We start from the raw sequence: 60,000 nt of genomic DNA on the forward strand, positions 1-60,000 counted from the left end.
TATTGGTGCCAAGAGAGGGTTATATCCAGGTGCTGCAGCATATGGTACAAGCTTAGGAGCTATTCACCAATTGGTCCGAGTAAGTATCCTTGTCTACTACTTAGACGTGTGCCCTTTCTATATGCTTATTATGCTGACAGCTGCTGTTCTGTCCAAATAAAATCCTGAAACTGATCATGTTGCAATGCTAAAAATTCCACATTGAAATGATCAACAAAGTTTGGACAAGTCAACTCTCATATGTCTATGAGTTTCTATGAGTTTTTGCACCTTTAAATTGCACATAAAAACAGGAGGCAGTGGGTATGCAATTTGCCAAATCAGACATTACTAATTTCTCAATACTCCTTGATGCCACACTTGCACACGAAAAATAGCATCTTCAATGGTGATTGTTTCAGGGACATGCAGGATAATCTATTTTTTTTCCTTGTGTTCAGTTTAGAGCAACTGACCAAAGGACCAACCGAGTACATATATGACATAATAAACGAATAACTGGACCACACTAACATGGTAACAATTGGCTAAAGAAATTCAGACACCACCACCACCTCAGATGTACAACCTTGAATGTTCAGACAGTAGCAGCGGAGCAAAAGAAAGTAATAATACCAAAACCCTGAAAGGCTGAAACAACCCAGGCTCTTTATACAACCAATCGATTCAAGGAGCTGCTGCTGAATTCCACAGCCCACATACCATTTGGGCCTTTTCAACAATCTGCATCCATTAGGTTTCTGAATTTCTGAAAACACCGCTCAGTTCATATATGCCAAGGTGGAAAGGATGATGGAATGGTACCCCTGATTGTTCAGCTCAGGAAAAGCTTTCATAGACAGCCACTGAGTATAGAGGATCACTGAGACAAATTCTTGCATGGGAACACTTCGATACTACTCTAGGACAGCAGCAGGGGGGCCCCGTGCAGATCATGTCCTGGTGGGAGGAGGCTGTTACCGTAGTGCCCCTAACAGAGCGGAGACGTTTCAACGGCATGGTCATATACACCTTTTGGAACCTCTGGAAAGAGAGAAACAGGTGCATATTCAACAACAACTCTGAATCAGTGATGCAAGTAGCAGGAAGGATCAAAGACGACATTGAGCAAAGGAGAGCATTCGGCTAGAGGGGGTTTAGCGTTTGGAGAGAGCCTATCCTTTTCCTGTTCCCCAGGGCGAGTTAACCCTGGTTTTGCTTGTATATGATTAACTCTTTTTACCCTCTTAATTGAAAGGCAGAGCTCCTGCCAATTTTTCAAAAAAAAAAAGTATAGAGGATCACTGTCTCTGTCTTTCTCAGGGTTAACCTCTGTATTGTTCAGTCCTGTTTCGTCTTTTGATCGCTACAACCAATTCTTGTCAATCTGAATCTTGCCCCTGTTTCAGCTGTCTGCAATGGAGCTTGGCAAGCACAAGATTAGGGTTAACGCAACCTGTCGCGGCCTGCATCTGTAGGACAAGTTCCCCATCTCCATGGATAAGGAGAAGGCTGAGAAGGCAACAGCGGAGGTGATGCCCCTACGGAGATGGCTGGATCTGGAGGACCTAGCGTCCACAGTGCTGTACCTGGTCGGGGACGAGTCCCGGTACATGACGGGCACAACCATATTCGTGGACGATGCTCAGTCCATCGTCCGGCCGCGCATGCGCTCCTTCATGTAGAGACGAGGACATGGCGGTAAATGAGGACTCGTCGTGGATCGTTTTGTCGCAACTCCGATCCTAGCACCTGGCTCCTACGTTCTTGGCTCCTACTGATCAGTTTTAGTATTCACGAGTCTGGATCGTCAGTGAAAGTTCTGTCTGATTTTTTAGAGGATTTAGTTAAATATGTAGGTCATCGATCTCTTGGTTTTTGTTTATAAGTATGCTGCTGCATTGTAGAATTGTATGAATTAACAGCTCTTCCATGTTACATTGTCTCTATCTAGCTTAAACACTGAAACTTGGATATATTACGACTATTGCTTGTTTATAACAATCCTTTGAGACATCTTAACATGGAACTGTACCTTGTCCAATTCAACTGTCCTTGCTGCAATTCTGTTGGTTGCTTTTTGTCGGTTTTCAAATGAAAAATGATCTGTCAGTTGGTAGCTTTCTGTCAGTTGTTTTAACTCTGGAAAAATGTATGCTCCTGTAATGAGTTCTGAATTGGTTTAACTCTGTCAGTTCTGAAGGAAAAATGTCAGTTTTCAAATTGCTATTTAATAGATGGCCAATTTCAGTTAACATAAGGCCTAACAGTAACAACTATAAAAAATTTAGTTGACAGGTGGCCAATTTCATTATAACTGAACCAGCGATAGATGCATTTCCAATGTCAGCAAGAGTATCAAATCTCAGCAAACAATCTGCAGATATATATTTATAGATGCATTTTCAGAAACAATTTTTTTTTTCAGAAAGATCAGTGCCATATATAGCAGCTACTCCTTACAAGGTATCCAAACAATTTTGGAACCAAATAAGGAGTCTGGTAAAAGGTTAACTTAGCCCTCATCACTAATTAGTTAGTTCAGTTTTCAACTTGCTTAATTTCCTTAAAAACACATAATTTTAAAAGGAAAAAGTCCAAATTAATCCCCTCAAGTTTGACATATGTCCAGATTACCCTCTGAATTTATATTTGGTTCAATTTACCCCCTTCAACTATTTCAGTTGGTCTAGTTTACCCCTTAACATGATTTGTTATTTTTGTTTTTCCACGTATTAGTTGAGTCTTAATATCGACTTTTGTGACATGATAGAGAACATCATAAGTTATGTTAGAAAAAATATATCTTAACTTTTGCCACAATTTTGATAGCTTAGAAAATTTAATAATAAATTAGCACTAGAGATACAATATCGTATAAAACATAATGATGAAAAATTCATAGTGCATTTTTCTAACACAAAATACAATGTCCTCTATCACCTCACAAAATTTGAAACTAAAATATAATTTGTACATAGAGAAACAAAAAAGAAAAAATCTCTTTAAGGTGTTAGTTGGACCAACTTAAATAGTTGGAGGGAGTAAATTAAACCAAATGTTAGTTTGGGGGTTTATTTGGACATAGGCAAAACTTGAGGGAGTAATATGGACTTTTTCTATTTAAAAAAGCATGTATACATGTCATTGATGTAACGCCTCGACTCGGGAAGACGGCTAAGGCCCACTCTACATGTTGAATGAACCCCACCTGCTAATTAACTCTCTTGCGCTTTCGCCTTTGCTTCGCGCAAAAGGATCGATCGGGAGTTAACAGCCTCCCAGGTCCAGACTTTTAAGCTGAGAGTGAGGACGAAAGTGTAAGAGAGTTTATTAGCAGGTATAGTTTATTCAACGTGTAGAGTGGGCCTTAACCGTCTTTCCGGGTCGGGACGTTACAATTGATTTCAGGTGCCAATTACATTTGCCGTCCACCTTCATATATCCGCGTGCTCTTACAACAACAAATAGAGGCTCTATTCGCTTCTCTTATAATCCGTACTTTTCAGCTTGTTTTTTCAGCTGGAACAATATTTTTCTCTCACAATAAATCAGCCGGAACAGTATTTTCGTTTGTTTTTTCAGCGAAACAAACGGGGACAGAAAAGAAAAGATATTATAAACAAAATCACCAATGCATCCACCTTTTAACTAGTGGATTCAAACATCATCGAGAGTGAATAGTTCGCTAGCTAATATTAGCTATGAACTATGATGCATGAGACCATTGTACCAATGGATTCAGACAGGGATAATATACGTACTGTTCGTTTGACTTATAAGCTATACTTTTTTTTTTTATCAACGAACAGTATTTTTTTCTCACAATAAATTAACTAACAGTACATTCAGTCACGACTTATCAGCTAAACGAATTGAACAAATATTTCCTTAATCTGTGTATTCCCTTTTCAGTACACTGGATTGGATTATAGTACGAACCTGCAAGTTGCATGCATGCATGAGCTTAAAGGCAAATAATAATCAATCAAGTGCAGCTGTGTAAGTAGGGCCATGTTTAGATTGCAAAAAATTGCAACCCGATGAATAGTAGCACTTTCGTCTTATTTGGTAAATATTGTCCAATCGTGGACCAACTAAGCTCAAAAGATTCATCTCGCGATTTCCAACTAAACTGTGCAATTAGTTATTTTTTTACCTACATTTAATGCTCCATGCAAGCGGCTAAAAATTGATGTGATAGAGAGAGAATGAAAAAACTTATAATTTGGAGGTGATCTAAACAAGGCCTAGGTCACATAGAGTGACCATGTGCACCCAGCTTCGATGTACGTGCCCACGCGCTTTGTTTATCTTCTCTTGGATCAATCTCAAAGACGAAAATTAAGAATTTTTTTTTGGGAAATTAAAAAATATATATATAAAAAGAAAAGCTTCAACGGGTGCATGCTCTCGAGTCGATCACATGAGAGAAGTGATCGAGGCTAATCAAATCTCCATTTGATTTTACTTTCATTTCATTTCGTGGGCGGTGGCAGCAACATGCATGTGAAGAATATAATTATTTCTTTTGCCTGCGACCTGCGATTGAATGGCCAGCACTGCCCTGCTGCAATGCAAGGACACAAGAGGAATCCGATGTACAATATTCTTATTTGTACGTACGAATGGTACATACAGTATTTGGTTTCCTGGTCAGATCTTGTCATTTGAATTTGAACTGAAAACGCAGCATTCAACAGAAACATGCATGTGGCTCATCACCCCTCTAGACAAACGGCATATTCTCACTTCATTGCAACATTTCTACTCTAAATTTGCACGGCAACAATGCTCTGATTTGGTTTTATGCCTTCTCACACGAGTGAAGCCTGCCGAAGTTGGAGGTGATGCTGCACTACTCTCAACTCTGAACGGAACGAGGGATGTACATCCTGGAAACGATCCAGGTGACCAGATACAGCCGTGTCTGCATCTCGAGAAGCCGATCCAGTCCAGATATCTGCAAAACAAGGTGCCCCATCGCCCATCACAAATAAACCCAAGTGGATGCTGGCGTCGGAAGCTGCCGCCGCCAAGGCCAGCGGCGGACCCGAGGCCGTCCCCGCTGGATCCGGCTCTTCAGCCCCTCCGCGGCCCTCCACGCAACTGCTGCCGTCGAGGTCGGGCTCTGCCGCCGCTCCGTCCACGTCGACGATGATGTCGGGCTCCACTGCAGCAGCCACCAACGGCGTCGAGCCCGCCCATGCGGGATCCACGGGCCAAGGTTTTTTTTATCGGCCGAAATTCACGGAAATTTCCGAAATTTCCATTCTATCCACAGGGTCCGATAAAATTTGACATCGGCCAAATTTTTTCCTTCTTTCCTGCTCCCACACAGACAACCCAAATTCAGCCGTACGACGGTCCCACACTATAATGCTTTATTCTTGTTTTTATCTGTGAACAAGTGATATTTAATAGCTTAGGAATAGTTTCAAATCAAATTCTACGAAATTTTTTCAAAATAATTTGATTTTTTTTTGAATTTGGTCTGATATTTCCGATATATCTTGCTTATCCTATTTATCCCTTACCTCCGATAAATTTTTATTTCCGATAATGAAAATCTTGCCACGGGCTCCCGTGCTCCAGCGCCCCCTCCGCGGCCACCTGCGCCGCCGCCGACACCGACGCCGGAACCAGCTGCCGCGACCGCCACCTCCTCCCACGGAGCTCGCGTGAACGCCGCCGGGGGATGAGGACACCGCCACGGACACCACCACGGCCGCGCCGTTGACGGCCGGGGGGCCAGCTCTGGCGCTTCGTCCCCAATGCCGCTAGGGCAGGATACCAGCAATGCCGTGGGCACGCCCGAGCCCTAGGCTACCGTCACGGCATCGCTGGACGCCTCAAGCTCCTCCCTCTCGCCGGCCACGGCACCGTTCTTCCTTGGATGCTCCTCGGGAGGGCGTTCGAAGAGCCGGCGGTGGGCGGATGACGATGACGAGGAGACCGATGACGACCACCCCACGACATACCTGGAGGCCGATCGTCGCCCGACGAAGCCGGCCTCAGTGTCCCCCATGCGCCGCCAAACTCGTTCAACCGTAGTTTTGGGGCGCCGCGGAGCGGGGCCTTTGCACGGCTGTGTGGGTGCTGAACGGGGCCGACAGGGACATGGCCGTAGGCGGAGGAAGCGCAGCCGGCCACGCCCGCAGCTGGTGAACGGCTTGCCTGTGCGGCCAGTGGATGGTCGTGTCCCTGCCCGCCAACGCCTCGGCCGCCGTGGACGGATCTCCGCCCCCAACATCGATGGGTGGCGTGAGATCCTCCCTCGGCAGGTCACAGGATCTGCTGCTGCCTTGACGGAGCCTCGCCCCAGTCAAAAGCAACTTTTGCAGGGCAAGAAGATCCCAGCAGAGCTTCACGGCAGATGCTTCAACTACCTCTCCTACTCGCACCGAGTAGCGACTTGCCGGTTGCCACAACATTGCCCGCGCTGTCGTGGATTTGGGCACCTAGTCAAGGACTGCAGGCGAAGGACTGCTTCGACCTCGGCGGCGGTGGGTGCCAACCTGCCACGGTACTCTGCTCGCGACGACCCTACGTCCTCCCAGCACTCGCCGCGCGGCGGTGCGAAGGGTGCCGCACCGGGGGCCGTGTGGGGCGCCGGTGGGAGACGACGACAACATCGGCGACGCAAGACTAAGTCAAACGAGATCGGCATGGGTGCACCTGCCGACCACGTTGACAGGGTACCTACTTCTACTGCTGCACTAAGCTTCCCCGAGCCAAATCCGGTGGCGCTAGCGCTGTGCGTGAGTGCCCCCCCCCCCCCCCCCCCCCGCATTGGTCATCTCTTTCGACCCGATGCGGGAGGAGCTCGCCGCCTCGCTCGTCGTGAGCCGCACAATGAGAGCACCAACACCTAGGTGTCTGCCTGCTACGACAGCCCCTATGGAGGTTGAAGCACCAGTGGCGGACACCTGTTCCACGGCGGCGGTTGCTCGGTGGACGACAGACTTGTCTTCGATGTCGCCAGTGCAGGGGCCGCCACAACCCACGCCACAATGACTGGGAGCACCCGGCGTCGTAGAGGGTTGCACCACCCCCAGCAATGCGACGCCCACACCACGCGAAGCTGCCCGACGTCTCGCACGTTTCACTAAGGAGGTGCCCACTAATCGCCAGCCCACCCAGGCAGAAGGTGGCAGCCATAAGGCAACCCATGCCAAAACGGAGCAGACAGATTGCTGCTCATCCGCTGGCGTACATTCCGATCTCCAAGCGGGGCGAGGTGCTGCTCATGCGGAGGATGGGCTTTGCACCGCCGGTCCAATCTCATCCGCGTCCAAGAGAGCTTATGACGACTTTTTCGCAAGGAACTTGACGTCGAGCGAAGTGGAAGCACTGGACGAGCTGTTCTCGGCGACCACTGCTACGATTGGTAGAAGGCTCTTCTCGGATGACGGAGCAGAGTCGCGCGGCCATTAGCGGAGACGCACAGCTCCGTAGGTCAGTGCGCTGCTCGTAGTTCGGTTGTTTACTTTTATGTAATATCGAAGTTTGAAACAGTCTGCTAGGAAGGTTCAGTCAAACTGTAAGATCTCCTAGGGCGATCATGAGAAGCGTGTCGTGTGTATGGTTAAACTCTTCTTCTTCTTAATTACAATGATACACAAATCTTTTACGTATTCGAGAAAAAAAAGCCAGTCTCAGGGTATGCATTGCCTGCTTTCATCTTGTTTCGCGTCACAACAAGCCATTATTATAATAACACAACTTTCTCAACCACCCTGGGTCTAACATAGCTTCAGCAACTCATACATAATCATCTGAGGCAAGCAGCGACTTTAGTTGTTGTAAAATCTTCTCTATCTTTGATGGATGTCAGATTCTCTTGGTTTGTATTTTTCTTTTAAAAAAATAAAGAAAAGAAAAGAGCCCTCAACCTTCACTGAGACATATTTTCAGTTCATGGTGTTTGAGATTTGTAGAAAAACGGACATTACATGATCAGAAAAGGGTTATCAAGTTACCTAGATCTCTAAATAAAAGAGAGGTCCTTCCTCAAATTATAGAGATACCTAATGCTATCCCATCATGTCAATCACGGAGGGGAAACAAACTGTTTCAGTAAGACAGTAACAACTAGCTATATAGCTAATGCTTACTGCCCGTCAGTTCAAGCTATCTCCTATCTATTCTAAAAACCTGAACGAATGGACCTTTTTCTATATCCTAACTTGCAATATATTGTAAAGCTGCTGCGTGGGAGATATGGGAGATAAGAAATGACAGAGTGTTCAACAATGGCCAAGTCCACGTCAACATTTGGTTTGCAAATTTCAAAAACCGGTGTCTGCTTCAGTCAGTTTCGTTTTAAGGATGATCTAAGATCAGCCTTTTGTTTTTGGCTTGATGCTTACAGTTAATTCCTGTTGTAAGTTTGTACTGTTTTACCCTTAAATTTATAAAATGAAGTGCTGTGGGGATCTCCCCCACAGTTTTGCCTTAAAATATATATATATATTGTAAAGCTCTCCAACTCAATCAGCATGTCCTATCCATCGTTCTATCCTAAATTTTCCTGTCTTGTGTTGACACTTTGCTGCATTCGTCTAAAGAGCTTTACTTCCTCTTCAGCACTTCAAAATCACACATTTCACTTTGTGGTTTCTTTTCTAGAGAAGAAATTTCATTCTGCTCTACTTCTATAGGCTCCAGCCCACCTGCAGCATCTGAATTCTCATGCCTGCGAACTAACCAGGGACTTTAAGGCCCTGACTGTTACAGACTGAAAGAAGCAGGGAAAAAAACAGCACGCAAAAAAGTACCTTGTCACATATCTTCATATTCACAGCTCGAAATTCTGATATGAAATTTGTATGGTAGTTCCTAGTTATGGTAGTTATCTGCAGCTCCGACCTGAAAAATAAGTGTAGGGGTGGTGGCCAATGCATTAGTGAAGAGCTACTATGCTCTGGGACCAAAAAAGTAGTACTTTTGGGAAATATAAGTTTATGTATTGTCTGACATTAGCTACCATCGCCCTGTTCGTTTGGCTTATAAGCCGTACTTTTTCAGCTAACGAACAATATTTTTTTCTTACACAAAATCAGCAACAGTATTTTCAGCCATGACTTATCAGCGAAGCGAACAGGGCACATGCAAGTAATATTACTGTCAAAGTCAGTTCAAAGTTTAAGAGTAAAGGAGTTTCCAAAACAAAGATGCTATCTCAACAGTATTTTCCCCCCATCTGGCATGAATCCTGGATTTGAGGAATCTCGCTAGACCTGTCAACATGCGACTGAAGTTCGTCTAGGTTTTACTTTCACTGGTACAGAGATACTTTATCAAATGAACCTACATCCCAAACATTACAGGAATGGTGACAGAAATAATATTTCCTGCTTGGTTAGTTATGTCATGCCACATAGCCGGCCTCATACATGCTGTGAGCGTCAGAAGTGAAAGGCCAAAAATAAGAAAATACCCACAGTTCAGAAAGTATGTAGTTAGATCAAGATAAACATAGTATGACAAATAATAAGGATGGTGAATAAATCTGCAGGTTCTTAGAAGAGGATATATCAAACTAGTTAATGTCAAATTATACAAATTCAAAACAGATCACTTCATATAAAGCTTGCAGTGTGTAGATTAATAACACGGATCTGAACTTATGTGATCACAACCCAAGGCTAGAGATCAATATATATTCTTACGAACCAGGATAGCCAGCAGTTTTATACAAGCGAAACAAAATGCAGCAGGATTATGCCAGCCAATGTCATATATTCATCATCCACCAGAATTCAATTCATGGATTCTTCAAGCTGCACAGCTCCTCAATTGAATGCTAATGTTCCTAACCAAATTTCGAAAAGTAAAAAAAAAAAACTAAACCTGATGTCGGTGTTATCGGACCACCGACGAGTAAATTTATATTTACGCATCTGGCTCGGATGGTTTGCTCGGAGGACACAAGGGTTTATACTGGTTCGGGCGGAACGTCCCTACGTCCAGTTCACTACTGCTCGTGTTACCGACACTTGGTTTGCAGTAGGGGGTTACAAACAGGCGAAAGAGGAAAAAGATCCCAAGTCTCTGGTGGAAGGAGTGAACGGGTGCTGAGAGCTCGATTATCGCTCAACCATGTGCTCGTGTCGTGTTCTTATGTTTTTATCCCCCCTCCATGAGGCGCCCTGCTTTCCCTTTTATAGACGAAGGGAAAGTACGGATTACAAAGAGAAAAAGGAGAAGAAAGAGAGAGAAGAAAGCCTCCAGGGTGGCCGGGTCCTTCTTCTCCTTCATGCGGGTCCCGCTGGTACTGTAGATGTCAACAGGGACGGCTCCATGTCGCGGCCCTGTTCGTCACTGGCGCCATGTGCAGGCGTCATCTGTCAGTCATGGCGTTCCACTCCGTCTCGGCGGACATCGTGGTGAACTGACGCGCCTGTCTGTGTCCGTACGAGGGTTTGGCAGAACAGCACTGGCACATCCGACACTTTTCTTGATGTGAATCTCCAGGTATGGCCCGTCATGGCCATGGGTTACATCGAGGCATGCCAGCCTCAACCCTGGCGTCAGAGTTTTGACCTAGGCCCATACGTTTGGACCTGGAGTGGTTGGCGGCGATATGGGTCCCTGTCGGATGAGACAAAACCCGTGGCCTCGAGGTCGGGCGAGACGGAGCCCGAGGTCGAGCGAGACAGAAACTGCGTCCTTGCGGTCGGGCGAAACGGAGCCCGCACCCAAGGGGTTGGACGAGACGGACCTCGCGGTCTCGAGGTCAGGTGAGACGGAGCCCGCGTCCTAAGGGCCGGCCGAGACTTTGATTTGCTTTATTTATTTTATTTATTTGTGTCGTGCAAAACACATATTAAATATTTCTCAAATAAAAAAACAAAATAGGACGGGATAGCTGATAGCTCCAACTCTGACTGTTGGCTGGTGGTACTAAACTTCGGCACGCTATTATTCAGTCGTTGTCGTCGTCGATGATTGCTCTGCTCACTACTACGCTTCGCGGCGCTGGTATTTGGTGGGCACCACCACCAGCGGCTTCTTCCGGTGGAACGTGAGCGCGCCGGTCTCCTCCATGCTGACGTCCTCCGTCTTCATCCCCGACGGCAGCGCCCAGTCGAAGCAGTAGAGCAGGTTGGCCAGGGTGAAGGTGACGTTGGTCTCGCCCATGGCGAGGCCCGGGCAGATCCGGCGGCCGGCCCCGAACGGTATCAGCTCGAAGTGCGAGCCGTAGTAGTCGACGTCGCTCCCGACGAAGCGGTCCGGGTTGAACTCCTCGGGCGCCGGCCAGCTCGCCGGGTCCCTGCCGATGGCCCACGCGTTGACGAACACGCGCGTGTTGGCCGGCACGTCGTAGCCGCAGATGGTGGTGTCCCGCATCGTCTCCCGGGGCACCAGCAGCGTCGCTGGCGGGTGCAGCCGCAGCGTCTCCTTGACCACCATCTTCAGGTACGGGATCTTGGCGGCGTCTTCGGAGTCGACGCGCGGCTTGTTGTTGCCCACGGCGGCCCGCACCTCGGCCTGCGCCTTTCTCAGCACCTGCGGCTTGCGCATCAGCTCTGACATGGCCCACAGGATGGTGACCGAGCTGGTGTCGATGGCGCCGATGAAGGTGTCGAGGACGATGGCCTTGACGTGGTCCCTGGTGAAGCGGAGCGTGCCGTCGTGCTCCTTGCACAGGTTGATGAGGACGTCGACGAGGTCGCCGCCGTTTTCGGGCACGGGGCGCGCCGGGTCCATGTGCTGGTCGATGACCTTCTCGAAGAAGACGTCGAGCTCGTTGAAGATGCGCTCGCGGCGGGCGAGGAAGCCCGTGAGGCGGTCGGCGAGGCGGCCGGCGGCGTTGGGGAAGAAGTCCTCGGCGGAGAAGCTGGCCATCATGTCCATGGCGTCGTCCAGCACGTGCTGGAAGCGCTTCTTGTGCGCGAACTGCTTGGAGGCGTAGATGTTCCCGAACGCGACGGTGCCGATGATGCCGTCGGTGAGGGCGAAGACGTGGTCGTTGAGGACGACGGGGGCCTTGGACGCGGCGGCGCGGTCGAGGTCGGCGACGAGCCTGTCCATCTCCTGCTCGCGCGCGTAGCAGGCGGCCTTGACGCGGCGCATGCTGAGGAGCTCGAGCGCGAAGAGCTTGCGCATCTCGCGCCAGTACTCGCCGTAGGGCGCGAAGCCGACGTTCTTGAGGTCGTAGGAGAGGCGCTTGGGCCCCGGCGACGCGGGGCGGCTGCAGCAGTCGACGTCGTGCACCTTGAGCACCTCACGGGCCGCCTCCGCGCTGGACACCACCACCGTCGGCACCGTGCCCAGCCGGAGCTGCATGACGGGGCCGTACCGCCGCGCCAGCTCGCGGAGGTTCTTGTGCGGCAGTGGGCCCAGCAGGTGCAGGTTGCCCAGGATCGGCAGCTGCGCGGGGCCCGGCGGCAGCCGCGGCGCCTGGTCCTTGCCGCTCCTGCTCCTGCTGGTGAGGAGGTAGGACACCAGCAGCACAGGGAGGAGGGCTATGAGGCCCATCTGCCACTGCTGCGGCACGCTGCCGCAGAGGAGCTGGGAGGGGAGCAGTGGGGTGGCGGAGGCCATTGTTACCCGAGCCCCTTGGGTGTGGGCGACGACTGTGGAGTGTCTAGTGTGAGCTGCTTCTCTTTGCTGGGTGATTCGTGGGCATAATATAGTACTCCGTAGTAAGGAGCTTGCAGGCTCGCAGCCTCTGGGGTTGGGGTGGTTGGTGCGACGACGAGCACGTGGAACACTGATCTCAAGTGGTAGTTGGGGATCCATTTGCCGATCGAGTCCATTCATGCAGCTGCCGCTGCTGCTGCTTCATCTGCATCCGCATCTTGCATGCATCACGTAGTCATTTCTAGAAAGAAAGAAAGGACTCCTTACACACACCCGTGAAAATCGGATCGCGTGGCAGGATGCTGCTAGTTTATATTAAAAGTATTAATGTTTATTTTATATAAAAATATGTCGTCAATCAAGAAAAAATCAGTCAATGTGTAGGGGAGAAGGCAAATGCAAACCTCATGTAAAGGAATATAATTACTCAAGAAAGTACTCAATGCCGTCAAGAATGGTTTTTCCCGTCGGTTTCCGTCAGAGAGATGCCGTCAGGGAGTAAGAGGATGAGCAAATTTGTGGATAAGAGCCAATGTGGGCATGCTGAGATAAAAGAAGAGGATTTTTGCCTCTTGCGCGCGTGCTGTGTTCGTAAGTTTGTGCCGATATTTTCATTTGATTCTCAGACGCATGGGCTAGGGCATAGGTGTCACTACCGGAGACTGTGTAGTTACCGAGTGCCCCGACAATTACCGAGTGTCAGAAGTCGGGGCACTCGGAAAACAATATTTACCGAGTGTCAACACTCGGAAAACAAAAACACCCGGTAGTAGACCGCTTTACCGAGTCCACACACTCGGTAACTTAAGACAATCGGTAAAACTACAAGTTTACCGAAGGGGCGCACTCGGTAAAACTAGACACTCGGTATTGAGGTGCCACGTCACCTAGGATAGCAACCGTGCGCCGAACGACGTCACGGCATGACATGTTTACCGAGTGTTATGAGCGTACACTCGGCAAAAATCACGGTAACAGCTCCGCCCGTAAAGCGCCCATAGCAAATAAAAAAGACCGAAAATGTTTACCGAGTGTCACTGCACAACACTCGGTAAACACTATCTTTTACCGAGTGTATTGGCGCAACACTCGGTAAAATTCAACCAAATTTCTTGTTTTTCCCTTCATTCTTTTTCCTCTATCCACATATGATATTTAGTACTCCATTCCAAAATATGGTGTTTATTTCGATTTATTTACTATATTTCACAAATTTTTCATTCTTTATGAAAATTAGGTACATATCGTGTAAATTTAATTGTAATAATTAAAATCGAACTCGATAAATCACGAGATTGGAAGAATTAACATTGAAGCATACATCTATGTTATAGAAAAAATTTCATAACGTTTTGGAAGTATTTTTACATTCGTCGCTGCTGAACCGGTACATCTCCCAAAGAGACGCTAAACATTCACAATGACGAGTAGGATTTCTATTAAGAGTGAAATTCGACAATATGATTTGAACTTGGAATTTTTTAGATAGTAAATAGATGACATGAAATAGTTCATGTGAAAGTTTGGTGAATTTTAGGATTAAATTGGTATTTTTTCTTTTTTGTTTTGCATGAAATAATGGATACTTTTACCGAGTGTGACCTGAAACACTCGGTAAAGGTTAGCCACGGCCCACCTGTCTGCCACAGTGGGCTGCCATGCTTCTATTTACCGAGTGCCGTAGATCTGGGCACTCGGTAAACATGAGTTTACCGAGTGCCGTACATCTAGGCACTCGGTAAACAGAAGCATTCAACACAGCCGTTTCTCCCTCAAATCGTGCACGGACGCACACACACACACCGCACACGCCTCCCCACCGCCGCGGCCGCCTCCTCCCCTCCACCACCGTCGCCACCGGGCGGTCCCCCACAGCCGCCGCCACCGGAGAGACGGAGAGAGAGAGAGAGACGGAGAGAGAGACAGCGGCACCGGCGCACCGGACGACGATCCCCTCCGCCGACGCCGCCCCGTGCTCCCTCCTTCGCTCCCGTTCCCGCGAGGTGGGGTGGGGTGGGCCCCAGCAGCAACGGCGGCGGCAAGCACTCTCTCCCCTCCACCACCGCCACCACCGGGCGGTCCCCCACAGCCGCCGCCATCGGGGGAGGGCGGTCACCCGCCGCCACCGCGGGACTGCCGCCGCCGCGGCCGCCTCCTCCCCTCCAAGCTCCGGACCTGCTCATCTGCTGACTGAAGCATTGCTCTCAAACGCTCGGTAATTTCCTTGCAATCGTACAATAGATCCCTTGCTTTTGATAAAACTTGGCCCATTGCTTTGATTCTATCCGAAGCACTGCAAATTAGAGAAGAGATAAATCAGTAGAGAAAGAGAAAATATTCAGTGGTTGATGGATGCTGTTATCTTGTTCAGTGCTGTTGCCCAATTGAATAGTCGCTTCACAAAACAAACTTCATGAAAGGTTGGCTAGATAGATTAAAGGCATTTTTAGCGTACTTATTGAGTGCTAAGGAGATATTTTAGAAGGACAAAAGCTTTTGAACTAACTTGTAAAGTTAATCCAATTTCTGAATCAAGGTTTTAAATCTACGATTATATAGTTGATAGCACGGTATGGCCTCATTTAACTTCACCATTAGCTGTTAGAGAGGCCCTCTGCTAAATGCCACACCTTGAGATGTAAAACAGTCTTTTATATAATATCCCAGATTAAGAAATGAAGCAATTAATGAATAGTATATCAAATAGTATTTACATGGGTCACTGAAATTTAAGTCTACATATATATAAAAATGAAATCACGAGGAACGTTCCTTAGGTGCATCATTTTTTTGCATTGGAAAGTGATATTATTCTTTAGGTGCATTGTCAAATTCAAGAGAAAGGAAAATCAAGTACACTTATCCTAAAGCACATGTAAGGCCAAAAGGACAGAACCGAAAAAACTGTTACATCACAAAATTCATTTAATCAACCTGCATGCTGACACTTGAGACTTCAATAAGGAAAACAGCAATCAGTTTAAAATTGGTGTACTGCAAGAACAAAAAATACATTTACATGTTTAAGGGATATATATTTGTATATATATGACTGGGAGGATACCATATAAATGTTTTGGTTGTTCCTTGAACTTTACATAATTGTACAGTATGGTTTCTCAATGTAGTGCATGTAAGTGTCTTAGTTGAGTGACTCACCTTCTTCCTAAGCCTGCTCTTCCTTGCTGCCTCTCTATTCTGTGCAAGCCTCCTCAGTGTCTGCAGGATATACATAAATATATATATAACTGATGCACTGCAGTATGTATGAAGTGACTTTTCATCCTCCAAGATCACTTTGAACTGTGGCAAGAATCTTAATTAGGAGTCACTGACTCTCTCACCTTAGGGTCTTTCACTCTCTCCTGAGCACCACCAGATGCTGCACCCTTTCCACCGCTATTTTCTTCCTTCTGCAAATTAATTTGGCACCTTGTTTTGTTCAGGGGAGAGAGAGAGAGAGAGAGAGAGAGAGAGAGAGAGAGAGAGAGAGAGAGAGAGAGAGAGAGAGAGATGCATGCATACCTTAGTAAGGCTATTCCTGTTATCCTTGGCTAAGTTGTTATTAGGCAACGGCACAACGGGGCCTGCAGGAGCAGCGACACTCCTCTGCTGGCCACCTTGCTCTTGCCTCTTGGGTGAAGAAGAGTTGCCATTGGGCAGCATGCTGGCTGCCACCATGCCCATGCTAACACCCTACATAGGTAATTTAAGGTCAGCAAAACATAGTTAACGTTATAAATTTAGCACATTCCATATGCATGAATCAGGCATGCATGTCCGAGGAAGGAATAGATGAAGTGCAGCATGGAGATGGAGTTTGCATGCATGGAGTACTCAATACTAGCTGTTTGTGTACTCAATTCCACCATGCCCATGCAGTACATGTATGTAAAACAACGTCCGGGAGGGAGGGGGACATGCTTGCGTTTTTTTACCGGCATATATAAATCCGGCATGCATCAGCAAAAGGAATTGGAGCAGCAAAGAGCCTGCGTTTTTTTGACATCCATCACTATACACAGTAAGTACATGCATACGTACTCCTCCGACTGGCAGTAACCAAAAGGTTGACCACTGTTAGTCTATTACAGTAACCATCCGTGTTTACCTTGTCCAACCGAAATCATGAGACAGATAGGCACTCACGGATTGAGAAATGAGATAGGCAAGCAGCATGCAGCTTCCGGGCGGTACTGTCGGAGATCCCCTCCCCTACCCGGATGTTGACGTGACGGGTCCAGGGTCCCGGGTCCGTCCGGTCAAATGCGTGTTGGTCCGTGAACATGGCTCCAAATGCAAGTGCAATTCAGATTTCAGGGACGTCCATAGTCAGCGAGGCTAAAGTTTACCTCAGGGCATAAGGTTATCAAATGAAAGTGAGGAAAGCTTTGACAGAAGACATACCAAAATCTTACCTTTTCCTAACTTTTATTGTGATATCATGATTGAGCCTAGCCCTGCTAAAATTCAATGAACTTGCAGTACAATATACCATATATTTCAAACAGACCGACTAACTAAAAAAGACGCTTATTTCCAGCACAGGTACTAGAAAAGAAGTGCTTTGATAATGAGATACATATACCATATGTTTACCACTGGTTAAACTTTGAAACTAACAGTATGAAACCATGCACCTAGAGCAAATAACAACTCATCAGTCTATGGCATGGCAGGAAACGCAAGAGCATATTTCTTTACATTATTTATTTCCATGGCAAGCTTCGTACTACTTGTAGTACCAAAAAAGTAGCATATCTTTACAGCTAAAAAGACGCAAAGGGGATTGTCAACCTGCTGATGCTCTACCTCAATCTTCGATAAATCTTGCTAGTGATGCTTGTGGCTACAAAAAAATTGGTTCCATGTATTCCTCCATCTACAAGTGACATAGCGGCCTTTCAACCTTAGGTAAAATCTCATCATCCAATCTAGCAAACATCTTCTATGTGAATCGACCAAGAACATGAATGTCTCTTTATCATCTCATATGGTTTTTCTCTAGCACTACTACTCTATTGCTCTAAACTGCAATATCGTCTATATGTTAGGATGGATGACCGTCAGTGGATGTACACGGGCTATCAGAAGAGGGGTCAATACACAAATGAATGGATTGAGAAGGCCAATGATTTCATGACGAAGGCATTTGCAAACGGACGGCGACATGCCTGGTGTCCCTGTAGGAAGTGTAAGAACAAGGCAATGAAAACATATGAGGAGATGACTAAAGATCTTGTCAACAATGGATTTGTAGAGAACTATACCCGGTGGACCATGCATGGTGAACTCCATCGTGCGAGAGAAGAGGTCGTGAGACAACGGATCGAGGAGTTTGATTCTGAAGCCGGGGTGGCAGAAATGTTAAATGACCATGACATGGCTTTCGATGAAGGAAGTGCAGAGCAGGAGCCAGAGCAAACTGCAAAGGCGTTTTACGCCATGTTGGGATGCGGCACAACAACCCCTTCACGGGCGCACCAATGTTTCTAAACTGGATGCCATTGCACGTCTAATGGCTGTGAAGTCCCAGTTTAGCTGGAGTAGAGAATCCTTCGATCAACTGTTGACAGTAGTTGGCACCCTACTTCCGGATGATCACAGTTCTGCCAAAGAACACGTATGAGTCAAATAAAATCCTTCGTGCACTCAAGATGTCGTACGAGCAGATACATGCTTGTCCGAACGGATGCATCTTATTCAGGGGAGAACATGCTGACGATAAGTACTGTCCGAAGTGTAAGGCATCTAGGTACATTGAGTTAGAATCTGGTGATGGCCGGAAGACGCAAACAAAAGTCGGCGCAAAGATCCTAAGGTACCTTCCTTTCATACCGAGGATCCAACGGCTTTTCATGAGCGAGGAATCCTCAAAACAGATGACGTGGCACAAAACTGGACGCCGATACACTGACAAGATGATACATCCGTCCGATGGTGAATCATGGAAAAGCTTCGATCGGAAGCATACCGACAAAGCTGATGAGGCTCAGTAATGTACGCATTGCACTGGCAACTGATGGGTTCAATCCTTATGGAATGGGTTCTTCACCATACACATGTTGGCCCATATTCGTCATCCCTCTCAACCTCCCACCTAGCGTCGCCTTTCAACGGCAAAATATTTTCTTGTCACTTATAATTCCTAGGACACACGAGGGCTAATATGAGTGTGTACATGGAGCCTTTGATAGACGATTTGGTCCGTGCATGGGACGAAGGGGTAGTGACATACGACCGATTCACAAAGACAAACTTCAGAATGCATATTTGGTACCATTATTCCATGCATGACTTCCTGGCTTATGGGTTATTTTGTGGCTGGTGTGTTCACACGAAGATGCCATGCCCGATATGCAAGTCAGCTGTGGAGTTCTTTCGGTTGGAGAAGGGGGGCAAGTTTTCTTCATTTGACAAACATCGACAATTCCTCCCTCTTGACCACTCATTCAGGAGAGACAAGAAGAACTTTCGAAAAGGTGTCACAGTGGAAGACTCTGCACTGGAAATGATGACAGGTGCCCAGGTTCTTGAGATGTTAGATGGTCTTGTGGTCGATAATGAAAAGGGGGGCTTCGTGGGATATGGAAAAGAGCATGCCTGGACACACAAGTCGTGCTTGTGGAAGCTTCCTTACTTTAAGGACCTCCTTCTTCCACATAATATTGATGTAATGCACACTGAAAAGAATTTCGCCGAGGCGGTCCTTCACACAATCATGGACTGGGAAAAGTCAAAGGACAATGTCAAGGCTAGATTGGATCAAGCAACGCTGTGCGATAGACCAAAGCTAAACATGTTGCCTCCCTTATGTGGGAAGTCATGGAAGAAGCCTAAGGCCGACTTCGTCCTAACGAGGGCCCAAAAGAAAGAAGTTCTTCAATGGTTCCAATCGTTGATGTTCCCCGATGGGTATGCAACGAATTGGAGGAGGGGTGTGAACTTAAGTACCATGCGAATCACAGGGCTGAAGAGTCATGATTACCACATATGGATTGAGCGCCTTCTTCCGGTGATGGTTTGTGGCTATTTCCCTGATCACATCTGGCGAGTGATGGCAGAGTTGAGCATGTTCTTCCGCAAGCTATGTGCTAAGGAGATATCTCGGACTGAGATTGAAGAAATGGAAAGAATGGCCCCGGTGTTGCTCTGCAAGTTGGAGAAGATCTTTCCCCCCGGCTTCTTCAATCTGATGCAACATTTGCTCTTGCACCTACCATATGAGGCAAAAATGGGGGGCCCTAGTGCATGCCCGTTGGTGCTATCCAATTGAGCGATGCCTAAAGGTTCTTAGAACAAAATGCAAAAATAAATGCAAAATTGAAGCTTCCTGTGCAGAGGCATCCATTGTGGAGGAGGTGTCATACTTCACAACAAGATACTATGCCGACAACCTTCCTAACGTGCATAATCCACCCCCTCGTTACAATGCTACTGACAATCAGTCGACCCTCAGCCTTTTTCCGAGGGCAACTCGGAAGTGCAAGTGAACCTACCTTGAAGATGTTGAGCCTAGAAGAGTGGCGCTCTATCCAGCTGTATGTGTTGCGGAACCTTGAAGAGGTTGGCCCGTACATTGCGTAAGTTTTACACAAACTTGTTTCTTTTCTTGTCAGTATTTCGCATGCACCCATCCAACCCTCTTGTTAACGTCCGTTACAGCAAATTTGTTCTCCTCTACCATCGTCCATCACGGAGGGAACCCACCGAAGCGGAAGTTGAAACCCTTCTAAGACATGGCGCGGGAGAACGAAATCCCACTTTTATTTGTTGGTTCAAGGAGGAGGTACTGTTCAATTTCATTTGTTGTTTGTACTTAACTCTCAACTTGACAAATATATAACGAATCATCCTACTTGAACTAGCAGGCCAAAACTGACATGTCTATGAGTGCCGAGTTGAGGCAAGTTGCCAATGGATTTGAATTTAGGGTCAAGTCATTCTCTGTGTACGATGTCAATGGATATCGCTTTCACACAACTCGGCATGAGCAGAGTCGGCCGAATCGAAGAACCACAAATACCGGTGTTTTCACGCCAGGCACAGATGGGTTGGACTACTATGGAATAATTGAAGAAATATACAAACTCAAGTTTCCTGGTTGTGTACCTCTTCATCCTGTCATATTCAAATGCCATTGGTTTGATCCCAAAGAAGTGATAAAGACCCCTGAGCTTGGGTTAGTCGAAGTTCTAAAGTCATCCGTCTTGTTAGGAGACGACGTGTACATTGTGGCCCAACAGGCCACGCAAGTTTATTATCTCTCATACCCGTGCCAAACCAAAGACCGTCTTAAGGCGTATGATGTTGTGTACAAGGTATCGCCGCATGGTAAAGTACCCGTCCCAAATGATGATGATTATAACATCGATGCAAACACATATGATGGAGAGTTCTTTCAAGAAGAAGGATTAGAAGGGAGTTTTGAGATTGTCTTAGATGTAGATCTCGCAATGGAAGTAGACAATGATACGATCATTGTTGACGGGGATGATGGAGAGGAGGTTCACAACGCGAAGGACTTGTTATTACTTGAGCAACACCATTCAGGCAGTGTCGCTAGTGATGAGACTTTGAGAGACGATCATAATTACGTCGACAATAGCGATGATGAGATTTTTGGCCCACCTATCGATGATCTTGATGATTATTTCTAGTACATGTAAGATCTGTAGTACTTATGGCAATTTTATACATGTATGATACATTTACTTATTTTGCATCTCTTTTATACATGTATGATATATTTACTTATTTTGCATCTCTTTTATACATGTATGATACATTTACTTATTTTGCATCTCTTTTATACATGTATGATACATTTACTTTTGTATATGCGTACTGATAGTTTATTCCTTTTGTTGCAGGTGATTGATGGTGGGCGGTGGAATCAGGAAGCTTAGGTCGGTTATGACCTTACTGGCTGGTGGCGAGGGGTCCAGCCAGGGTGGAGGAGGAGGGCGTGCACAGACTGAGGGTGGAGGGCGTGCCCAGGGAGGAGGAGGAGGACGACGACGAGGGCGTGCCCAGGGAGGTGGAGCCCAGGATGGAGGAGGAGCCCAGGGTGGAGGAGGAGGACGGCGACGACGAGGGCGTCGAGAGCCGACACCTCCTCCACGGGACGACGACCACGAGTTCGGAGCGGCCACGGAGGAGGAGGAGGAGGAGGAGGAGACCAGGGAGGAGATAGCGGAGGCGGTGGAGGAGGCACGGAGGGAGGATGCTTCCGAGCGGGTTGAGCGCGAGGAGGATGCCGACTTGGTGGCAGAGGAAAATGGGGTGCCTACGGTTTGGCTGCGAGGGTCGTCGCGCCTCCCAGACTTACCCATACAGAGACGGCCAGTGATTCGACCATCCGGAACTAAGTAAGTAATTTTTGCATGTTAACACTAATTCACAGGTTTTTAAGTTATAACAGAAACTAATATTCAATCTCAATAACTTTGTGCAGGGATTGGGAAATGGTGATCCCAGGGAGTCACTCTCGCCGAGTAAACGGGATCCTGGGTCTTCTGTGCAGGGCAAACTACCCTGGGATGGTGAGGATCGATGGTGTTGTGCAGCCCGCCATGAAGTGGTCCCACTGGCACGCCGCCAGCGATCAGACTGATCGAGCTGGCAGGTGTTATAACAGCAAGGCCGACCGAGTGATGAAAGAGCTGTGGGTACGTGTTCATCGCACTATGCTGATAATAACATCACATTAATTGTATATTACTGACTGTATTTGCTTGTAGGATTACTACACCTTGGCGGAGGGAGTACGTAGGGAGGACGCGGATGACGTGGTGAACAGAGTCTGTGTTCACCGAGTGCAGGACCTCTTCTACGAGACAAAGCTCCTGTGCAGAAGAATTTACCATGCCCGCAGAGGAAACAGAGTCACCAGAGCGCAGGCAGTGCACCTGCCCCTAACTAAGGAGCAATACTTGACGGTAAACATGAGATTACATCGTCTGTGATTAATTGCACTGAAATTGATTTATGATTTGTCATGTGCTCATGTACGTGCAGGTGCCTCCTGCTTGGTGTGCGGGGATGGACAACTGCTGGGAGGCCATTGTGGACACGTGGTTGAGTGAGGAGTACGAGCAATATCACGCCGTACGCTCACGTTGCCGTGCGATGATGCAGGGTTCCTCGCACAAACAAGGGCCCACTACCCTCAAGGAATATGCAGCCAGATATGTACGCGGATTTCATTTCGTTGTTGCTACACTAACTTCTGAATGCATAATATCTTATTGTTGTGCTTCTTCCTGCAGACGCGGTTCCACCCCGGCCAGGAGTGCGCCTCGTTCAAGGCATATGCCTTGGCACACAAGGGCAAGGCAAAGGACCCCGACCTCGTCTACAACCCGGAGGACCCGCCCGAGGCATACAGTAACCTGAGCGTGCACAGTCGCCTCAGCGAGTACACGGCGATGGCGAGAGAGATCCATGGGCCAGAATTTGATCCGAGCACCGCTGACCTCGAGGGTGACATCGTCATGAGGTTGGGACCAGGTAAGCCACACGGGAGGTACTATATGGGCAACAGCACCATAGACACGGCCAACACTCAGACACTCGCCCAGATTAGAGCCCGGAGCACGAGTTCGAGCCCGGCCATACGCCCACGCTCACAGGGTGGTAGCACTCCAGGTTAGTTCTGTTGCATTCGTTATCCATTCATTTTCTACCCGTTCTTTATTTGCATTCTAACTATGTGATAAATAATTGTAGGCCCAGATTGAAGCCCTGCAGGAGTCACAGCAGGCCTCACAGAGCCAGTTTCAGGCCCTCCAGCTATCGCACCAGGCCGAGTTGGCACAGGAGAGGGCGCGAGTGCAGGCCCAGCTTGAGGCCTTCTAGCAGTCGCAGAAGGCCTGGTACGAGTACATGGCTAGCTTTTCTCAGAGCATGGGCCAGCCTCCACCGCCTCCGCCGCCGCCGATGATACCGTTGGTGCCTCCACCTCCGCGCGACGGCACTCCTGTGAGTCACTCTTCATCTTGAAAGGCTTTTTCAGTTCAGATTGTGCTACAGTCAACACTATCATGTTAGAACCTAGAAGAGAGTAGGATACATACATGTATAAGTTAGATTATTAGTAATATTGTTCAGACCTTGAAAGGCATCATGTTAGGTTCTACATTAGTACATAGGTGTTTGCCCAATTCATGTTCAGTCTACTCGACCATGTGTGACGATATCTTGCACATAGAGGAGAACTAAACAACAACTAACTTGATATGTGTTATCTATTATATGCCTATATATTGATGTCACTGTTAACTGGTCTTTCGAAGGAATATTTGAATTTGGCATACTACCTTATGATTAATTGACAAATATGTTTATTTTCTTTTGCTCCCTCATTCCAGGGACCTTCTACAGCTGGATCGAACAACGATCAAGACTTGGACTTGTCTCCGTTTCTCGGTAGGGCTCCGACCATGTGACAGGACCATGTTTCACTTGTTTGTATGTTGAACTTAGAAGTGGGTTGAACTTTGTGGACTTTGGACATGTTGATGGTGTTTGTGGACTTTGCATTGTGCTTGTGACATTTGTTGTAGCTATATGTTGGTTATAATGAGTGGATGTGACATTTGTGGACATATATGTGATATATATTGTCTATCTGTTGGTAACTGTGATATTCTGTTATAATTGTTGTTAATTGTGGCTGGATATGCACTGAAACAAAAAAAAAATACGGTGGACAAGTTTTACCGAGTGTAACACTCGGTAATGGTGATGTTTACCGAGTGTTACACTCGGTAAAACAGAGAACAGAACCAAATTGGTTCTGATTCTGTTAATTTTGCCGAGTGTGCCATTTTTTACCGAGTGCCACGACCCCACTCGGATATATGTGCCATTTTTTACCGAGTGGAACACTCGGTAAATGAGTTACATGTTTACCGAGTGTTACCGGTACACTCGGTAAACTATATTAGGAAAAAAATATTTGCTGGAATTGTTTTAATCATGAAAATGGTTATCTGTTTACCGAGTGCTATGTCTAACACTCGGTAAACGACGCCGTTAACGGCAAGCTTGGGGACTGACGACCGTCATGTCGTAGTTGTTTACCGAGTGCCGGCGTAGCACTTCGGTAAGATTTATTCTCCGAGTGCCCCATTAGTTGACACTTGGTAAACTAACTTTACCGAGTCGTTGTTTACCGAGTATGTTACCGAGTGTGGCACTCGGGAAAAAATTTACCGAGTGTTTATCCATATTTGCCGAGTGTTTATCACACTCGGTAATTAATCAGTATCCCGTAGTGTGTGGAGGCATGGGCTGATTTGTTTCGGGTGCACGACTAGCCTCCCTGACGGATTTGGGACGGTGTGCCAGGCTTTCCTCTCGGTATAGCACGAATGCGAAGAAATGTAAGGCTCTCGTGACGGAGGTTTGCGAGTCAACGCAAGTGCTCTCATTCATAGGAAAAAATTGGTCTGCAGCAGTGAACAAAAGGATCTATTTGAAATTAGGGTTGGTAAACAATCAAGATATGTATCCATTGCAACATGACGACCAAGTTCAGCTCTACAACCCAAATAATATGTGTTACAGTTACAAAACAACGCATTCAACTACTAGCCCCAGCACAACATAACAACAATCAGGTTTATGTCATAACTGAATGTCACAATTTTATCTAAGCCTACCTACTACATGAACACTGAACTGCAGCTCACTGCACGAGTCATTCACTATGACAGAAAAAAACACACTAGTGACGATTCATGATGCATATTAGCGACGGAATAATAGACATGGAATAAATTTCGTGAGTCTCTAAAAATGTACCCATCTCTGATGTGGTACCACACAAAAACGGACTTGAAAGAGGCGTGTCTCTAAAATATTCAGAGACGGTTACTAAATAGACAAGTCTCTGATATGCACTCATCAGAGACGGATATGGTTGCTTACAGAGACATGTGATGGATAGATGCAGCCCTAATCCTACATATGTGACGTTTCTCATTTTAGCGCCACCGATGTACCCATCTTCAATTCTTTGTGCATTTCTGTTGTAGTGGTTCCCCGAGTTTCAAAAGTTTGATGAAAGCTGCACATACTGCATCCTTGTGTGCTTCTTTAATTTCACAGTTTGATCTGAAACATCGTCATGATGCACCATCCTCCATTCTAATCTCTTCGGCTGCATCAATCACCAGCCCGTGAAGCCATGCCCGGTATCTCTCCTAATGTCGAGTTGGGCACAGTAGTAATGTAGTAATGCCCAATTTTTTTCTAACGTCCCTAAGATGTTTTGCACAGAGCCCCACCGCAAGCACCCGCATTTTGCTGAAAACATATAGCACCTCTGATTTCCCAAATTAATAAATGGCACACAAGGCCGCTACAATGAACATTAATTCATGTTCACTGCAGCATGCATGTTTCATGTCATCACTAATCCGTAATCTAGCTACTGCAGCTTCATAACTATCGACACCTCTCAACCACATTAGATAGATCAGCTAGATTTTTACCCAAAACTTCCTAGCAAGCACACACTCAAGAATAATGCCCTGTTTGGATCCTATGATCTAAAGTTTAGTTAGTTGGCTAGAGTTAAGAACTAAAACTTTAGACCACTTTAGTTCACTTGTGTGGTAAATTTTTTTATGAGGTTGACTAAACTTTAAACAACATATATCTTTTATTTGGAGACTCAAGAGCTAAAGTAGTCTAAAATTTAGTAGTTAAACTTTGAATCATAGGATCTAGACAAATCCTAAGTGACGAATACTATCTTCTTCACTATTTTATTTCCCATTTTGCCAAATCGTTAGTGGTAGGCAACAGCTATCATACCACTAGAGCTAGTGTTTGCATTGCAAGAATATTTTGTAGTCTTCCCTCACCAAAATACTGTATAAAGGAACCTAGGTAGTATATTTTAAGAATTATTTTAAGAGGATGAGAAGACTGACATCTACCTCTCTCTTTAAAGCTACTTGGACGGTTAACAGATAAGATGGGTATTTAATGAATAGTGTCTCAGTGTACATTATATTTAGGGATGAAAGATGGGCTGTCTATAAATCCATAAATAGACTTAAATTTTGTGGATGCCTTGTATCCCTAATTATATTGTAAGGGCTTGTAGGGTTGAATACTTGAACCTGCAAAAAATAAAACTATTTGCGGGCTTGCGGACAATCCGTCTTGCATCCCGCATTATATTGTAGGGGCTTGCAGGGTTGAAAACTTGAACCCACAAAAAGTAAGTCTATTTATAGGTTCACGGACAACCCACATGCATCTCTAATTATATTATAAGGGCTTGCGGGGTTGAATACTTGAATTTCCTATACCGAAACAATGACCCTTGTATGTTTAACCTTTATAAACAATATCCAAGCAACCAACTCATCACTTTTGCTGATTATAAACAATTAATCAGCTAAACAGTATAGAGCAGCTGAATTAATTAAACTATTGCAATGAAGACTAATCTTATTTTAGCATCAAATTGGTCATGTAAAATATGACTCAAGCCAAATTTGGGTATCAACACAAAGGTGGGTTGGCCAAAAAGAGTCGACATATGTAAAATGAGAATAAGTCATATGGTTAGGTTCCTTGTGTTGGAACCCACCCATCCGAGTCCACGTTCTCGATCTGACATGGGTGCTCATATTTTTCAGGATTTAACAACGCTATTCTTTTAGTGGTAAACGGCAGTGCCAGTCGACAACGAAGACACCAGTGATGATTTCATTAATTTCGAGATGCACTGGCTCAGTCTTTCAAAGGTTTCATAGGCGTAGGTCGTGTGTGTGCATGTGCATTCAAGAGGTGAGTGCTCCTGTATGTATATGAGCCTTTGTGTTTGTACTTTGACTTATATTAAAAGAGTCAACATATAATGATATAGCAGTACTTACTGTGATTCAAAAAAAACAAGAGACTCAATAAATTTTGAGGACCAAAACATATTGATGACCACCAAATTGTTATAGTTAAGCTTATGCTAAGTAAAATCTAAAATTTCATGAAAACTTACCCCAGTAAGGTAGGCAAATAAACTTATATGAACGGAAATATTTTATTCCAGTTAGCTTTATGTGTTTTTATTATTGTCTAACCCGTAGAAGCCATATCAACAAATACGCATAACAAGAATATTGTTACAATACAATAATTTTTTTTATGAAACTTACCCTACTAAGGTAGCTACGCAAATAATTTACTATGAACGGAAATATGCAAATAAACTTACCCTAGTAAGGTAGCTAGTATAAACTTTTTTGCTGTGATGTAGGGGGCATGGCCCTGCCGGGCCCCCTTATCTCCACCACTGGTCAGCGGGTCTCGTTGGTCTACGCCCATGGCCATTGGCCAGCCCAGCAGGTAGATCTGACACCAGGTTCCTCCATGCTCTCACGTCCCCTGCCGTTTGCCCGGTTTCATCCCCTCCGGCAAAGCCAGTCGAAGCAGTAGGTTGGCCAGGGTTATTATATACATAGATGGGGATGGCTCAATAAAGAGAGTCGACATATATGATATGAGGGTAGCCTCTCCTTGTATTGGAATCCATCCATCTGAGTTTAAGTTCTCAGTTTGATATATGTGCTCATATTGTCCAGGATTTGGACAACGTTATTCTTCAGTGGTAGACGACATGCCAGTCAACAACGATACACCTATAATGACTTTATTAATTTGGAGATCATGCCGACTTAGTCTTTTAGATGTGTTCATAGGTGTAGCTTGTGTGCGCGCGCGTATGTACTCTATGTATGTAGGCAGACGGTGATCACGCCCTGGCCGTCTCTGTCTGATCGATGGATCGATCCAATAGCTTCATCAATTCTGAGTAGCTGCAGATGGGTCGGATAGCTAACTGCAGTAATTGGGCTGCAGGACACTGGACGATGCAAATTGCAGGCAGCAGGGCATGGCCACATGGTAGCGGAGGACCAGCGATTGCAATGGTGGAATGAATGCGCAGGCGATTAGATCGTGGCATGCAGCAGGACATGGCAGCGGTGGACCAGTGATTGTGCTGAAAGGGGCCGGCGCTATGCCAAAAGAAAGGAAAAAGAAGTAACCCTAATTTGGTTGACGCCGGTAATAATTGTCTTTCCTATTTTGCTGCAGGCTACCCCTCTTGCTTGATGCTTTTAACAAGGACAGAGCTTCATTCTCAAGACATGATTAATGATCTGCATTACAAGGACAAAGCTTTCATTCTCAAGACATGATTTAAATATAATAATCTATTCTTTTTCACTAACTGTTACAAGGACATATATATGCTATCTTTCTTGATCAAGCTCTATGATGAAAAGGATTTTAATTACTCTTCTATGATGATTATTATCTTTATTTTTTAGATGAAATAGTCCCATGTAGTTCACTTCAGAAGTTAGTTGTTTTGAGAACCGTTACTGTATCTTTGTGTTGATTGAGATTCATAGAAAATAGAGTGCATGATGACTCTATGCATGTGAAAATTTTGGTTATATACTTGCAGAATAAAATAGGATACATCCTCTGTTTTTGTTCTTGTAAACCATCATCACAGACTGTTTATCTACACACGTCTACGATGAGGAGTCATCACAACACATTTTGTGTGCACACGTCTGAAATAACGCCTCATCACAGACGTGTGTAGATAAAACATGTCTGTGAGAGGAGTTATCACAGATACATATTGTATATACGCGTCTATGATGAGGAGTCACCATAGATGCATGTTCACGCGTCTGTGCATTTCCAGTCATCATAGACGTGATAAGACTGACATGTCGAACCCGCGTCTATGATTTGCGTTGAACGCATTTGTGATGTGGAATTCTGACATAGTGCCAAGAATTATGCACGTTTTCAGGTCACGCAACACTCTGAAGAATGCTACAAGCTATCCCCTTTCATGGTGCCATCATAAATATGAATATGAATCATGGTGATGGAGGGGCTCAAGCCAGTGAAGGGATCAACAGTTAGGTGCACAGGCCACAACCACATGCAACGGTGCAATTTCACGTCGCCATTATTCAATTCCTATTTGGAAACATGTCGTTATAATTCGATCATTGTATAGCAAGAACTATGCCATTTTCTACGCCGTGGACAATGTTGGGACCACGACGACAAGCGAATGCATTTCCATATTGCTCCAACTGCCTCTTTCTTCTCCTCTAGTTTGTTCTCCTTGTGCTCCTTGTCTCAACCACTATACTGCCCCTTTGTCTCAAGCACTATACTTCATATTATAAGTTCACAATTGATGTCTTGTCTCGATCATTGTGAAGCCAAAAGAGCACTCTTGGAGGTACTTATAGTCCACTTATTATATATAAAATAATTTTTGAGATGAGTTTAATTACGCAAATTGACATACAACATGAACTAATTAATCAAACAGTGGCATCACGACAGGTACGAGATAGCACAGTCATGTTGCCACTTGACTATCTTCGACTTAGGTCCTATTTGGATCCATTATCTACTAATAGTTAGCTAGCTAATTTTTACCGCTATAACTAGATTTGTTCAACTAGTAATAAAATAGTTGTTAGTCGGGTATTTAGTTAACGATTAGCTAAACTATTAGCTCGGTCTTTTTGGATCCAAGGAACTAACTATTAGCAACTAACTATTAGCTCTATGGATTGAAACAGGATCTTAGCATAGCGTTATAATAGGAAAATATTTTCAATGTTTATCCTCTCGGTCTTATACCTCTTAGGAGGTGGTAGTAGGTCACCTCGTATCCACATAGATCAAACTAAATAGACGGCGCCGCAATCATTCTAGAGTACTGTAGCAACACCTATTATTTTTTATATTGAGATGTAAATGTGACCACATTGGCAATTAGAAGTGTTTGCTGTGATTGACTAAACAAACATAAATCTTAATTTTTTTCAAAAAAAAAGACTTGCAAAAATCAATTCAAATATATTTCAACGTGACCTTTGCGACCCTACTTTTTATAAAAGCTAAAGAAAGTATAATGGCAAAAAAATAACTAGCCATATGCAATTTGGTGGGCATCACTAATGCAACCGTCTCGTATTCTATCTTTTTACACATATAGCATGACGACGATTATGGATGCTTCGTTGGGACCATACACGCAGCCCGCATGTGCACATGAAGCAATACCATCTGTGTATAGCTGTCATATATTGTCGTGCCTACTTTTTTTTTTGCAAAACCCAGACACAGACACAGACATACTCACACTCGTCAACTCTATGAATGCAAGCACATTACATTATGAGCACCTTTGAAAGACAACTATGATGAACTGACAAAACTCGAGGTGATGAAGTCATCACATGATGTCTCGCTATTGATGAACACATCGCCTACCGCTGAAAGAAAAATATCGTTAAATCTTGAAATAAATCAAAAGAATATGAGAACCTGCACAAAGTGGAGAATTTAAATCTGGGGTAGATAATAATTCCACCGAGCAATCTACTCCCCCGTTATAAATTATAAGTCGCTTTCACTTTTTCTGGTATATCATATTATTTAAAATAGATGTACCATAAAGGTCAAAGCGACTTATAATTTAGAACAGAGGGAGTAGCTTAGTTCGTACACGTACTGTCATGCCAACTAACAGATGGAGAAAGAAGTTATTTGGGGACGGATACGAGTCCTCATTGTGGTACTGTATATCCATGTATTAATTATTGATGTACTGCCATGTATAAATACCGGAAATACATGAACCCAAAGTCGTCATGCAAATTGCAATAATATTCTGTCTCTTCAGACATGCATGCATAGTAACGGCCGGTAAGTCTACATGCAAATTTTAATATTCTATCTCTTCACACAAACGTGTAGTTATAAGCTACCGTACGTGGATAACATATAATACTCTGCGTGTACGTATCCTATCCATGTACAACATGTGTGCTACCGCTCATACCGTATGTACGTTTATATACATACATAATACTTGCATATGCGAAATATCAATATATAGACAGCCATCGTCTACTATAAATCTAAATATTCTGTCTATTTACACATAGTTAATTAAGCTTTCTCCATGACACAGCGCGCGCGCTTCAAAAAAAAAAACACCTTGTGCATGCATGCAATGACAATAATGGATGCTTTGTCCAAGAAATATACGCACGTGCATGAATAGAACGCAACAACTGTTACGCGCCGAATCAAAAGCTTATAAACGCGACAACGCGATCGAGCGAATAATTGACGCCGCGCGCGTTAATTAATGGTACGGTTGGTCCAGTACGTATCTTTCTGTATTTATCCCTCCTATTAAATAAGCGTCACGTAGGTCCTCGATCTCTAGCTACAAATCCATGTGATTGTGAACTCCTCCTGTAGTTATAGTTAGTCCGGTAAACATCAACCGGCCGGCCCGGAAGCCCACAGGGAAAATTGTCGTATTCTAGCTAGATCTCTTCGTGTAGTTGTCATGCATATATATATATTGCCAGGCCATCTATATATATAGATGCATTATTGTAGGAAATCACATGCATGCACATGCATGCATCCGGCCTGACACGATGATTCTACCAGCCCGTACGTTTCGTCGTAAACGATCGTGGATTATTTACTGCTGGCTGATTTGGTGTGAGAAAAAAATAATGTTCTAACTATAATCCACGATCGTATACGAGCTAGTTGATCGAGGACGATATATATATTTGCATGCATCCTGACACATGGATCCACCGTCCGTGAAACATTATTCGTGTGGACATAATACAACAATATTAATATATATAAAGGGTGGTTGGTCACTTGTGTGATTGCAAGTCAAAATCACACGAATTTAAATAACAGCAACAAATCATGTATTCCAGAGCTTTTCTCACTTGGAATTTAAAATCATGTGATTCATGAATTTACAAAAAGAGAAATACTATAACACACTCGAGTGTTCCTCTCGCTCTCAACACTCGATTCCTCTCCCTCCCATTCTTCTTCGTCTCTGGCCTCTCGTTCTTCTTCCCTAACTCCAGCGGGCATAGAAGGGGCTCGGGGAGGCAGGCCGGCCAGGCCGTAGAGACGGCGGGATTGCAACGGTTAGAGTTCCGACAGCGTAGGAGTCGGCCGGCAAAGTCGGGGTGGGGGTGCCATGCCTGATGGTGGCGGGGGAGGAGGGAGAAGGGGGCTGCCACGGGTGTGGTAGGTCTCGGCCATGGAGCTCCGGCGAGACCCCTACCGCGCTGCGGGCGGGGCAGCGGGCGGCGGTGAAGCCGTCGGGAGGAGGATGAAGGCATGAAGAGCAAAAATCGGAAGTGTTCTCGGGCCTTTGACACACTCGAGGTGTTCTACAAACGGACCCTAGAGAAAACCAGGGCAGAAGCAATCCCAAAGCTAGAATCACCATGACGTAAATTAAATAAAACGGAAACAAAAATAAATTTTGTGTCTAGGAACAACGTGTATGGAAGATGTCAAAATAAAGTGAAATACAATAAAATGCAGATCTAATTTGTGGAATGTAAATTAACATGATTATATGGGCCTTTTTGCAACAATGTAAAGCAAAAAGGCAAATTTGAGAAAACATAAAAATAAAAGATCCCACATATCCTCAATTTAATTACTATCAATTTATACGGGATTTACACTGTACTCATACTAGAGTTACGATGACAATTTTTGTGTAATTTCTAGGTAGAATTTGTGTAACTAAAGTATCTCAGATGCTGAAGTTAGTCAATCTCTAGCACCAATAGTAACTCCAAGAGCAGTAGTGTGTGTACTATGTAGTGTAAGAGAGGAGCATTTTCACTTGAGCAGTATAACTTTTTAGGGTTGCTTGGTGGTATCTCACCGTGCGTCATGCGTGACATGTGAGCGTTTGTCGTCGTCTCTCTAGCTTCACCAGGGTTTTAATTAATTATTAATTAATATAAGGTGCTCAGGAGCCAGGCTCCTCCGGTTCCGGCCAGCCACGAGTATACTGTTGGGTGTTGAACACGAGTATACATCATCATCAGCTTTATTTTAGGCCCGTTTAGATCCCACCCAAATCCAAAATTTTCAAGATCTCCTCGTCACACTCAAATCTTGCGGCACATGCATGGAGCATTAAATGTAGGTAAAAGAATAACTAATTGCACAGTTTGCCCGTAATTAACGAGACGAATCTTTTAAGCTAAATAGTCCATAATTAGACAATTTTTGTCAAACACAAACGAAAGTACCACAGTAACCAAAAGCTAAAAATTTTCGCATCTAAACGGGACCTTATTTGCAGCCACGAGTAGTATACACACGAGGAAAAGTCTGCGAATCGTGGAACGGAGGAGGCAGGGATTGCCGGCCGGATTGGGAGCCGAGCAGCAGGGGAGCATGGGAGATGACTAGATGCCTGCCTGCAGCCAAGCCTGGTGGTGTCATGGACGTCATTAATTGCATGTCTCATGCAATGTGCCGGCCGTCCCTTACGCTAGGGCCAGCTGCAGCGCCGACAGCTAGCCCCGCCAAGCAGTGGATAACTGGACACTAGCGCGTAGTAGATCGACTTGTGGACGGTTCAGGACTTATCGAAGCTGGGTATTTGAAAAATGCAAAGAATTATAATTTTTTAACAAATTAAAGCCTACTAAAATTTCCCTAGCTAGCTAGGCTTCACATCTTGTTGTACAATATTTAGCTTTTCATCTATTACCATGTTCCAACATCATGGCTAGTTAAAAAAAGTTTGAAAATTTGAATTTAAAAATCTGAGAACTTAAAACGTATATTTGGGACCTTAATGATCTCCAATAAAAAGTCATTAACTATAAAAGTTTTTATATCTCTTCGAGTTCCACAATTTTGATATATAGTTATTTGTCTTCGTCCAACTTCAAATGAAAATTTACGGGGCCGTTCAAATTACCAATCGTCCCTGAAAGTCAAACTATATATAGGGTAGAAATGATTATTTTTCTAGTGTTGGTAGCACAAACTTCCCCTAAAAATACCATTTATACATGAGGTTGTTAACACTGGTTGTGCCTAAAAATGGAGGAGATTTAAAGGAGTGTAGTGTCAAAGAAACCATTTATAGAGGCGGTCGTTGATACAAACTATGTGTCCATTGTGCTACCCTCTAGGCCCCTGCTAATACGTGTGATACATCCTAGATTCATGCCCAGGGCAGATCTAGCAGGGATTACCCTTCTAACAGTGTAGATGCCTGCCTGCAGCAGGGAGCATGGGAGATGACTAGATGCCTGCCTGCAGCCAGCCTCGTGTTGTCATGGACGTCATTAATTGCATGTCTCATGCAATGTGCCGGCCGTCCTTACCTGCAGGCTAGGGCTAGCTGCAGCGCCAACAGCTAGCCCCGGCCAGCAGTGGATAACTGGATACTAGCGCCTAGTAGATCGACCTGCTAGCTAGTGGACGGTTCTGGACTTATTGAGGCTGGGTATTTGAAAATGTAAAGAATTATAATTTTTTAACAAATTAAAGCCTTCTAAAATTTCCCTAGCTAGCGAGGCTTCACATCTTGTTGTACAATATTTTCGCTTTTCATCTATTACCATGTTCCAACATCATGGCTAGTTTAAAAAAAGTTTGAAATTTTGAATTTAAAAATATGAGAACTTAAAACGTATATTTGGGACCTTAATGATCTCCAATAAAAAGTCATTAACTATAAAAGTTTTATATCTCTTCGAGCTCCGCAATTTTGATATATAGTTATTTTGTCTTCGCCCAAGTTCAAATGAAAATTTACATGGCCGATTAAATTACCAATCGCCCCTGAAAATCAAACTATATATAGGGTAGAATGATTATATTTCTAGTGTGGCAGCATAGCCAATGCAATAACTTATGTTGTGTCTGGCCGAGTTGTGAAAGTGCGGTAAAACTCAAGGCTACCCTTACATTGTCACATATATATATGCACGTCAATCTGTTATATATTTACATGCATGCATTGTTGTTGTAGTCCTCCTATCGAACAAATTGAAGGCACATGCGTTTGAAGCTCTAGCATGCATGGAGATGCATGCATCACAGTAGCTAGATCCGATCCGTAGTTGAGAACAGGCCGGGCAAAGTCGGGGGCGGGGGTGCCCATGGCCATGACGGCGGCGGGGGGGGGGGGAGAAGGAGGCTGCCACGGGTGTGGTAGGGTCTCGGCCGTGGAGCTTCGGCGAGACCCTACCGCGCTGCGGCGGGGCAGCGGGCGGCGGTGAAGCGTCGGGAGGAGGATGAAGGCATGAAGAGCAAAAAATCGAGTGTTCTCGGGGGCCTTTGAACACTCGAGTGCTCTATAGACGGACCCTAGAAAAACTAGGGGCAAACGCAATCCAAAAGCTAGAATCACCATGACGTAAATTAAATAAACGGAAACAAAATAAATTTTGTGTCGAGGAACAAAGTGTATGAAGATGTCAAAATAAAGTGAAATAAAATAAAATGTAGATCTAATTTGTGGAATGTAAATTAACATGATTATATGGGCCTTTTTGCAACAATGTAAAGCAAAAAGGCAAATTTGAGAAAACAAAAAAATAAAAGATCCCACATATCCCCAATTTTAATTACTATCAATTTATACGGGATTTACACTGTACTGATACTAGAGTTACGATGACAATTTTTGTGTAATTTCTAGGTAGAATTTGTGTAACTAAAGTATCTCAGATGCTGAAGTTAGTCAATCTCTAGCACCAACAGTAACTCCAAGAGCAGTAGTGTGTGTACTGTGTAGTGTAAAGAGAGGAGCATTTTCACTTGGGCAGTATAACTTTTTAGGTTGCTCGGTGGTATCTCATCGTGCGTCATGCGTGACATGTGAGCGTTTGTCGTCGTCTCTATAGCTTCACCGGGCTTTAATTAATTCTTAATTAATATAAGGTGCTTAGTAGTCAGGCTCCTCCGGTTCCGGCCAGCCACGAGTATACTGTTCGGTGTTGAACACGAGTATACATCATCATCAGTTTTATTTTATTTGCAGCCACGAGTACTGTACATGAGCCTTTGTGTGTGTGCATGTGCATTCATAGAGGTGAGTGCTCCTGTATGTATATGAGCCTTTGTGTTTGTACTTTGACTTATATAAAAGAGTCAACATATAATGATATAGCATATTACTGTGATTCAAAAAAACAAGAGACTCAATAAATTTGAGGACCAAAACATATTGATGACCACCAAATTGTTATAGTTAAGCTTATGCTAAGTAAAATCTAAAATTTCATGAAACTTACCCCAGTAAGGTAGGCAAATAAACTTATATGAACGGAAATATTTTATTCCAGTTGTGCTTTATGTGTTTTTATTATTGTCTAACCCGTAGAAGCCATATCAACAAATACGCATAACAAGAATATTGTTACAAAACAATAATTTTTTTTATGAAACCTACCCTACTAAGGTAGCAACGCAAATAAATTTACATGAACGGAAATATGCAAATAAACTTACCCTAGTAAGGTAGCTAGTATAAACTTTTTTGCTGTGATGTTAGGGGGCATGGCCCTGCCGGGCCCCCTTATCTCCACCACTGGTCAGCGGTCACGTTGGTCACGCCCATGGCCATTGGCTAGCCCAGCAGGTAGATCTGACACCAGGTTCTTCCATGCTCTCACGTCCCGTGCCGTTTGCCCGGTTTCATCCCCTCCGGCAAAGCCCAATCGAAGCAGTAGGTTGGCCAGGGTTATTATATACATAGATGGGGATGGCTCAATAAAGAGAGTCGACATATATGATATGAGGGTAGCTTCTCCTTGTATTGGAATCCATCCATCAGAGTTTAAGTTCTCAGTTTGATATATGTGCTCATATTGTCCAGGATTTGACAACGTTATTCTTCAGTGGTAGACGACATGCCAGTCAACAACGATACACCTATAATGACTTTATTAATTTGGAGATCTGCCGACTTAGTCTTTTAGATGTGTTCATAGGTGTAGCTTGTGTGCGCGCGCGTATGTACTCTATGTATGTAGGCAGACGGTGATCACGCCCTGGCCCGTCTCTGTCTGATCGATGGATCGATCCAATAGCTTCATCAATTCTGAGTAGCTGCAGATGGGTCGGATAGCTAACTGCAGTAATTGGGCTGCAGGACACTGGACGATGCAAATTGCAGGCAGCAGGGCATGGCCACATGGTAGCGGAGGACCAGCGATTGCAATGGTGGAATGAATGCGCAGGCGATTAGATCGTGGCATGCAGCAGGACATGGCAGCGGTGGACCAGTGATTGGTGGCTGAAAGGGCCGGCGCTATGCCAAAAGAAAGGAAAAAGAAGACACCTAATTTGGTGACGCGGTAATAATTGTCTTTCCTATTTTGCTGCAGGCTACCCCTCTTGCTTGATGCTTTTAACAAGGACAGAGCTTCATTCTCAAGACATGATTAATGATCTGCATTACAAGGACAAAGCTTCATTCTCAAGACATGATTAAATATAATAATCTATTCTTTTTCACTAACTGTTACAAGGACATATATATGCTATCTTTCTTGATCAAGCTCTATGATGAAAGGATTTTAATTACTCTTCTATGATGATTATTATCTTTATTTTTTTAGATGAAATAGTCCCATGTAGTTCACTTCAGAAGTTAGTTGTTTTGAGAACCGTACTGTATCTTTGTGTTGATTGAGATTCATAGAAAATAGAGTGCATGATGACTCTATGCATGTGAAAATTTTGGTTATATACTTGCAGAATAAAATAGGATACATCCTCTGTTTTGTTCTTGTAAACCATCATCACAGACCTGTTTTATCTACACACGTCTACGATGAGGAGTCATCACAGACACATTTTGTGTGCACACGTCTGAAATAACGCCTCATCACAGACGTGTGTAGATAAAACATGTCTGTGAGAGGAGTTATCACAGATACATATTGTATATACGCGTCTATGATGAGGAGTCACCATAGATGCATGTTCACGCGTCTGTGATTTCCAGTCATCATAGACGTGATAAGACTGACATGTCGAACCCGCGTCTATGATTTGCGTTGAACGCATTTGTGATGTGGAATTCTGACATAGTGCCAGAGAATTATGCACGTTTTCAGTCACGCACACTCTGAAGAATGCTACAGCTATCCCTTTCATTGGTGCCATCATAAATATGAATATGAATCATGGTGATGGAGGGGCTCAATGCAGTGAAGGGATCAACAAGTTAGGTGCACAGGCACAACCACATGCACCGTGCAATTTCACGTCGCCATTATTCAATTCCTATTTGGAAACATGTTGTTATAATTCGATCATTGTATAGCAGAACTATGCCATTTTCTACGCCGTGGACAATGTTGGGACCACGGACGACAAGCGAATGCATTTCCATATTGCTCCAACTGCCTCTTTCTTCTTCCTCTAGTTGTTCTCCTTGTGCTCCTTTGTCTCAACCACTATACTGCCCCTTTGTCTCAAGCACTATACTTCATATTATAAGTTCACAATTGATGTCTTGTCTCGATCATTGTGAAGCAAAAGAGCACTCTTGGAGGTACTTATAGTCCACTTATTATATATAAAATAATTTCTTGAGATGAGTTTAATTACGCAAATTGACATACAACATGAACTAATTAATCAAAACAGTGGCATCACGACAGGTACGAGATAGCACAGTCATGTTGCCACTTGACTATCTTTGACTTAGGTCCTATTTGGATCCATTATCTACTAATAGTTAGCTAGCTAATTTTTACCGCTATTAACTAGTTTGTTCAACTAGTAATAAAATAGTTGTTAGTCGGGTATTTAGTTAACGATTAGCTAAACTATTAGCTCGGTCTTTTTGGATCCAAGGAACTAACTATTAGCAACTAACTATTAGCTCTATGGATTGAAACAGGATCTTAGCATAGAGTTCTAATAGGAAAATATTTTCAATGTTTATCCTCTCGGTCTTATACCTCTTAGGAGGTGGTAGTAGGTCAACGTCGTATCCACATAGATCAAACTAAATAGACGGCGCGCAATCATTCTAGAGTACTGTAGCAACACCTATTATTTTTATATTGAGATGTAAATGTGACCACATTGGCAATTAGAAGTGTTGTGTGATGACTAAACAAACATAAACTTAATTTTTTTTCAAAAAAAAAGACTTGCAAAAATCAATTCAAATATATTTCAACGTGACCTTTGCGACCTACTTTTTATAAAAGCTAAAGAAAGTATAATGGCAAAAAAATAACTAGCCATATGCAATTTGGTGGGCATCACTAATGCAACCGTCTCGTATTCTATCTTTTTACACATATAGCATGACGACGATTATGGATGCTTCGTTGGGACCATACACGCAGCCCGCAGGTGCACATGAAGCAATACCATCTGTTGTATAGCTGTCATATATTGTCGTGCCTACTTTTTTTTTTGCAAAAACCCAGACACAGACACAGACATACTCACACTCGTCAACTCTATGAATGCAAGCACATTACATTATGAGCACCTTTGAAAGACAACTATGATGAACTGACAAAACTCGAGGTGATGAAGTCATCACATGATGTCTCGCTATTGATGAACACATCGCCTACCGCTGAAAGAAAAATATCGTTAAATCTTGAAATAAATCAAAAGAATATGAGAACCTGCACAAAGTGGAGAATTTAAATCTGGGGTAGATAATAAATTCCACCGAGCAATCTACTCCCCCGTTATAAATTATAAGTCGCTTTCACTTTTTCTGGTATATCATATTATTTAAAATAGATGTACCATAAAGGTCAAAGCGACTTATAATTTAGAACAGAGGGAGTAGCTTAGTTCGTACACGTACTGTCATGCCAACTAACAGATGGAGAAAGAAGTTATTTGGGACGGATACGAGTCCTCATTGTGGTACTGTATATCCATGTATTAATTATTGATGTACTGCCATGTATAAATACCGGAAATACATGAACCCAAAGTCGTCATGCAAATTGCAATAATATTCTGTCTCTTCAGACATGCATGCATAGTAACGGCCGGTAAGTCTACATGCAAATTTTAATATTCTATCTCTTCACACAAACGTGTAGTTATAAGCTACCGTACGTGGATAACAATATAATACTCTGCGTGTACGTATCCTATCCATGTACAACATGTGTGCTACCGTCATACCGTATGTACGTGTATATACATACATAATACTTGCATATGCGAAATATCAATATATAGACAGCCATCGTCTACTATAAATCTAAATATTCTGTCTATTTACACATAGTTAATTAAGCTTTCTCCATGACACAGCGCGCGCGCTTCAAAAAAAAAACACCTTGTGCATGCATGCAATTGACAATAATGGATGCTTTGTCCAAGAAATATACGCACGTGCATGAATAGAACGCAACAACTGTTACGCGCCGAATCAAAAGCTTATAAACGCGACAACGCGATCGAGCGAATAATTGACGCCGCGCGCGTTAATTAATGGTACGGTTGGTCCAGTACGTATCTTTCTGTATTTATCCCTCCTATTAAATAAGCGTCACGTAGGTCCTCGATCTCTAGCTACAAATCCATGTGATTGTGAAACTCCTCCTGTAGTTATAGTTAGTCCGGTAAACATCAACCGGCCGGCCCGGAAGCCCACAGGGAAAATTGTCGTATTCTAGCTAGATCTCTTCGTGTAGTTGTCATGCATATATATATATTGCCAGGCCATCTATATATATAGATGCATTATTGTAGGAAATCACATGCATGCACATGCATGCATCCGGCCTGACACGATGATTCTACCGCCCGTACGTTTCGTCGTAAACGATCGTGGATTATTTACTGCTGGCTGATTTGGTGTGAGAAAAAAATAATGTTCTAGCTTATAATCCACGATCGTATACGAGCTAGTTGATCGAGGACGATATATATATTTGCATGCATCCTGACACATGGATCCACCGTCCGTGAAACATTATTCGTGTGGACATAATACAACAATATTAATATATATAAAGGTGGTTGGTCACTTGTGTGATTGCAAGTCCAAAATCACACGAATTTAAATAACAGCAAACAAATCATGTATTCCAGAGCTTTTCTCACTTGGAATTTAAAATCATGTGATTCATGAATTTACAAAAAGAGAAATACTATAACACACTCGAGTGTTCCTCTCGCTCTCAACACTCGATTCCTCTCCCTCCCATTCTTCTTCGTCTCTGGCCTCTCGTCTTCTTCCCTAACTCCAGCGGGCATAGAAGGGGCTCGGGGAGGCAGGCCGGCCAGGCCGTAGAGACGGCGGGATTGCAACGGTTAGAGTTCCGACAGCGTAGGAGTCGGCCGGGCAAAGTCGGGGTGGGGTGCCCATGGCCTTGATGGTGGCGGGGGAGGAGGGAGAAGGGGGCTGCCACGGGTGTGGTAGGGTCTCGGCCATGGAGCTCCGGCGAGACCCTACCGCGCTGCGGCGGGGCAGCGGGCGGCGGTGAAGCGTCGGGAGGAGGATGAAGGCATGAAGAGCAAAAATCGAGTGTTCTCGGGGGCCTTTGAACACTCGAGTGCTCTATAGACGGACCCTAGAAAAACTAGGGCAAACGCAATCCAAAAGCTAGAATCACCATGACGTAAATTAAATAAACGGAAACAAAATAAATTTTGTGTCGAGGAACAAAGTGTATGAAGATGTCAAAATAAAGTGAAATAAAATAAAATGTAGATCTAATTTGTGGAATGTAAATTAACATGATTATATGGGCCTTTTTGCAACAATGTAAAGCAAAAAGGCAAATTTGAGAAAACAAAAAAATAAAAGATCCCACATATCCCCAATTTTAATTACTATCAATTTATACGGGATTTACACTGTACTGATACTAGAGTTACGATGACAATTTTTGTGTAATTTCTAGGTAGAATTTGTGTAACTAAAGTATCTCAGATGCTGAAGTTAGTCAATCTCTAGCACCAACAGTAACTCCAAGAGCAGTAGTGTGTGTACTGTGTAGTGTAAAGAGAGGAGCATTTTCACTTGGGCAGTATAACTTTTTAGGTTGCTCGGTGGTATCTCATCGTGCGTCATGCGTGACATGTGAGCGTTTGTCGTCGTCTCTATAGCTTCACCGGGGCTTTAATTAATTCTTAATTAATATAAGGTGCTTAGTAGTCAGGCTCCTCCGGTTCCGGCCAGCCACGAGTATACTGTTCGGTGTTGAACACGAGTATACATCATCATCAGTTTTATTTTATTTGCAGCCACGAGTACTGTACACACGAGGAAAGTCTGCGAATCGTGGAACGGAGGAGCAGGGATTGCCGGCCGGATTGGGAGCCAGCCGAATCGCGGATCGGAGCAGGGATTGCCTTCTCACACAGTGTAGATGCCTGCCTGCACAGCAGGGAGCATGGGAGATGACTAGATGGCTGCCTGCAGCCACCCTCGTGGTGTCATGGACGTCATTAATTGCATGTCTCATGCAATGTGCCGGCCGTCCTTACCTGCAGGCTAGGGCTAGCTGCAGCGCCGACAGCTAGCCCCGCCCAGCAGTGGATAGCTGGACACTAGCGCCTAGTAGATCGACCTGCTAGCTAGTGGACGGTTCAGGACTTATTAAGACTGAGTATTTGAAAGTGTAAAGAATTATAATTTTTTAACAAATTAAAGCCTTCTAAAATTTCCCTAGCTAGCGAGGCTTCACATCTTGTTGTACAATATTTTAGCTTTTCATCTATTACCATGTTCCAACATCATGGCTAGTTTAAAAAAAGTTTGAAATTTTGAATTTAAAAATCTGAGAACTTAAAACGTATATTTGGGACCTTAATGATCTCCAGTAAAAAGTCATTAACTATAAAAGTTTTATATCTCTTCGAGCTCCACAATTTTGATATATAGTTATTTTGCCTTCGCCTAAGTTCAAATGAAAATTTACAGGGCCGATCAAATTACCAATCGCCCCTAAAAATCAAACTATATATAGGGTAGAAATGATTATATTTCTAGTGTGGCAGCATAGCCAATGCAATAACTTATGTTGTGTCTGGCCGAGTTGTGAAGTGCGGTAAAACTCAAGGCTACCCTTACATTGTCACATATATATATGCACGTCAATCTATTATATATTTACATGCATGCATTGTTGTTGTAGTCCTCCTACCGAACAAATTGAAGGCACATGCGTTTGAAGCTCTAGCATGCATGGAGATGCATGCATGACAGTAGCTAGATCCGATCCGTAGTTGAGGACAACAGATCGTGTACCTATCTATAGTTTCATGTCTCGCTCCATGCATTGTCGGGGCCGTAGTTGAGAACAGGCCGGGCAAAGTCGGGGCGGGGGTGCCCATGGCCATGACGGCGGCGGGGGAGGGGGGAGAAGGAGGCTGCCACGGGTGTGGTAGGGTCTCGGCCGTGGAGCTTCGGCGAGACCCTACCGCGCTGCGTCGGGGCAGCGGGCGGCGGTGAAGCGTCGGGAGGAGGATGAAGGCATGAAGAGCAAAAATCGAGTGTTCTCGGGCCTTTGAACACTCGAGTGCTCTATAGACGGACCCTAAAAAAACTAGGGCAGACGCAATCCAAAAGCTAGAATCACCATGACGTAAATTAAATAAACGGAAACAAAATAAATTTTGTGTCTAGGAACAAAGTGTATGAAGATGTCAAAATAAAGTGAAATAAAATAAAATGCAGATCCAATTTGTGGAATGTAAATTAACATGATTATATGGGCCTTTTTGCAACAATGTAAAGCAAAAAGGCAAATTTGAGAAAACATAAAAATAAAAGATCCCACATATCCCCAATTTTAATTACTATCAATTTATACGGGATTTACACTGTACTCATACTAGAGTTACGATGACAATTTTTGTGTAATTTCTAGGTAGAATTTGTGTAACTAAAGTATCTCAGATGCTGAAGTTAGTCAATCTCTAGCACCAACAGTAACTCCAAGAGCAGTAGTGTGTACTGTGTAGTGTAAAGAGAGGAGCATTTTCACTTGGGCAGTATAACTTTTTAGGTTGCTTGGTGGTATCTCATCGTGCGTCATGCGTGACATGTGAGCGTTTGTCTTCGTCTCTCTAGCTTCACCAGGGTTTTAATTAATTATTAATTAATACAAGGTGCTCAGGAGTCAGGCTCCTCCGGTTCCGGCCAGCCACGAGTATACTGTTGGGTGTTGAACACTCGTGTGCGGCTGTGCTACCACCAAACCATGCAAAAATAAAAAACTGTAGAGCGAGTACTAAACACACGAGGAAAGTCTGCGAATCGTGGAACGGAGGAGCAGGGATTGCCGGCCGAATTGGGAGCCGAGCAGCAGGGAGCATGGGAGATGACTAGATGCCTGCCTGCAGCCCGCCTGGTGGTGTCATGGACGTCATTAATTGCATGTCTCATGCAATGTGCCGGCCGTCCTTACCTGCGGGCTAGGGCCAGCTGCAGTGCCGACAGCTAGCGCCGCCCAGCAGTGGATAACTGGACACTAGCGCGTAGTAGATCGACCTGCTAGCTAGTGGACGGTTCAAGATTTATTGAGGCGGGGTATTTGAAAATGCAAAGAATTATAATTTTTAACAAATTAAAGCCTACTAAAATTTCCCTAGCTAGCTAGGCTTCACAGCTTGTTGTACAATATTTTAGCTTTTCATCTATCACCATGTTCCAACATCATGGCTAGTTTAAAAAAAGTTTAAAAATTTGAATTTAAAAATCTGACAACTTAAAACGTATATTTGGGACCTTAATGATCTCCAATAAAAAGTCATTAACTATAAAAGTTTTATATCTCATCGAGCTCCACAATTTTGATATATAGTTATTTTGTCTTCACCCAAGTTCAAATGAAAATTTACAGGTCCGATCAAATTTCTAATCGCCCCTGAAAATGAAACTATATATAGGATAGAAATGATTATATTTCTAGTGTGGCAGCATAGCCAATGCAATAACTTATGTTGTGTCTGGCCGAGTTGTGAAGTGCGGTAAAACTCAAGGCTACCCTTACATTGTCACATATATATATATGCACGTCAATCTGTTATATATTTACATGCATGCATTGTTGTTGTAGTCCTCCTACCGAACAAATTGAAGGCACATGCGTTTGAAGCTCTAGCATGCATGGAGATGCATGCATGACACTAGCTAGATCCGATCCGTAGTTGAGGACAACAGATCGTGTACCTATCTATAGTTTCAAGTTTGGCTCCATGCATTGTCGGGGCCGTAGTTGAGAACAAGCCGGGCACAGTCGGGGCGGGGGTGCCCATGGCCATGACGGCGGCGGGGGAGGGGGGAGAAGGAGGCTGCCACGGGTGTGGTAGGGTCTCGGCTGTTGAGCTTCGGCGAGACCCTACCGCGCTGCGGTGGGGCAGCGGGCGGCGGTGAAGCGTCGGGAGGAGGATGAAGGCGTGAAGAGCAAAAATCGAGTGTTCTCGGGCCTTTGAACAATCGAGTGTTCTACAAACGGACCCTAGAGAAAACCAGGGCAGAAGCAATCCTAAAGCTAGAATCACCATGACGTAAATTAAATAAACGGAAACAAAATAAATTTTGTGTCTAGGAACAAAGTGTATGAAGGTGTCAAAATAAAGTGAAATAAAATAAAATGCAGATCTAATTTGTGGAATGTAAATTAACATGATTATATGGGCCTTTTTGCAACAATGTAAAGCAAAAAGGCAAATTTGAGAAAACATAAAAATAAAAGATCCCACATATCCCCAATTTTAATTACTATCAATTTATACGGGATTTACACTGTACTGATACTAGAGTTACGATGACAATTTTTGTGTAATTTCTAGGTAGAATTTGTGTAACTAAAGTATCTCAGATGCTGAAGTTAGTCAATCTCTAGCACCAACAGTAACTCCAAGAGCAGTAGTGTGTGTACTGTGTAGTGTAAAGAGAGGAGCATTTTCACTTGGGCAGTATAACTTTTTAGGTTGCTTGGTGGTATCTCATCGTGCGTCATGCGTGACATGTGAGCGTTTGTCGTCGTCCCTCTAGCTTCACCAGGGTTTTAATTAATTATTAATTAATATAAGGTGCTCAGGAGCCAGGCTCCTCCGGTTCCGGCCAGCCACGAGTATACTGTTGGGTGTTGAACACGAGTATACATCATCATCAGCTTTATTTTATTTGCAGCCACGAGTACTATACACACGAGGAAAGTCTGCGAATCGTGGAACGGAGGAGCAGGGATTGCCGGCCGGATTGGGAGCCGAGCAGCAGGTAGCATGGGAGATGACTAGATGCCTGCCTGCAGCCAGCCTGGTGGTGTCATGGACGTCATTAATTGCATGTCTCATGGAATGTGCCGGCCGTCCTTACGTGCAGGCTAGGGCTAGCTGCAGCGCCGACAGCTAGCCCCGCCCAGCAGTGGATAACTGGACACTAGGCTGGGTATTTGAAAATGAAATGAATTATAATTTTTTAACAAATTAAAGCCTACTAAAATTTCCCTAGCTAGCTAGGCTTCATAGCTTGTTGTACAATATTTTAGCTTTTCATCTATTACCATGTTCCAACATCATGGCTAGTTTAAAAAAAGTTTGAAAATTTGAATTTAAAAATCTGATAACTTAAATCGCATATTTGGGACCTTAATGATCTCCAATAAAAAGTCATTAACTATAAAAGTTTTATATCTCTTCGAGCTCCACAATTTTGATATATAGTTATTTTGTCTTCGCCCAACTTCAAATGAAAATTTATGGGCCGTTCAAATTACCAATCGTCCTTGAAAGTCAAACTATATATAGGGTAGAAATGATTATTTTTCTAGTGTTGGTAGCACAAACTTCCCCTAAAAATACCATTTATACATGAGGTTGTTAACACTGGTTGTGCCTGAAAATGGAGGAGATTTAAAGGAGTGTAGTGTCAAAGAAACCATTTATAGAGGCGGTCGTTGATACAAACTATGTGTCCATTGTGCTACCCTCTAGGCCCTGCTACGTGTGATACATCCTAGATTCATGCCCAGGGCAGATCTAGCAGGGATTGCCTTCTAACAGTGTAGATGCCTGCCTGCAGCCAGCATGGACGTCATTAATTGCATGTCTCATGCAATGTGCCGGCCGTCCTTACCTGCAGGCCAGTGCCAGCTGCAGCGCCGACAGCTAGCCCCGCCCGGCAGGGGATAACTGGACACTAGCGCCTAGTAGATCGACCTGCTAGCCAGTAGACGGTTCAGGATTTATTGAAGTTGAGTATTTAAAAATGCAAAGAATTATAAATTTTTAACAAATTAAAGCCTACTAAAATTTCCCTAGCTAGCTAGGCTTCACAGCTTGTTGTACAATATTTTAGCTTTTCATCTATTACTGTGTTCCAACATAATGGCTAGTTTAAAAAAAGTTTGAAATTTTGAATTTAAAAATCTGATAACTTAAAACGCATATTTGGGACCTTAATGATCTCCATTAAAAAGTCATTAACTATAAAAGTTTTATATCTCTTCGAGCTCCACAATTTTGATATATATTTATTTTGTCTTCGCCCAACTTCAAATGAAAATTTACGGGGCCATTCAAATTACCAATCGTCCCTGAAAGTCAAACTATATATAGGGTAGAAATGATTATTTTTCTAGTGTTGGTAGCACAAACTTCCCCTAAAAATACCATTTATACATGAGGTTGTTAACACTGGTTGTGCCTGAAAATGGAGGAGATTTAAAGGAGTGTAGTGTCAAAGAAACCATTTATAGAGGCGGTCGTTGATACAAACTATGTGTCCATTGTGCTACCCTCTAGGCCCTGCTACGTGTGATACATCCTGGATTCATGCCCAGGGCAGATCTAGGCCTTGTTTAGATTGGCGTTAGGAATCAGTATTTGACACTGTAGCACTTTCGTTTGTATTTGACAATTATTGTCCAATCATGGTCTAACTAGGTTCAAAAGATTCATCTCGTAATTTACAATCAAACTGTGTAATTAGTTATTTTTTGATCTACATTTAATACTCCATGCATGTGTTCAAAGATTTGATGTGATGGAGAGAGGGTGAAAAAACTTGCAATCTAAACAAGGCCCTAGCAGGGATTGCCTTCTAACAGTGTAGATGCCTGCCTCAGCCAGCCTGGTGGTGTAATGAACGTCATTAATTGCATGTCTCATGCAATGTGCCGGCCGTCCTTACCTGCAGGCTAGGGCTAGCTGCAGTGCCGACAGCTAGCCCCGCCCAGCAGTAGATAACTGGACACTAGCGCCTAGTAGATCAACCTGCTAGCTAGTAGACGGTTGAGGACTTATTGAGGCAGGGTATTTGAAAATGCAATGAATTATAATTTTTTTAACAAATTAAAGCCTACTAAAATTTTCCTAGCTAGCTAGGCTTCACAGCTTGTTGTACAATATTTTAGCTTTTCATCTATTACCATGTTCCAACATAATGGCTAGTTTAAAAAAAGTTTGAAATTTTGAATTTAAAAATCTGATAACTTAAATCACATATTTGGGACCTTAGTGATCTCCAATAGAAGTCATTAACTATAAAAGTTTTATATCTCTTCGAGCTCTACAATTTTGATATATAGTTATTTTGTCTTCGTCCAACTTCAAATGAAAATTTACAGGGCCGTTCAAATTACCAATCGCCCCTGAAAGTCAAACTATAGGGTAGAAATGATTATATTTCTAGTGTGGCAGTATAGCCAATGCAATAACTTATGTTGTGCCTGGCCGAGTTTGTGAAGTGCGGTAAAACTCAAGGCTACCCTTACATTGTCACATATATTTATATATGAATGTCAATCTGTTATATATTTACATGCATGCATTGTTGTTGTAGTCCTCCTACCGAACAAATTGAAGGCACATGCGTTTGAAGCTCTGGCATGCATGGAGATGCATGCATGACAGTAGCTAGATCCGATCCGTAGTTGAGGACAACAGATTGTATACCTATCTATAGTTTCAAGTCTCGCTCCATGTATTCATGCACGCATGGATCGGGATTAATATTCGCACATGGACCTCGGTGTATTGTAATATTTATTTTTGCTTATTTTTTTTTGTTACAAACCGATTTGTTGATCATTTGATTGATTTTTTTAATTGTCCTTTCTCCATATAATTCCATGATTTAAAAGCTATCGTCATTTTCTTCTCTTCTTCATTCCTGTTGTAGTTTATGCCGAGACCAAAATTAAGAGTGCCGGGAGTTTCTTTTGGTGACTATCCAAGTCTCGATCTCGTTAGTTTCCAGCTTGTGTATGCAACGTGCATTCAGTCGCCATATGGTCCGGATTTACCGTTCATGCAGCCAAGATGTTCAATGATTGAAAAAAAATTCGATCCAGTTTCGGTTCACAAATAATGAGTCCTTTAAGTTGTTCTCTATTATGCCCGTCAGCCTCTCAAAGATAACCATTTACATGGTTTCTGGTCGTTCCAGGACGTCAAATTATGGCATTCTAGGCGCGCGCTCTATGGACTACTATGGTAGCTTTGGTCCATCGGTTGGAAATGAATATGCAAGGGCAGTTATCTTAAGCAAAACACCCCTAGAAATGCATTTTCAAGAGATGCATTCTCAGGACGGGTGGGTAAACTCAACTCCGCAGACCATTTTTACGGTCCTGAAATTCGTTTCCACCGTAGTGGATGTGTCTCTCTCCCTAGGCCCAATAGAATGAATATAACTTTATCATAATAATACCGACTTGAACCATCTTGATTTAAATCAAATTTATACAAAAATATCAAAAATTATAATACCAAATAAACATAATTAGATTTGTCATAAAACACATTTTTCATAATATAATTACTTTATGTCACTCTTTTTATATGTTTAATCAAATATTAATATAGATAAAGGAGGTTGGTCACTTGTGTGATTGCATGTCCAAAATCACACGAATTTACAATAACAGCAAACAAATAATGTATTCCAGAGCTTTTCTCACTTGGAATTTAAAACCATGTGATTCACGAATTTACAAAAAGAAAAATACTATAACACACTCGAGTGTTCCCACTAGTAGAGAAATGACTTTTGATCCACTTCGAAATTTGGCTTTAGTCCCGGTATTTTTCGCGCCCGGGACTAGAGAAACCTTTAGTCCCGGTTGGTAGCTCCAACCGGGACTAAAGGTCCCTGCCCAACGGTTACTGAGGTTTGTCAGAGGCACGTCAGTGCGAGAATCTTTAGTCCCAGTTTGAGACATGAACCACTTTTAGTCCTGGTTTGAGACACGAACCTAGACTAAAGGTACCTTTAGTCCCGGTTTATGTCTCAAACCCGGACTAAAGGTGTCTCCAAACTGAATTTAAAAGGAAAGCGTATCTTATTTAAGTTAGATGTGTGGTGGTAGGTGAGATGGTAACGCGTGCAAGAGCTGAAGTGGGAGGTCGTAGGTTCGAATCTCCACAGCTGCAACTTTTTTTTACCCAATAAACACCTCTACTCCCGGTTGGAGGAACCGGGACTAAAAATCAAGACCTTTAGTCCCGATTGCATAGTCCCGGTTCCAAAACCGGGATTAAAGGGGGTGAGAACCGGGACTACAGCTAGGTTCTCTACTAGTGTCCTCTCGCTCTCAACACTCGATTCCTCTCCCTCCCATTCTTCTTCATCTCTGGTCTCTCCTCTTCTTCCCTAACTCTAGCGGGCTTAGAAGGGGCTCGGGGAGGCAGGCCGGCCAGGCCGTAGAGACGGCGGGATTGCAACGGTTAGAGTTCCGACAGCGTAGGAGGCGGCCACGGGTGTGGTAGGGTCTCGGCCATGGAGCTCCGGCGAGACCCTACCGCGTTGCGGTGGGGCAGCGGGCGGCGGTGAAGCGTCGGGAGGAGGATGAAGGCGTGAAGTGCAAAAATCGAGTGTTCTCGGGCCTTTGAACACTCAAGTGTTCTATAAACGGACCCTAGAAAAACCAGGGCAGACGCAATCCAAAAGCTAGAATCACCATAGATGGCTTGGTGGCTTGTGACTCTGTTGAAGCACGCGAGAAGATTATGCGGTGCTCCAGAGGAGGATTTGTGAGGGGGATTGTGCTCACCCTATGGGGATCATGAAGAGCAACTCTAGTTGAGCGTGTCATTGAGCTACCCTCACTTTTGGGGTAGGTTCTTGTGGTGCCCAATGTGCGGGCTTGGCGGGTGATGCCAATTAGCCGCCGAACCACCAAGTGAGCGGTCGACACAACGGGGACTAGCGTGTTGGCAAGCACGTGAACCTCGAGATAAAATCATCGTGTCATCCTTGTCTTCCCATTGGTTTGCATCCTCGTCACACAAGCTTGTATTTACTTCACATACATTGTGCTTGTGTAGTTGCTCTTGTAATTAGTTGACTTGATTTGTTAACTAGCTACCTTCTTGCTTGTGTAGCATAGAAGTAGCTCCCTTGCGTGGCTAATTTGGTTTTAGTAACCTTGTTAGTCACATTGCTTAGTTTGTGTAGCTAAGTAAGTTGCGCTCTTTAATTTGGCTTGTGTAGCCTTGTTATTGAGCATTGCTAGTGAGCTTAGGAGCTTTGCGCTTTTGCTTACTAGATTGTGTAGGAGCTCCCCCGGTTGTTTGAAGTACTAGTGCATAGGTTTGTGTGACCTTGCTCTAGAATTGATTAGGTGAGCTCTAGCTAGCCCGACACCTTTGTTGCCTAATTAGGATCTTTATAAGGTGCTTGTGAACTTAGATAGAGGGGTGTAGTATTGGATCGACCGATAGTTTTAATTCCGCATTAGTTTTGGTTAACCGACGCGTTTAAGTTTTAGAAAGGACTATTTACCCCCCTCTAGTCCGCCATCTCGACCCTACAAGTGGTATCGGAGCTTGGTCTCTCTTTTGTGGTCTTCACCGACCCGAGAGGATGGCATCTAGTGGGCTAGATGATTGTGAGATACACATTTTTGATGGCACAAACTTTGCACTTTGGAAAAATCACATGTTTGATCATTTTCATGTAAAGGGACCTAAGTTTTGGTGGATTGTCACTAGTGGTCTCACTCATGTTTTGGACCATAGAAATCTCACCAAAGCTCAAAAAGTTCTCTTTGAACTTGATGCACATGCTTGTTGTTATCTAATGGATGCTTTGAGCTTTGAGTTGATGAAAAAGATAACCTATGTGGGAACCGCTCGTGAGATACACTACACCACAGCCCCAGAATGGCGATGCACCATTGGTCGCTATAGGTGGATACAGCGACGCACTATCGGTCGGTATAGATCTATGCCGACACTTAACTGCTGCCGCTGAAAGTGGCGTCGGGATAGGGTTATAGCGACCGACATACTTTTAGCGACCGATAGTCTGACGAAATGTTGAAGCAATACCGACCAACAGGCTGATGGCATATAGTAGTTTTACCGTCCAACAGTTCAAGGCTAAAGGGATTTATACCAACCAACAATCCAACGCATAGATCACATGATGCAAAAATACATTATTAATCTCACATTAACCAAATTACAGTATTCTTTTAGACATGAAACATACAAGGTCACATTCAACATGAGACACAAAATCGAGTCACAATGACATAGCTTAGATTTCATTCATGCCAATTGGTACATGTAATAGTCATGCTGGGTTGCACACCTCACAGTAACATGAGATACCAAATTACAGTATTCTTCACAACACACAAGTCTGGCTTGCACACCTCAAAGCTAACATGCCCAAGGAGTTCTTTACAAAATGTTACATCATCCACCGTTCATACCCAGATGCACTACTTCTCCTTCTATTCATTTTCTCTTCAGCTTCTTCCAAGGTCAGCTGTTTGTACTGTGCAATTTTACTGAAGTTGTACCTGATAGGACATGAGAGACGGTAAGAATGCTCTAACAAAAATAAGAGAGCACCCATCTCAAAAGAAATGATATTAGGAGCTTTCTGCCACAGAATTAGTAATGTCAAGACTTGATGAAACCTATACACTCTAATGGTGCTTGAATCTTACAAGTATGTATGTTCAGATGATGGATATATGATCCAGTTCGTTTAAAGAGTAATAATAACAGAGGAAGCAGAGAGAACAGTACCAGGAACCAACTTGAACAGCAATCATGTCCTTGCCTTTCAGTGTCAGTGAATAGTATGTGGCAGGTGGATCCTCAGTTTGGCCCTGATACTGATGTTCGCCAGTCTCATCCTCCAAAATCCATGGCCTCTTGCTATAGTGCTTGTCCTGTTTTTATCAATTGTGTGCACATGGTTTAACAGGGGAAACATCAGCTTATTGTCCTTAAGTTGCTATTGCACAAAGATCTTATAGCAATATATTTGTCAACTGCATACTGCTAATTTGCAACTGATACGAGATGTCTGATGCAGCATAACTACTTTGCAATAACTACAGTGCTATTTAGATTGATTGTAATTAGTTAGAATTTACACAAGTTCACCATTGTTACACTGTTTTATTATATACATTTTTATGTATGATTAAGGATACCAATTGAGTGACAGCATTGTCAGGTTGTCCAAAGCAAATGAATGACAAATAGCAGTTTGATGAATGTAAAATTCAGAAAAAAAACAGCAATTTGATGAATGTAAAATTCAGAAAAAAAAACACCGTTACTGAAGCATCACAAATAGCAGTTTGATGAATGTAAAATTCAGAAAAAAAACAGCCCAACAAATACATTTAGATGGCAATGAATAAGAACAAGCAGTACCAAATTCTTTTGATAGTGTGTTTTGCGCGCCCTATCATGACCGCAACAATAGAAATTTCTATGCATTTCAATAAACATGGCAAACAGTTACACCGCCTTGACAATAAGCAGGATTAGAAACTACAGGGACAGAGGTGTTCAGAGTTGATGAGAATGCAGCAGGATCTTTGAGTCAAATTTTGGTGTCACATTCAACATGTTTCTTTAAATGACCACTACAAGGGCTTCATTTTTTGTTAGTACAAGGGCAAGTTTCAGATCTTTGAGTCAATGATTTATGCTTATCTTTCTGAAATAGTCTAAGGAGATAACAGTAAAACAACAGTATTGAATTTTGCTGCTGCATACTTGTCAGTTCTTCACTTCCAAAAAAATGATAGTTATGAAATGCAAACAGTATAGGAACTCAATGTCAGTAATGAAATGCAGACCGTATAGGAGTAAACCTCGATGAAAATGGAACTCAACTCTTGGTTCTCCTTGGTAACAAACTGCAAGATAGGAGAGGAAAAAAATCACTAATCCAAACTTGAACTCGATATCACAGAAAAGTGTCATTCAGAATTGATGAGCCAAATATATCATAATGAGCTGACACTTATTTTGTATTGAGTGCCTAAGCAGAGGTTTGGCTATGGAGTTCAGTATCTTGTAAGAATCAGTAGCTCCACGTTAGCGTTTATCCATATGTAGAGATATGAATCTAGAGAACTGTAGATGTTATAACAAAGTGGATTTGTGCCGCAACCTTTCTTGTGGCAAGGTAACGTACAGATAAGCTATAATGTGTCAACATTCAATTTAATCCCAATGCAAATAACTCAGTATCTTCAATTCTTAACTAATGGAGTAAGGCAATCGACATGCAAGTATGCAGTGAAAATAATAACTAAATTATTGTGCAATTGGAAATAAGCTTGGTCTCACGGAATTAACCAGTGAAAATAACAGAGCAGCATACAATTCAACGGCCAACCTTATTTTGTATGGAGAAGTTGATGAGGTTGGTGTCCACATTCACCTAATATGGCACCCTGCAGTGTTGTAGCTGAAGAACAAAGCCGAAAAAATCTGCAGCCTGCAAATCACAGAAGCAAAACGACATCAGCAATCCAAACAAGCACATGAAACCAAACCGAGCCCTCAAAATCTGAGCACAAACAAGCAGTCACATATTCCAGCCGAGCTTCTCCTTCTCCGCGTTTCTTTTTTTTGGTTCCGCGCATCCTCCTACCAATATCATACACAAAAATTAGAATTCCCAGTAGCAAGAACCAAACCATAGAGGAGCGGACTGGAAGCTGGAGATGGTTGTCTTCCCTGTTATGGTTTTCTTGGAGATAATATTATTCACCACATGAACTTGCTGCCCTCGCTCTTCGCCTTCCCCATCTCGAGCCAAACCCTAGCACCCGCAGCTACCTCATCGGAGATGGGGAATACACATCCAGGGGAGTAGATGCGGTGGGACAGTGCCAGTGCGGGGGAGGGGGAGGAGGACGGGAACCGGTATTAGGAGAAGGACTTACCCACGGAGCGCCGACTGCTGCACAAACCACTGGGCGGCGCCGCCGGCCGCAAAGCAGCGCACTGTAGCCACGATGCGTTGCTAGCTGCAGGGAGCGGGATCTGGGAGGGGCAGAGGGCGGGACACCAAGATCACGGGAGAGTGTTGGGCGGCTGCGGCGGAGCTTGGAGGCGGCGGCGGAGTATGGCGGCGGTGGAGGTTCTGGTGGCCGCGGGAGTAGGCGAGGCGCGACGGGAGTTTTTCCCCTTCACGAATGGAGGCGGCGGGATCTGGGAAACTAGAGAGGAGCGGCGATGAAGAGTTAGGGTTTGGAGACGCCAGTATTTGGGCCTAACAATTTGCCGCGAACGGGCCTAGTTTGGTTTTCAGCTTCCCGCGGATCAGTCTGTTTTTATTTTCAGCACGCCAGAGCCACCTATACCGACCGATGGTTCGTCCTCTTTACTAATCTATTCCGACCGATGGTTTGACTCTACAGATAAATATCTATACCGACCGATAGTTTATCAACAAAAGTATATTTATCGACACTTGCTCCGTGGGCTAGCTATACCGACCAACAGTTCAACGGTATTAGTATACCTATAACGACACACATGTGACGCTATATTAGTGTTGTGGTGTAGTGATATGGGAATCAATCAAGCACACCTTCGGTGATTCCTCCACATGGGATGATGGCAAGTTCAAGAAGGAAGAGCCCAAGGAGGAGGTGCATGAGTGTGTCGAGCATGACCACAATTTGGTGATTGTGGAAGATTGCTCCATCTCATGGTCAAGTGATGATGATGATGATCATACCACAAGATCACTTGACAAGATTGATGATGATGCCAAAAGTGATGCACGTGATGATTCTTCCTCAAGCACACTTGGTGGTGATCTTGATGATGATGGATCATGCTCCGATGAAATTGCTACTACAAGCTCATCCACTATATCACATTGCATCATGTCACAAGGTGACACAAAGGTATCTAATGCAAATGTGATTGATCTTGATTCATATGAGGAGCTTCTATATAGATTTGGTAGCATGATCAAAGCTTTAGAAAAAGAGATGGCTAAAACCGAGAAATTGAAAAATGAAAACTCTTTTCTAAAGAAAACATGTGAACAACAAAAGCATTTACTTAATGTTACTACTTGTTCACATGAGGAGCTAAAATTGGCTCATGAGGAACTTAGTGTTGCTCATAATAACTTGGTACAAGACAATTATTACCACATCACCAAATTAAGTCTATTTACAGGATCACGGACAACCCACCTGCATCTCTAATTATATTATAAGGGCTTGCGGGGTTGAATAACTGAATTTCCTATACCGAAACAATGCCCCTTGTATGTTTAACCTTTATAAACAATATCCAAGCAACGAACTCATCACTTTTGCTGATTATAAACAATTAATCAGCTAAACAGTATAGAGCAGCCGAGTTAATTAAACTATTGCAATAAAGACTAATCTTATTTTAGCATCAAATTTGGTCATGTAAAATATGACTCAAGCCAAATTTGGGTATCAACACAAAGGTGGGTTTGCCAAAAAGAGTCGACATATGTAAAATGAGAATAAGTCATATGGTTAGGTTCCTTGTGTTGGAACCCACCCATCCGAATCCACGTTCTCGATCTGACATGGGTGCTCATATTTTTCAGGATTTAACAACGCTATTCTTTTAGTGGTAAACGACGTGCCAGTCGACAATGAGACACCTGTGATGATTTCATTAATTTCGAGATGCGTTGGCTCAGTCTTTCAAAGGTTTCATAGGCGTAGGTCGTGTGTGTGCATGTGCATTCATAGAGGTGAGTGTTCTTTGTGTTTGTACTATGACTTATATAAAAGAGTCAACATATAATGATATAGCGTATTACTGTGATACAAAAAAACAAGTGACTCAATAAATTTGAGGACCAAAATTTTTTTATGACCACCAAATTGTTATAGTTAAGCATATGTTAAGTAAAATCTAAAATTTCATGAAACTTACCCCAGTAAGGTAGGCAAATAAACTTATATGAACGGAAATATTTTATTCCAGTTGTGCTTTATGTGTTTTTATTATTGTCTAACCCATAGAAGCCATATCAACAAATATGCATAACAAGAATATTGTTACAATACAATATTTTTTTTTATGAAACTTACCCTACTAAGGTAGCTAGGCAAATAAATTTATATGAACGGAAATATGCAAATAAACTTATCCTAGTAAGGTAGCTAGTATAAACTTTTCTGCTGTGATGTTAGGGGGCATGGCCCTGCCGGGCCCCCCTTATCTCCACTACTGGTCAGCGGTCACGTTGGTCTCGCCCATGGCCATTGGCCAGCCCAGCAGGTAGATCTGACACCAGGTTCCTCCATGCTCTCACATCCCATGGCGTTTGCCCAGTTTCATCCCCTCCGGCAAAGCCCAGTCGAAGCAGAGTAGGTTGGCCAGGGTTATTATATACATAGATGGGGATGGCTAAATAAAGAGAGTCGACATATATGATATGAGGGTAGCCTCTCCTTGTATTGGAATCCATCCATCTGAGTTTAAGTTCTCGGTTTGATATAGGTGCTCATATTGTCTTGGATTTGACAACGTTATTCTTCAGTGGTAGACGACATGCCAGTCAACAACGATACACCTATAATGACTTTATTAATTTGGAGATCTGCCGACTTAGTCTTTCAGATGTGTTCATAGGTGTAGCTTGTGTGCGCATTGTCGAGTTACATTTAGGAAAAAAAATTTAACATACATTTAGGTACAGTAAACTTTTTTTTTTCTATGATGCTAGGGGGCATGGCCCTGCCGGGCCCCTCTTATCTCCACCACTGCCCACTGGTCAGTGGTCACGTTGGTCTCGTCTTGCCCATGGCCATTGGCCTGCCCAGCCGCCGTATGGCTAGATCCGGCACCATGCGCAGAAATAAAGATGCATATGCTCTGACTCTATGTATGTAGGCAGACGGTGATCACGCCCTGGCCCGTCTCTGTCTGATCGATGGATCGATCCAATAGCTTCATCAATTCTGAGCTAGCTGCAGATGGATCGGATAGCGAACTGCAGTAATTGGGCTGCATGACACTGGACGATGCAAATTGCAGGCAGCAGGGCATGGCCGCATGGTAGCGGAGGACCAGCGATTGCATTGGTGGAATGAATGCGCAGGCGATTAGATCGTGGCATGCAACACGACATGGCAGCGGTGGACCAGTGATTGGTGGCTGAAAGCAGTGGCGGATTCACAAAAAAAATTTAGGGGGGGCTGAATAACACATACCTCCGACTGCTGCTCGATTTTAAGTCTCAGTCTCACCTACACTATATAACTTTGCCTAAAAATTCATGGAGGCTCCAGGGGGTTCCACTGCTCCGGTATGGGTAGGTGGGGCTCGAGCCCCCCCACCCCCGCGCGTTGGATCCGCCCCTGGCTGAAGGGGCCGGCGCTATGCCAAAAAGAAAGGAAAAGGAAGACACCTAATTTGGTGACGCGGTAATAATGGTCTTTACTATTTTGCTGCAGGCTACCCCTCTTGCTTGATGCTTTTAACAAGGACAGAGCTTCATTCTCAAGACATGATTAATGATCTGCATTACAAGGACAAAGCTTCATTCTCAAGACATGATTAAATATACTAATCTGTTCTTTTTCACTAACTGTTACAAGGACATATATATGCTATCTTTCTTGATCAAGCTCTATGATGAAAGGATTTTAATTACTCTTCTATGATGATTATTATCTTTATTTTTTTAGATGAAATAGTCTCATGTAGTTCACTTTAGAAGTTAGTTGTTTTGAGAACCGTACTGTATCTTTGTGTTTATTGAGATTCATAGAAAATAGAGTGCATGATGACTCTATGCATGTGAAAATTTTGGTTATATACTTGCAGAATAAAATAGGACACATCCTCTGTTTTGTTCTTATAAACCATCATCACAGACCTGTTTTATCTACACACGTCTACGATGAGGAGTCATCACAGACACATTTTGTGTGCACACGTCTGAAATAACGCCTCATCTCAGATGTCTGTAGATAAAAACATGTCTGTGAGAGGAGTTATCACAGATACATATTGTATATACGCGTCTATGATGAGGAGTCACCATAGATGCATGTTCACGCGCCTGTGATTTCCAGTCATCATAGACGTGATAAGTGTGACATGTCGAACCCGTGTCTGTGATTTGCGTTGAACACATTTGTGATGTTTAATTCTGACATAGTGCCAGAGAATTATGCACGTTTTCAGTCACGCACACTCTGAAGAATGCTACAACTATCTCTTTCATTGGTGCCATCATAAATATGAATATGAATCATGGTGATGGAGGGGCTCAATGTAGTGAAGGGA

General features: G+C 43.7%; 1 protein-coding gene and 2 long non-coding RNA genes across 3 annotated transcripts; 1 reads left to right on the forward strand and 2 right to left on the reverse strand.

Moving 5' to 3' along the window:
- Nucleotides 1–10,750: 10,750 nt before the first annotated feature.
- On the reverse strand, nucleotides 10,751–12,750 carry LOC136531364 (4-hydroxyphenylacetaldehyde oxime monooxygenase-like). The gene has a single exon (XM_066524028.1). It carries the CDS (start codon nucleotides 12,748–12,750, stop codon nucleotides 10,948–10,950), a length of 1,803 nt encoding a protein of 600 aa, XP_066380125.1. The 3' UTR covers nucleotides 10,751–10,947.
- Nucleotides 12,751–20,048: 7,298 nt separating this feature from the next.
- On the forward strand, nucleotides 20,049–20,848 carry LOC136531363 (uncharacterized). The gene is made up of 3 exons (XR_010778007.1): nucleotides 20,049–20,153; nucleotides 20,236–20,359; nucleotides 20,442–20,848. It is a non-coding gene; the product is annotated as an uncharacterized lncRNA (long non-coding RNA).
- A 33,694-nt stretch (nucleotides 20,849–54,542) lies between these two features.
- On the reverse strand, nucleotides 54,543–55,950 carry LOC136531362 (uncharacterized). The gene is made up of 3 exons (XR_010778006.1): nucleotides 55,284–55,950; nucleotides 55,088–55,189; nucleotides 54,543–54,602 (listed from the first exon to the last, which is right to left on the reverse strand). It is a non-coding gene; the product is annotated as an uncharacterized lncRNA (long non-coding RNA).
- Between the last annotated feature and the right edge of the window lie 4,050 nt (nucleotides 55,951–60,000).

Source organism: Miscanthus floridulus, unplaced genomic scaffold (genome assembly GCF_019320115.1).
Source record: "Miscanthus floridulus cultivar M001 unplaced genomic scaffold, ASM1932011v1 fs_329_5_6, whole genome shotgun sequence".
Taxonomy (NCBI): Eukaryota; Viridiplantae; Streptophyta; class Magnoliopsida; order Poales; family Poaceae; genus Miscanthus; species Miscanthus floridulus.

What these genes read in the sequence shown, in the direction of transcription:
- LOC136531364 (XM_066524028.1), bottom strand. Translation starts at nt 12,750, where the DNA reads ATGAATGGACTCGATCGGCAAATGGATCCCCAACTACCACTTGAGATC.